This window comes from Mustela nigripes, chromosome 10, assembly GCF_022355385.1.
Source record: "Mustela nigripes isolate SB6536 chromosome 10, MUSNIG.SB6536, whole genome shotgun sequence".
Classification (NCBI taxonomy): domain Eukaryota; kingdom Metazoa; phylum Chordata; class Mammalia; order Carnivora; family Mustelidae; genus Mustela; species Mustela nigripes.
This window is the reverse complement of record NC_081566.1, coordinates 55,079,838-55,151,926: the sequence shown is the minus strand read 5'-3', so window position 1 is coordinate 55,151,926 and position 72,089 is coordinate 55,079,838. Positions and strand designations below refer to the sequence as shown.

At 38.0% G+C, this 72,089-nt stretch overlaps 1 long non-coding RNA gene across 1 annotated transcript; it reads right to left on the bottom strand.

Annotated features, from left to right (window-relative positions):
• Positions 1-39,429: 39,429 nt before the first annotated feature.
• LOC132026197 (uncharacterized) lies at positions 39,430-58,436 on the bottom strand. Its single transcript, XR_009406822.1, has 4 exons — positions 58,312-58,436; positions 46,803-46,907; positions 41,410-41,514; positions 39,430-39,651 (listed from the first exon to the last, which is right to left on the bottom strand). It is a non-coding gene; the product is annotated as an uncharacterized LOC132026197 (long non-coding RNA).
• Positions 58,437-72,089: the final 13,653 nt, after the last annotated feature.

The window sequence follows — 72,089 nt, the reverse complement described above, 5'->3', positions numbered from 1 at the left end:
TTTACTGTGTGCATCTTTTGCTAATTCAGTAAAATATCGGTTAAACCAGTGCTTTTGCTATTATAAAAAAAATTCTATTTACTGACATTTTTGGCTTCATCTTGTATGTCAGGCACCATCTAGATCAATCTGATGTTGAGACACCAATTTTTGGAGCAAGAGGCAGATTCTAGACTCCCTCTTCCCTTAATTCTACCACACTATAATATAAAACATGCCATGTAACACCAGGAGATGGCTTCATGGTTTTCCAAATGCTTTTAAATTTTAGCTTCTGCCTTTATTAAATGCAGGAAACAGGAGTGGGGAGGGGGGGAATGAATGATGGAGAGGACCCTGAGTCTCTACCTTCGGTTCTTTTTATTTGGGTAGATGTGGAATTGTTAAGGTGAGGCGAGCTTCCTGTGGAAGGAAACAACAGCGATTTTGCTCCCGGAGCTGACCCAGTTCGCCAAGCATCTTGAAACATTCTACCAGAGAGTTCTGCATTTGTCTTAGGGAAGAAGGAGAAACCACAGTAACACTCATCCCTCCCAGAGAGAAAGGAGTTGAGGATTCAGGGTCCTTATCCCACCAGTAACAGAACGAAGATTAAGTAGAAACGGGCGTCCCTCCCCTTACAGGATAATTATTTCCTAGTACTAACCATATGGCCACATTGTGTTCTCTTGCTGGGTAAGGCATGAACGTGTATTCCCAGAGAAGCACGCATTTAGAGACGGGGTAAAGTGATCACAGTCTTGCCAGCCAGTTACCGTGTTCTTGGGAGTTCTGCTGATTTGTCAAAACATGACTGATGTTCAGAAAGCTGAGGAGGCTTAAGCTGCAGTCTTTGAAAAATGATTGTGTGAATGTGTGTGGATGTATGTCTGTGTGTGAACATGCGTGTGTATATTTCCTCCCCAAAGCTGAACCATATTTCCATAAATACTGTTATATGGGAGAGGCAAAAGCCACTGCAGGAGCCTACTGGGCTTTTCTCTTCAGTTCTCATTATTGTTTGTGCTTTTTGCTCTGGTCTTTTCTAAAATGCCTTGTTTTATTGTTTTTTAAGATTTTTATTTATTTAATTTTTTAATATTTTTATTTATTTGACGGAGAGAGAGATCACAAGTAGGCAGAGAGGCAGGCAGAGAGAGAGAGGAGGAAGCAGGTTTTCCATTGAGCAGAGAGCATGACACAGGCCTCTATCCCAGGACTCTGGGATCATGACCTGAGCTGAAGGCAGAGGATTTAACCCACTGAACCACCCAGGCGCCCCCCAAATGCCTTGGTTTTTGTTGAGGTTTATGTTCTACATTGTGGAATGAATGCCAGCCCTATGGCAACCACAGTTCTCCCTGTCCACAGGTCCCTTTGGTCTCTGTTTTGTCTGGAGCAGTAGTGACAGTGTCCAGAGTCAAGGTAGTGTATGCATCCACGAGTAAGGTAGCAAGGATTTATGATGCCACTTGTCACAGGTGGGGCTCTGCCCATTTCCACTGTCACTGGCCTCAGAGGGCACAGACACATGGCAAGGGGACACTTCACTACTATTTGACTCAGTCCCTTTGTCTCCCACTTCTCCCAAGCCACCTACTTCGCAGAGGTGAGTAGGGCTTCTCCAGGGTGAGACTAATATCAGGCAATCAGTACAAGGGCCTGGATTTCATTCCTCCTCTCCTATTTTTTTCTGCCAACAACGTCTTCTAAATTTTTCTTTCAGCGCCCCTCCAATTCCACGATTGACCCAGCCTTAATCCCTGTGTTTTCACCCATAACCTTTGAAAGTACACTGTGTGACTTTCCTCCTGAATTTGCTGCATTTCAGGAGAAGACAATCAGGCTTCTGTTTATACATTAAAAGGTCAAGCTAGGTCTCGGATTGTTTAGCTAAAGAGTAGGTGTGCTTATAGGTATTAACGAATAAAATGAGGTCTGGATTTCACAAGTATCTTTGAGCTTGAAGTCTCACAATTCACACCAGGAAGGCAATTTCATGTAGAACTTTCCTGTTTTAACACCTAGGATCAAAAGAAAAAGCAATACTTAAGACAAACTAGCATTTGGAATGTAGCCTTAAATCTAAAATTGAGGCTAACTTCAGATTGTCTATTAATCCCTTACTGTAGTATTTACACATTTGATTTTTTTTTTAAATTTGAACACATATCCATGCTCATAAAAAGTTCAGAAGCAACAGAGTTCTGAAAAATTGGGTTAGAAAATAGGCTAAGTGAGAAAGAGAAAAATAACAAAGAAGAGCCTTAAGTCACCTGATTTGTTTTTTCTCAGATACCATGATATTGAAGCCTGGAGAAGACCTCTGAAAATTATCACCTTCTTTACTTCTTGGAAATTTCAAGTGAACAGTTTGCCTGTTTCACTTGACATTTGAAAGGATGCTTGAAAGTATGAAAGAGAAAAAATAAGTCCCAAGAAGAAAAAAATACATTCCATTATTTACATCCTACTGTTACCTGTTTTAAAATCACTGCCTGAGGTTTTTTACACCTTACCAAGACTCACCGCATTGTCTTCTCATTGGCTTTTTTCTACTAATAAACACCTGTTTACCTAACCAGCCAGTATGTTCATCCCCCTTATGCTTTTTAAATCAACCTGGACAAATTTATCAGCTGAGCTAATGAGGACACGAAGAGATTGGGTTTCAGAAAAGGTATGTTTTAATGATGAATATCTTGGGACTATAAGATCTAATTATCCAAGGTCTTGGGACTCTAGTTGTCAAGAAGTGGTGCTCCCAGCTTCCAAGATTTCAAATATTTCCAGAACCATTACTTTGATCTGGGGTATGTGAACCAACACCAGTGATGCCAGTCTATCATTCGCACATGACATCACGGTTTTCTCTTCTATTCTTCCTCATCTCTTTAAACGGAGCCTAACTTTTATCCCTGGTAAACTACCACTCCAAGGAGTAACCCAATTACCAATGTCCAAAACATCCTGAATGACTCTGTTTTTTGCTCTCACTACCCCAACATTTTAGAAGTACCACTGGCCATTTGGGGGTCCTTGTGGCAGAAAAGGTGCTTGCCATTCGCGTGGGTGAATTATCCCAATGATCCAGAGGGAACTGGACTGCTGCTGTACAGTGAGGACAGGAAGGATTCTGTCTAGGTTTTCTCTGGGTATCTTCTCATGCCTTCATAACCAATAACAAAAGTTCATGAAAATGGAAGCACCCAAAAGGAGGTAGAACCCATGAGGATTAAAGGTTTGTATCACTAGAGCAGGTAAAGAACCAAATTAGCTGAGGAGCTAAGGGAAGAGAAAACACAGGATGGGGTTCTGGAGGGACAGGATTACAAATGTCTTATAGCTTTGTGACACTTGCAGAAACACAGAGTAGTGGCCATGCTGATTTTCTTCCTTGCTTTCTGTGTCGTGTGGCATATGTGCTAATTATTTTTCTTTGTTTTCCTGTTATTTTATGTCAGAACTGTTGTATTTTGGGGACACTTTCAAGTTTAGTGTTCACGTTGCAAAATATTCTGGTGGAACTGTGATTGAATTATAACATAAGCTAACACGGCTCAGAGATGGATACATGCCCCTTGCCCAGGTATGGAAAACTTGACTGTTGAGACTTCATGTCTCTTCTTCCTGGGGACACAGCAACAGTTTTTGTTTGTATGACAGATGGTTGAGTCTTATTAGAAAAAGTTATAAAGGAGTTCTTCCTTTCTGAAAGTTCAGCTCCATGTAGAAGAGCATGTGTCAGGGCGAGCAAACAAGGTTGGGAATATGGCCTCTCCCTCCCTCTAGCCCACCTTTCTGCGCTCTGCTCTGTGATGCTGGGGCTGGGACTCTGCAAAACACTTTTCTCCTTTGTCACCTGGCTTATGTCAGCACAAGATGCCAGAGGGAGCCTAGAAGACGGGACCAGGGAGGAGACATGTGCCCCTTCCTCTGCCTGCTGCAATTCTCAGAATTGGTCTTTTGTCCCAGGAGGACTCCCAGAGCTGGTCGAACACCTCCCACACACAGGTCTGAGTTCTGGTTCCACGGGCATCCTCCCCCAGGGCCGGAGGTCTGGCCCTCCCGCTTCAGGTCTACATCTCAGCTTCAAGAAGTCTTTCTTTTATGTTCCTGAACAGTCTGCACAATCCCACAATCCCAGAGGGACCACCTCTCTGCTTTTAGAGGTTAGCTACTAACCTTGTTCTTTGTTTTCCCAGGCCCGACTTCCCTATCATTGTCTCTGTGTTACTCCAGTGTCCCCTTTTATCCCCAACATCTGTTTAACCAGTCCCCTGTACTGTATTCTCTCTGCTGCTCTGTTTTCTGCTTGGAAATGCCTGAAAAAGAAAAATCTGTTATGAAGCCTTCCATTTGAAAAGGAACAACGTGGGGGGCAACCTCAAGGGGCCACTGGTCCAAAGCACATGCCATTTCCTCCGTAGGAAAACAGGGCTTCCTGCACTGGCAGTGGAGCGAGTTCCTTGGCCAATCCACCTGTCAGCCTTCAAGTCAGCCCTCTGCGACTCTTTCCCTGTCCAGTGTCCCAGGGATGCTTTGGGAGTTCTCCACTTCCTCTTGGTGAGTGTTTGAGGACACGATGATTTCATTAAGGAATGAACAATCCCAGGACTTTCTTCATGAGCTTTGTGTTTCTCTAAGCACACAATTCCCTGATGACCTTGGTCCAATTTCTATCTATTTTATTCATTCAATCCAAGGGCTAGTAAACAAAACCAGAGCTCTTGTTGGTCATAGTTTTTGAGGCTGTTATTTGGCATGGACGTTTCTCTTTCCTAACCAAGGACTTGGTTCTCTTATTGTTAGTTAGTACATGCTGGTAGTGAAAACGGGTCAGTAATAACATGCAGTCCTTGCTTTCGACAGTCTCACAGAGTGGAGAGACATAGGTTGGAAGAACAACGAGCAAATCGGACATTTTCACTCAGGGACTCTTGGTTGCAATGTGAAGAGAAAAGCACAGTTTAGTGAGAGGAGAGGTCACATGAATGTCTGCATGGGGGCTAAGGGGACACTTCAGGCTCAGTGAGGACGGGAGCACTTCTGAGTGAAGTGGTACTAAAGATGACAGCAAGACAAGGGGGATGAGGAACCCTCCAGATGATGGGAAGTCAGAGGATGACAGGTAGTAATTGTTCCATGGAATTGGGCAAAGGCAGGGGGGATTTACTTCTTTTATACACTCAAAAGAGAACTTGCTGAGTCCATTCACATTAGATTAGTCAAACATTCGGCTCTCCACCTCTCAGTTCCTCAATTTTTCTGATTTTGCTAAAACTCCAAAGATTTATACAGCCTAAGAGGAGGTCATCACTCTGCTTTTAACACTCAACCATCTAGAGCCTGGGATTTGGTCGGTTCATTGTTGCTTGTGCCTCTTGCTGCCACTTGGTGACACTGTTGACAATTGGACCTACACAGTCCACAAAAGATCATGAGGGACCAGAGGATGACAGATCTGCTCTTATGAATCCCAGAGGCTGAAAGATGAACCTTCAGAACTATCCTCAGTGCAATGTGAGTCCCCAAGCCCCAAGCTCTTAATCCTTGGGTCTCTGGGTCCCATACAGAGCCATTTTCTGAGATGACAGACAGTTACTGCAGGAACATGATGTCAGGATTGGACTAAGCATTTATCCCCTACAGACTTAGAGTTTCTGATGTCTTTTCCTTCCCAAGGACTCCTACCACCAGGGGTCAGGCAGCTTTTCTATTTCAGTCCTGGAAACAGATTCTTTTTACCCTCCTTTTCCTGAACGGTCAGGACAACTGCATACTTGCTCACGGCCACTTTGTCTTCCACGTAGTGTGTGTATATGCGTGTGTGTGTGTGTCCTCTTTGGATTGGGAGCCCTGCACTCCGTGCCTCAAGATCCTTTACTCTCCCAAAGGTGATAAAAGTGACATAATAGTACCTCCTTCAGCAAGGAAAAAGGAAAAAACAAAAAACCTCAAGTTACATCATCAACAGGATGTCCCACCAACATGGTAGGGGCTGTAAATAGTTCATATAATTAGAATATAGAGTTATCTAGGGGGCAAGAGTAAAACATAAGCCAGTGAAAAATGAGCCATAATCAGTACCCAGGAAGGTTCTTGGTGCCAAGTTTGGACATACTTCTGAAGACAGTGGAGAACCCATAAAGGGTGTAAAAAAGTGACTTGAAGTCTTTGAACTTCAGAAAGTTTGCCCTGCCACTAATGAGAAGGACTTATTGTGGAGGGCAAGCTTATACAAATTTAAGAATAAATTGAATCATGACCTTAATTTTGATAGCATAAGACTTCTTCAACTGAGCTAACTGGTTCTGATCAAAACTGGTAGGAGCATTGGCCCTTATAGAACCTCACTGGCTCTTTGAGATGGTCTTGTCTTTGTGGATACTTTTGATGTAGCCTTTCACCAAATTTGCCTTCTGCAATGGAACGTTTTTTTCTTTTTGATAATTTTATTATCAGAAGTGTTCTTAAAATATTTATCCACCCATATTTGTCATTAAATTATTTCTTCTGAAATGTAAGAAAAAATTTAAATTATTTAATCAGCTATCTGGAATCAGGATTGCCTCCCCATGAGCTTTTGGAGACAGAATCCCTAAGTTTGAATTTGTTTGTTTCTAAATTTTTGCTCTTTCTTCATTTCTCTCTGACTTTTTGCCAATATTTTCTAATACTTTTTATAATATTTGTAATTACCAGAACTCCCAATAGTTCATATCTTGGAACTAGGGATGGGTGAAACCAGCTGTATTGGGGGTTTGGTGAACATCTTGAACTATTTTTCAAATTGTGTTTGGGGTTCAAGGAAAACCAAAACATATTTTCATATTTTACCAAGAGCTTTTTTTTCCTCCTCAATTTTAAAATGATGTCTATTTTAAGGGAAATTTAATCCATATGTTACTAAACTCCTTACACTTACCTCATCAAAATTTGGTTCTGTAAGAGCTATTTGATGTGCAAAAAGCCTAGGGAGTTATTTTTTTATTTTTTTCAAAAGACAAATTTTTTTCTTAGAAACAGGAAGTCAAATTTGCCAGGTGAAGATTGACTCAAGTACACCTTTTGCCAACTGTGAATTGCCTAATCAGCTAAAAGATCTGAATTTTATATAAAATTTTGACTTGTCAAAAGTTATAGGAATCCTGGTGATGTTACCATTAATATTTTTCTGCTTGTTTTTGTACATCATCCTAACTACTTGCAAGGTAATAATTTCTATAATAATATCACTACACTTTTTAAACAGAAAAAAATCATTCTCCATTTTAATTTAAATTTGAGATTCCCAATAATATTCAAAATTTCTATATTTCTCATTATGCTAACAGTTTCTTATGTTGCCACCAATATAGCTCAAAGGATCCATCCTCCTCCTCAAAACAACAACAACAAAAAACAAGTTATCAAAAATGTAGAAACTATTCTTTCTTATATTCAGATTCGTCTTATATTCAGATTCTTAACTATTCTTTCTTTATATTCAGAAAACTATAGATAGTTTTCAGTGAGTTACCTGAAGAGTCGAAAACTTCTTTCCAGGGCCACTGAGTCCAGATCTCTGCCTTCATGGATCAATAAAGAAATACTAGGCCAAGGTTGAGAATACATCATCTGAAAACCATAAGATGCTATAAAAATTCATCCTGTTAACTAACATTTATTGAGTATCTACTGTATACAGGTATCTCCCACTCTTCACAAGTTGACATTACACCACTTTGCTATTACAGAAGACCTACATGAGTACCTGTTTTTGCTAACCACAAGATATCTGAGGAGGATATTCACTTCTTTAAAAAAAAAAAAAAAGGCAAGAGGTGAGAAAATAGCCTTCAGCATTGGTTTTTCAGTGAGCTGCAGAGGAACATGCTCTGAGCAGTGAGAGTTGTGCTACCTAGCTCCTTCCCTGGATCCCCACACAGCATCTTAGCATCAAGCTTCCACCCAAGTCTGTGAACATCTGTGTTTCATCTGTATTTATTTTGCACATCTGTTAGCAAGATGTGTCCTAAGGTATCAAGATAGCCTAAGAGAGCTTATGTTGTAGTCTTGGGTACATTCACAAAAATTTCTATATAAATGGTAATTGCTTTTTAGCTTTATGTCATTTGGGGAGTGTTTCACAGGAATGTGCTCCTTTGGATATTAGGAAAACCTGAATAAGGAAGTGAAGAAAACACAGGTTGCTGAATGCTTGCTATAAGCCAGGCATTACACAAATGCATTATCTCATTTAAATTTCCAAATCGTTATAACTTTTTTTTTTAATTTTACAAATGTGTGGCATGTGTAAAGTGTGGCAATGGGAATGAGTGGTCCCTTTGGTATCCATTCTCTTCTTAATGAACAAAGTATGGGTTTTCTCTGCTCTGGTAATGTCCCCCCTCTTATAGCTATCTTTCCCAGCATTTCTCATTGGTCAGCATGGCCCTCTGTTACATACCTCTAGCCAATCTGATGGTGGCTTTAAGGAGAACTTGGATGGGACTTCTAGGAAAGTTGACTAAGAAAAGTCATTTCTTTTTAGTCCTAGTATTTCTTACTTAGCCCTCCCGCTTCTTGATTGAATTTGGAAGTAGAGCCACCATCTTGGGATTTCACACCAACCAACAAGAAGATGGAAAGCATACTTTTATTTATTTATTTACTTACTTATAGATTTTATTTATTTATTTGAGAGAGAGAGAAAATGAGAGAGAGTGTGTGAGAGGGGAGGGTCAGAGGGAGAAGCAGACTTCTTGCTGAGCAGGGAGTCTGATGTGGGACTTGATCTCAGGACTTCAGGATCATGACCTGAGCTGAAGGCAGTTGCTTAACAAACTGAGCCACCCAGGCACCCCTGAAAAGCATATTTTAAGAAAGACTTCTGTCAGGTAAGAAGAATAAACCCCTCTTATTAATTTAAAATGAACTCTAACAAAATCCTAACCAACACACTCACCTTAGTAGTTTTTCCTTGGAGATTCACAACTTAGTTGTGGAGGTAGAAAGAGAATGCCTTTCTATGCATTCAAAGCCCAGGCTCTTTCACTTGAGATTTTTTTTTTTTTTTTTAATGTACCATCATTTTCCAAGGATCAAAGTGGAAGGCCTTGTGCTAGATGGTATGAAGGATGGTAAACAGGAATCATACAGGACAGTAAGCCAGTGAACTCTCCCTTCCACAAATTCACAGGCAGGCAGGCAAGATGAGGCATGACCCCACTCACCTGCTGTACTGAGTAGATGAGATTCTGAAAGAAAAGAACAGATCAGTCAAGTGGAACTGTGTTATTATTGTCCTTAATAATCAATTTAAGGATACGATCAGTGATAAGATTTTGGGTTACTACACTGTTACCTAATGGTTTCCTTCCTAGAGTTCTGGAGGGTGCACAGGAAGCCATGAGAAGACCTGCTCTCTTGCTCAACCACGCCTATTCAGTACAGGTATAAATTCAACCTTATTCCACCTGAAATCATGTACTTTGTCTGCTGTCATATATGGGACTGAAATCCCAAAGAGTGCTGAAAAGATGGAGAAGGATATTGGGAAAATAAATAAATAAATAAATAAATAAATAAATAAAACTTTAGAAGAAAGATGGTGGAGAGCCCCCTGTTGCTTCTCCTTCATGACAGTTCTCTCAAAGATGAGCCTGGGAGGTATGCCTCAGAACGTGTTTCTGATGGACACACATGGCCTGAGGCCTTTGTGTGGCCTGCCCAGTGAATGCAGTTGTACTTGCTTACTAGAGATAGCCTCACTAAGACCTCACTGCTTTATTGACTCCAAAATATGATGTAATAACTGTTTTGTTTTTGTTATTCTTTTGAGGCAGTAAGAAGTCGGGAGAAGCATGAACAGTCTGGGGGGAAAGATACGAAAGAAGCAGGGAAAGGAACACCTTGATACCCAGGCAAAATTTCGAAGTGAAGTTTATCCATATGGCCCTTTCACTCATTCTCTTGCACCCCTGCTCTTTTTCTCAGCAGTCCTTGCCTGCCACTACCATCTTTGGGAGCCCCGTGTCCTCCTCTGCCTGGGACCCCTGAAATGTGTCTTTCTCTTCATCTCCCCAAGTCACCAAACATGGGCAGATGTGGTCCCAAACTTTTCAAAGCATCAGCATAAATTCTTCCCCTCTCTTTTCTCATCACAACCCTCCACTTTTACAGTAGCTTAACAGATGTTCAGAAAGCAAGATGATGAGACTAATTTGTGCTAAAGTAAGAACTGATGAGTCCGTGATAAACTTCCAAGTTCTCCTGGTTCACAAAATATATATTTTTACTTTACACTGCTCAAAATATCATTGGAGAATGTTTTGTGTGCATTTTTTTATGTGGCAAAATTGCCCGTTATTAAATATATATTTAACCAATTCTATTTTTAGTTGAAGTTTGGATGAACTATGACAAAGGAAAAAGGTACAATACCAGGCACAAAATAGCCATTCAAGAAATGTTTCCTGGATCCTGTGTTTATTCAAACTCTCACTTCTGGTGGTGTAATAGTGATGCATCTCCTTAACTAGGAGTCAGATCAAATTTATTTAAGCCATTTATCTTTTTTTAAGTCTGTAGGTAGTAAGTATCTACCATGGATAACTTCTGAGTGAAGGAGGCCAATGGGAAAATTAAAACAGGGTTGATGCCCAGAGTCAAAGGACCTTTTTATATAGCACGAAAGTCAAATGTGTCAACACTAACAGAGATTGGGACTAATATGGTGGGAACAGCAGAAATGGTGACATTGTGCTGAATTTGGGATGTACCAGACTCCCGTTTTCCAGCCAGAATGTTGGAGCCACTGATACATGTTATTCTGGAACAGTAGATTGTTGGCCCCTCATGGATCTACAGTTTCTAGTACCAAACAGTTTATGTGTGTTCACATTTGACTATTTTTTTTCAGGTGGCAATGCTACCTCTCACAATTTTTCAAATTTAGAGAAATATATTACTGTTTCCACTCCCTCTCTTCCCTTCTCTGACTGACAGAGAAAGATTATAGTTAAGCATGAAAGCCTTGATAACTACACCACGCCCAGGACTAGGGAGGAAGAAACAACTCCTAGATCAGAAAACTAAGAAGGAGCTTTCTCTGCAATAATTTGATCTGACAAATAAGACTGCATAAGACTGTATAAGCCAAAATGATATACAGGTCAAAAGGATCAGAGCTAACGTTGAATCCCTCTCATTGTGTGCCAGGGATTGTGTTAAATGCTTTATCTTCATCAATGCTTTTCTTATTTCTCAGCAATCTTTAGACATAAGAACTATTATTTTTCCTTTAATGAGGAAATGGGGGCTGCTAAGAGGTAAGTAACACAGAGAATAGGTGGCAGGACTGAGAGGTTGACTCAGCATTTTCTGACTTCAAAATCCACTCACTTTCCTATGTTGTCCTTATGTTTCCCAATGAGGGCAAGGAATGGCCACTCACGGAAATACAAAAATCATGAAGATGAGTTTTATTTTAGTCCACTTTTTTTTTCAAGATTTTGCCATCGTTTTATTTTTTTTCCTCCACTCCATAATTCATAATTTGGCCTTTGCTTTTAGTCATTTAGTGGATGTGAGTCACAAAATGTGCTTTGAAGTCCAAGCTTGGACGAAGCAAGATAAGCGCAGGCTCCATCACCCTCAAAGCATTCCTGTTGTGTTTACTTTATTCAGAGGCCTTGGTCTTTTAGTCTCTTTGTTCCTGTTTCCAGGACACATGAGTGCTTGCTTGGGACAAGTCTTCCAGCTCAAATCAGCTATCAGATTCTCAAACAGATTCACAGCCTCTTGGAAATGCTGAGACCACAGGTAGGGAGCAGGAAATGAGTGAGTGAAAACTACTGGATTTACTGTTCAGCACCCCCCAAAAGGAGTTGTATTTGTGTTACCTTGAAAACAGACAAAAATAATTACTCCCTTCCAAAGTGTAGCACTTTGATCTTCTCAACAATTCACCAAGGGGTATCACTATCCCATTTTGACTTACAGATGAGAAAATAGACTTGGAGACTTTACTCTACCAGCAAATGGTAAAGCAAGAACTCAAATTCTGCTGTTTTGACCCCAAATAGTATTTTTCCCATGGAGCACACTTTACTATTTAAAAAAATCAATTTTATTTGAATTAAACTGGCAATGTAATTAATTGGTTTAGTGTTAGCAGGGCAACTTAAGTAGACTGAATCTAAGATTAAGTTTTCATACCAAATTATTTATTACTATTACTATTACTATTACTATTATTATTATTATTTGTTGTTGTTGTTGTTGTTTGGCTTCTAATTACTTACTACATGGCACACCACAAATGGAAGTAACTAGATTCTAATAAGCTACAGTACAATTCCTATATTTTGAGAGGGATATTTTTTAAGTTTATTTATTTATTTGAGAGACAGAGAACACTTGAGAATGGGGGAAAAGACAGAGGGAGAGAATCTTCAAGCAGACTCTTTGCTGAGTGTGGAACCCCACATGGGGCTTGATCTCATGACCTTGAGATCATGATCAAAGCCATAACCGAGAATTGGATGCTCGACCAACTGAGCCAAGTGTTTATCTTAGTGTCTCAAGATGTATATCTTAAACACATACACCAGAAGTTGTAAGTTCACAGACTCTTGTCCTTCAGCATTATCATCTCCACCTTATTCCCCAGTGGTGCTGTGTATTATTTACATTATACCAGACACTAGCCAACATTAAAGAACAGCCGTAGTCCTCATAGTCCTGTTGGATCATTATATGGTACACCTGAAACTAATATAATGCTATATATTAACTGTACTGGAATTAATTAAAAAAAAAAAAACCCAAACCCTAAGCAAACAAACAAAAACCAGCCACATAAACAAAATAGAAGTTTATTTTTCATTTGTGTAAAATCAAAACCAGATATTCTTGATCAAGTAGGATCCTCTAGTTGGAAGGAGGGACTCAGGTTCCTTCCGCCTCATATTCCACCTTCTTCAATCCATGACCAAAGTCATCACTGAATGGAAAAGAGCATGAGAAATTTAGGAGGGGGCTCTTTATGGGCCATACTAGAAGTAGTATCCATTGGAACTCAGTCACAAAGAATAAGTAGTCACATTGTATGGATTTGGTGGTCGGGTAGTGGTCTCTGCTGCATACTTCCAGTGTTCAAGACCTACTTAGAACTCCTACTTTAAAATTACTTTCAAAGTCACTTTTTGAGCCTATAAGAAAAATAAAAGACCTTGTTATACATATATACACATATATATGTATATATATATTTTTGTTTATATATATAACAAAGGCCTTTGTTTCATATATATAAATACATGTATATACATATGTATATACATATATTACATATGTGTCACATATCATATATATCACATACATATCACACATATAAAACATATATATATGTATGACTAAAATTTCATTCCTAACATATCAACTAGCATATTCCTCCAGCTTGGCTCTATATTAATAGGGGTTCTCTGGAGAAACAGAACCAATAAGACCTATCTATCTCTCTCCTCTATTCCACACATATGAAGAGAAATTATTACATATCTATATCTATAGAAAGACAGAGAGGAAGATTTATTACAAAGAATTGTCTCATACAATTAAGGAGGCTGATAGTTCTTAAGATCTGCATTTGGCAGCTGGAGACCCAGCAGAGTTGATGGTGTAGCTTCAGTCCCAGTCCCAGCCCAGAGGTCAAAGAACTAGAAGAGCCAATAAGCCAATGTTGTAGTTCCAATCCAAGTGCAACAGAGTCAAGATCCAGGAAGAGCTGATGTTTCTATTCAAGTGCAAAGAAATAAAAAAAAAAAACAAATAAACAAACAAAAACAAAAACAAAAAGAAGCCTTAGCTTGAAGGCAGCCAGGCAAAAGGAATTCTCTTTTGCCCAGATTCCTCGTTCTATTCAGGCCTTCCACTGATTGGATGAAGCCCACCCACATTAGGGAAGGTCATGAAAGAGGTAAAGAAGATGGTCATCTTCTTTACTCAGTCAAATGACTCAAATGTTAATCTCATCCAGAAACACCCTCACTAGCATACACAGAATAATATTTGACCAATAGGTACCTTGTGGCCTAGTCAGGTGGACACATAGAATTATCAATTGCACTCCCTCAAAATTTTATAAGGTTAATTTTTTTTTGGTAAGATAACTATTTTCCAGAGCTAAAGAACCCACAGAATGCAATGCATTTGCTGAAATCAACTTCTAAAGAGATTTTCCAAGAAGTTTTTGGATTTTGAACTCTCAAGATCTACACTGAAGATGGTAACATCATGTGTACGCATCTATGTGTGGGTACGACTGCTATGAATTCAGGTCTGTGTGTAAAGCTCACTGTTTTCTAGAAAGTACCAGTAATAGCTGGGACTGTCCAAAGATTAAGGTATGCTTCCTGTATGAAGACAACCTGACCCAACACAGCATCTCTAATCTGGAAATGGGAGGAAGATACCATCAATAACCTTGGTTTAAGTCAGAAAATTGTATGTAAACAAAGTGGAATTATGATAGTGCAGTAATGGTAGTGGTAGTGGAGTTGAAAGTAAGAGCTTATTACTATGAAGAACATAGAGCAGTTCTCATTTCCACCCCCAATACAGGTTATTCTCAGCTGAGGAACCAGACTATGTTTCTTCTATATTCTGACAGCATCTGTTGCAAAGCCCCACGTAGTGTAAGTGGTCAATGAACTCCTATGTGTAAACTTCAGGTTTTTCAACAACTGTCTAATGAACTGAACACCACATTCTGCATTGTGTCACCGAGCTGTGTGTATCAGTTGAGACAGGCACAGTTATTTTACTGTTTCACAGCAGCAATTATGACCTGCACAATAATTTTGGGAAGTCTCTGCAGGTGCCACCCAATTTCATAGCCAAACATCTTTTCAAGATGAATGGAAGGCGTGGGGGAAGTGTTGTCTTTAACTGTCCTGTTTCATCCATGTGTCTCTTTTCTAACCTCCACATAACTCCCTGCCTCAGGCTAAAGGTTCATGAGAACAGCACTTTATATGGTTTTTTTTTTTATCCCAGTTAGAAATCACCACCCACCTCAAGAGAGAGGGACCATATTTGTGTCTAGAGCTCCTGACTGCTTGTTTCATTACCTGTGACACATGTCAAGTGCTATCACTCAGCATTCCTGGTCCTCAAACATTTTTTCTTTTATAATCTCTCCTTACAAGGCATGAGTCTCGCATCTCTACATCAGAAATCCTGCTCCTTCCCCATTCCAAATTTCCTGAGCCAGAGACCGTGTAAGAACAAACTGCGGTCCCCTCGGTGACATGGCACAAGTCAGCCTTGTAGGTTGTGGGATATGCCGAACCAGTGAGTAATGTCTGGGAACTCTTTGGCTGACTTCCTCCTGTTCAAGGACAATTTTGCATTCTTACAAGTGCTCAGAATGTTTCTCCTTTAGGAACAACATCTGACGCTGGAATTTCTGAAATCTGAGGTACTGTGTCAAGCCAAGGCTCTTCCCAATAGGAAAAATGAAAGTCAGTTTTGCTCTTCATTCTTCTGACTGGTTCACTGTGCTGTGAGCTTGTGTGGACTAGCCTTTACTTCCCCCTAGAGGTCTGTGCAGGTGATTTGGCACCTCAGTGCCATGCCTGGTGCATTCATGGCAATCCAGGCGCTGGTCTCTTCCCTATACTCCACAGTCACTGCTGAGTGATGGCGGCTTTGATTCCTGCCTCACTTACTTTCACTACACAATTTGGAATTTAATTATATATGACTTTACATTTTTGGACTCTTGCTTCCCAATCTAAACTGCTAATTTGCTAAAGATATGGGCTGTGTTTTGTGCTTCTTCTGAATTCCATTCAAAGCACCTACTATCCTGTTTGAATAACTTCACAGTCACTCACGAAATTGGTGCCATGATGATGAAGTCACACTAATTGCCTTTGATGATGTACCAGATCTTACACATTCAAATGAATGCTTTCCTTGGCAAGTCTGTCACCTGGGAAGGCTACCCACACATGTCCACGATGTGATCAATTCTCAAAATAATATTTCAATACCTCCCTCTACTTGACTGTGTGTCAGAGTCTGACAATTAGTGTTTGATATTTAGCACCTACTCTAATGCAAGACACAGTTTTCAGTGGGTACCGCAAAGATTAAAACACAATTTCTGCTCACAGAGAGTGTACAGACTTATGTAGAAGAGAAAGCTATAAACACTGGTGATACAAGGCAAAATGGGCCAAGGACTATAAGAGAAGGTACAAAGTATTCCTGAGGATCAGAAAAGCAGAGGAGGTAATTTAGAGCTGAGACTATAGGGTCTTGTACAATCCCAATGGCTATGTATCTTTCATCTATTATTGGTTCACTCTTTGAAAAAACTACTTGGAATTAAGTGTGGAGAATAAACTGAGTGAATACACTGGACAATACCATTTTCAAAAACTGAAGCAGGGCAATAAATCCTGTGCATGAGAAATGGTGATAAAGACCACTTTCTTGAGAAGAAAATGATGGCCACATGAGCCAAACAGGTATCAAAAGATGTACACCTTCCTGTTACCTCACTCTTGACCATTTGTCTTTATGCCTCATTGGTACTTCTATTGCCTCATTTGTAAAAGTATATAGCATAGACCAGATCCAAGGTTTCTAATGAATCTATGAAAATATCTTAAGGTTATGGACCTTCCTGTGAGATTTCACTTGAATGAATGCATGACAATTAAATGATATTTGAAGGATGCCTGGGTGGCTCAGTTGCTTAAGCCTGCTTTCAGCTCAGGTCATGATTCTTGCATCCTGAGGTCGGTCCCATATTGGGCTCCTTGCTTAGTGGGGACCCTGCTTTTTCCACTGCTTGCCACTCCGCCTGCTTGTGCTCTCTCTCTGACAAATAAATAAATAGAATCTTTAAAAATTTTTTAAAAATAAGTAAAATGATATTAAAGAATTCCTAGACTTTACAACTGCTGAGTCCCCTTTCGAGCGCATGCATTCTATATTCTGCACATGGATGAGGAGAAGCCACCAATGCCACTGGGTGACAGAAGACAACCAGTTGTCAGGTGTGGATCATCTGCCCCCTGACCAAAAAGTCCTGGGGTTTCCAAGAGCCCAGGCAGAGCCCTGTTTCTCTGTCACAGTCTCTCCTGTCACCTTATTTTATTTCCTTCAGAGTATTCGTGACTCTTAAATTATTTATTTGCTTACTTTTGAATTATGTGTTTTTCCCACTAGAATAGAAAAGGTCCATGTAAACAAAGAATTTGTCTTTCTCGTTTATTGCTCTATCTGGGGTAGTAACTAAATCAGTGTCAGGTATGTAGTAAACGTTTAGTATGTATTTGTGGAAAAAAAGGAGTGAGAGAATGAATCAATTGATTAATTAATTCTTTTTATGGATAGGATTTAGGGGACAGGCTTAGGGAAGATGATATAATATAAATTCAGTAAAGATATTGCTGAGTACCTTTGAAGCTTTGGCATTGTGTGAAACAGTGAGACTAGAGAGCAAAAAGACCTATCTTGGGTGAACTTATAGTCTGTTTAGGGACACAAAGCAGGAATGCATGGACACTATGTACAGAAGAAAGAGAATAAAACAGGACAGCATGCCAAAGAAGATCTCAGAGATCTCAACAACAGATGGCGAGTTGTTAAGCAGGAAACCACAAAATGCGCTAGACTGTCAGAGGAAGGGGAGAAATTCTTCTGAGCTAAAGTGACCTAGGAGATCTTCAGAGGAGAAAAACAACAGGTGAGAATACAAGGATGTGAATCAAGGGGAATCCCAGGCCAAGGTTCCTGGTGGGAAAAAGCGAGGGGCAATCTCACTGGAGAGCAGGGGAAACTAACACTTTTTCAAAGATCTTACTCATTTATCTGCCGGCACATGGCTGGAGGAATACTATGTCTATTCTATGGATATAGCAACTTGTCCAGATTCCCAGATGTTCATGATGGAGCCGGGATTTGTACCCAGATCAGTCTTGTTCCTAGGACCATGTTCCTCCTGCCCCTCACCACGGACCGGGAGAAGCCTCTGATCTGGGGAAAGTAGAGCTGTATATAGGGGAACAATAAAAAGTAAAGATGAAGTTAATTTGTTGTTAGAATATACTGAGGATTTCAGATAGTATTCTGTATTATACTATAAGACAAGTGAAGATACTAAAAATTCTTACCCAGGGCAGTCACTCTTTGAAAGTATTTGTTAGAAAAGCTAATCTGAATGGATTGAAAAGAGAGTTAGAAACAAGGAGATTGTGTAACAATTATTGTAATATCTCTGAGCTGAGGTAAATGAAAATGAAGTAAGTAGGAGCAGAAATAGTGGTAACTTTGAGTTTAAAAATGGGAGAATTACTGCATTGTCACAGGGAGGAGTCAGGAGGAAGGCACAGCCCTAATACTGCTAGCCATTGTCCTCTGGTGTGCCCAGGTCCTTTTGTCATGAACAAAAAAATGAAAGAGTTAAACTGCGTACCTAAGAGAGAGATTCTATCAGATAAAAAGGAAAGGGTACAAGAAAACTTTTTGAAGAGTTCTAAAACTTTGAGGAATTCTACTAAACAGGGTTCTGTTCTCTCGCCTGGGAAGTAACTGAAGTTATGATAGACATTCATGTAGGAATTAGAAAGAATATAAGTACCTGCCTTTTTCCACATCCTTGAAATACTCCAAGGTTAAGAGACATAATGCATATAAAACTGTTTGAGATTTTTTTTAAAAGAAATATTTATTGAAGCACCTTTTAAAGGAAAGGAGCTTGGTCCAAATGGAACAAAACCAAACTTGTATTTTTTTCTCACACTCTGTCTTCACAACTTTCCTGCGTATTGTGACATAATCTTCACTCCATATATTTCTCATTTCTGGATAACTGGGGATTTAGAAAGGTCAGCTGTCCTCACTCATGTGTTTATCTACCAGATATAACCCTCACCATTCTGGACCATAATTATGTGTTTTTATACCTGTTTCACAAAGTACTGTGAGTATTGGAGAAAAGGATGTCTTTGTGTCCCAGATGACTTGCATAAATAAGAGGTTCAATCAATGAGGTTAATGAATGGGTTTATGTAATGTAAATTGTGCTGTGAGATTTCATTGTTTAAGAATTAGTAACATTTAATTACTCTTGCAAAGACAATTCATTTTGACTTCTTGTATAACAACTGGTGAAATGTGAATGTTCTTGACAGAAAGAATAAAACATTTACATATCTAAAAGATAATTTCCACCACCAGCTTATTCTCAGGGAAATTAGAACATTTTAGGATAAAGAATCTCATAGGTTCACAAAATTCCTTATTTTCTTTCTTATTTTATAAATCCCTTTCTATCTATTCATGGGCAACAAGTTACCACTTTGTTCTAAAAATGTTAAAACAGGAAAGGGGAATTTTATATTAATAATAACCATTATATTTGTAGGATAATCATACTCCTTCATGTTAAGTGCCCAGAAGGATAAAAGATAATTCTCATTTCCCCTAGGATTATATTCATATATCTACTAAAGGATAAAGGTATATATGTATATAAAATTTTATCTATGTGTTCAGTATTGCATATCTATTTATAGTTTCATATGTATATATTTTTTACTAGATGCTGATTTATCTTGACTCTATATAACAACATTATATGCTATAATAATGATACTTTAAATTGAAGTAAATGAACAATTTCCAGGGAAATTGTGGGTAGGGACATCTTTTTCCCTTTGGCCACTTTGGATCTTTGATAGATTTTGTACATGTGGCTCTGGTCTTCATGTTTTCCCATCCACATTTAGTCCAGCTCAAGAAAGAGCAACACCCTGCTGTGGTAAGGGAGCCAACCTTGCAGTCAGATGTTCCTGGGCTTGGGTAACTCCTGCTCCACTGTTTAGAGGTCATGAGTCCTTGGACAAATCACTTCACCGTTCTGATTCACAGTCTCGCCATAGGTCCAACGTGGATGATACCCTGCCCATACCTTCACCCAATCTCTTGTTAGGACAGTAGTAAATACCAGTGTGCATACTCTTAGTTCTTCACACCTAAACCTCTTTCAACAATATACAGAAGTCTCTTTGAATGCATTACTTCATATTATGCTTTAAAAACAAAAAAATAAACAAACAAACAAACAAAAAATGACCAACCAACCGAACAAAAAAATTCTTCCCTTATAAGTTTCCAAAACTGTAGGTATGCGATAAGGCATAATGCATATTACTGATATGTAATGACCGATCACAGTGTTTGCTCATTCTGGTAGGTTGAATCTCAAGTTGGCTGCCTCCAACTGGCTATCTGTTGAAACACTTTATGCTTTTTATAAGGGTGAATCCAGAGTGCACTGAGTAATGCATAATAAAATTAGTTTTGGGAGAAAGGAACCAAGTTTAAAAGAAAAAAAAAAAAAAAAGAGGGGACAGATAAGCACAGTAAAATAATCTCCAATGACTTCATTGTGAAGTAATGACTTTTACCAAATAACTGCATTGTAGTTTTATCTTTCCAACCAAGATTGTGTTAATGCTCTAAAATTAAATCTCTTGTGAAAGTTATCTGGAATTTCTCAACAAGTTTTTAAAGGGGTTTTATTTTTTCATTGGAGGTCATGCCTCAAGAATTTGTAGGAATTCCGCCTGGAAAGTAATAATCAGTGGAAACTGGCAGTCAAAGCTAATTTATATTACTCTTCCAGATAAAAATTCCTTCCGTCTTAGACCTGCATTTCAAAAAAGATTATTATCACTCTGGAGAGAATACATCAGTGTAGAAAAAAGAAAGAATGACCTCAAAGATGTCTTTGCTGCCTCTGTGCAACTCCAGGTCTGCTTCTTTTTAAAACTCCCTTTTTAATCCTCTCTTTTGAAATGTTTTGAGTCTATTCAACGCAAGAGTATGTCAGAGGCATGCCTGAGGAGAGCTCTAGAAATGATGTTCCCTAATTTGCCTGCCGTGGGAGTTCATGACACATCTTCGGTGGTGGGAAAAGGAGGACAGAAGCAGGAAATGAGGGGCAGAGAGCCCTTCAGCAACGGGACCAAGAGGAGGAAAGTGCTTTTTATATGGCAGTATATTCTCCTTCCCTTAGTAGCTAAAGGGATTGGTTTTTCCCAAATCAGACTCTTTGCCCTTCCTGTAGTTGTGTTTGTGTATTCATATACATGACACATTCACGAGGGAGCAGCTTAATGGAAAAGCCTTGGCTATTTGTAATGACAGACTTAAATTTAAACCTCGGGCCCTTCCCTTACTACCTTCCCCATGTACAAGTTACTTAAACTCTCTGAGCTTCAGTCTCCATACCTATAAAACTCATAGAATATTTAGGGGTCAACTAGATGTCATATGTAAATCATTCAGCTTGGCATTTGGTCAGTACCAAATAAAAATTTGTTGGAAAAACAATGAGTTAATGTTAGTTCCTTTACTCGTTCTACCTCATCCAAAGAATTTAGGATATTAATCCAATGTGGATAACCTGGAGTCTAGTCAAAGATCTGATCAATGAAGTACAAAAACACTACCACTCTCTTTGGTGATTCTGAAAATTGAAGCCACCAGATATTTTTGAATCAATGCCAACTAAAATCCACAAAAGAGATATGCCAAATCATGATTTATATGGCCAGAGTAAGTATTCAGAAGCCCTAACCATTTCCCAAGATGAGGAGCCTATACCTAGGAGGCTAAAAATAACTTAAAGGCCATTTTTTTTTTTAATTCATAGGATTTCAATTTGAGATACTGCCAAAAACATAACGTGGTATCAAAACCAAAAGGCCTGCCTTTGCTATCACCCCAGATATGCGTAATGCATGGGTCAGACCCACCAACCTTCCAGCATTCAACAGACCAAAACTGAACAGAGGAAGCATTCCATTTACTAAGAATTCAATCACTCTTATTGAAATATTTCAGCAGTGGAACTGAAATCTGCTAGCATCATAAATACAATTTGTACAATTCCAAAAAGCATATATTTGGGACAAGGCCATTGTTAATCCTATGTGGTTTTTCAGTGGGTAGGTAATTCTTTAACAGTAGAAACAGAAGACAGATTTGCTTCCAATTGTGAGCTCATTCCTAAGGTCACAACTGAAAGCTGAAAGAGAAACGGAGTCCAAAATAAACATCAGTTTGGACTATAAAGCATTTCTCTCTGAGGGTGCCCAGGTTTATATGAAGGAATTCCACCTCAAACAAGGAGAAATTTAACTCATTTTTCCCAGTTATTAGTGGGCACGTCTAGTGTCTGCCTGTTCACCCTGATCCACTCCCCAACCTCAAATCCATTTTCCTAAGATCCTGGCTTAAGAACCACATGAACCCAGAGTTCTTCTAACTCCTTACACTTTAGTTGCTCTAGAGTGGTAAAAAAATAGAGTTATAAACTATCTGTAGGAGCAGTCACTAACATGGCTGGCCAGAAAATCTCAGTAAGAGGCCAAAAAGTTTAATTTGTTGTAACCTATGATTTCTTAGTAAATATTAACTAATGTTAGAAGTATGCATGGATTTACTTCCCTAGGCTGTTTAAACCTTTTAAATCATTATTTTTAAAACAAAAAAATTAAGTAAGACCTTCAAAAGTGACTCATAAAGGAAGGGTGTTTGGTTTGCTTCCCTCACCTCCTCCAAGCTACCCGTCTTCAAAATGATGTTTTTCTTTCATGAGGTTGTCCCCTTCACTTATGTGCCTGGTTGATGGTTAGTTCCCTCTGCAGGTGTCTCTAAGATCCTGGGGACTTAACTCTTTGGTTAAGTAACCAACTACTGTGCACAAAGGCACTTACCTTGCCTACTCTTTACCTAAGTCTTGACTGCCAACTGGGTGCCCAGTCATGGCAAGACTGAAGACTTAACCCACGTGCAGACTCCCAAAGGTTCTTCACAGAATCATGACTGGGACATGAGCCAGAAACCTACATGTCCCCTCCCCACAAAAGGCATCTTCTTGGCCCACGTTACAGAAGAAGCTCAGCTGATCTAGAAACAGCTCCTTGTGTGGACTGCATTCTTAGAAGTTATTATTTCTTACTAATTGACTTATTTACTTATTCCTATATTTTCAGAATGCCAGATGCCACTTTCCTTACATCTCAAGCACACAGAACTACTTTAGAATTTAGGAAATGTTCACCATGTATGCATTAATAGGTATTATTTATCAAATATTGACTTCACCAACTCTACACCAATTGGAGAAATGAGGGAAAGGGCACCCTAAAAAAGAGGTGAAAGCAATTTCAAAGGCGAGAAAGGCTACCTGATAGAGTGCAGAAAATGAATAGATCAGTGTGGCTGGGAGTCAGCATCCATTCACTGGGGACTGGAAAACCGGGAAATTGTGGGCGCAGTCCTGAGAAGACCCATTACAAAGATCTTCCAAATGCCACGGGTTTTGGGTTTGATTCTGTAAACTAAAAGAGACCTAAAAGAAGTGCAGGATGAGATTTGTGATGTGAAATGATAGTGTTAGGTGCAATCTTGAGAATAACTAGAGATGAGGGGTAGACTAAGGGCAATGAAGCTAGTAGAATGGCTCTGGCTATGGGGAGGTCCTCAATTCAGGCAGCGAAGATAAGGTGAAGAGAATGGAACTTACAGGAGATAAAATCAACATGACCACATGAGATATCTCTTTGAGGACAGCCATATTTTCTGATAATGAATGTTAATTAAAACAGAAGTTCTCAGAGCTGGGAGCTTGTGAATCTCTTTTAAATCCCAAATTTAGAACTATGGTAGGGGATTTGTATTGTATCTCTCCTTACTAACGCATGACTTCAAAGTTGAATTCAAATGACATCAAATCAAACAAATCAAATCAAACAAAGAACAATGATGTTTTTCTGTGAGAGACGGTGGGTGGTGTAAAGATGAATAGTTACAATCTCTGTTCTTAGAGATTTCAAAAACTAGTTGAATGATTCTCAGTGCTGCGAACAACTGTGAAGTGAGCCATAATTAAAAATTTTTAAAGGACGATGTGAGGCAGTGTATGTAAGTTTTTAGTAGTAGTGATGATAAAGGTTATGATGATAGTTAACATTTTTTGAACTTTCTTTAAGAAAACTTACTATTTTCTTCACTCTTCTGAAATAAGCTATGGGGGGCATGAGTAAGTTAAGAAATTTACCTGTAGTCACACAGCTGTAAGTGTAAGGATGGCTGTGAACTCATAGGTCTGTGGTGGACACTATGGTGTGCTGCCCAGATCTTCTTTTCAGGATCAAGGAAAGCACCCATTCCTCGCCCGCTCCCCCCCCCCCCCCCCGCCAAAAAAAAAGCAGGGAAGAAATGTCAACTGCTTGTGATTGCTTGTCTCTCCAGCTGAAAAATCTGCCTCATCTAAGATGTAGCCTGGTTGGGAGGGGGTAGTTCACAATTGCCTCAATTGGAAAACTCTGAAAATATCATCCCAGCTTCAGAGCTTCCAAAAAGATTGACTGAAGCCTCAGTAACAATTCAACATCTCCCTTGTACAGTATCATTTTCTCCCTCCTTTAAAGATCTTGATCTGATGAGCAGTCTTCAATAAACCTTTTTGTGCCCTGAGAACCTGAACCATGATAATGTGTCATTGACTCCGATGCCTGTGTGCTTAAGTACCAAGCTATATAGTAGAAGAGACATAACAAAAAATTTCTACCAGATGTGAAGGAAGGGTAGATTTTGAAAGACAAGGATTAGGTGCTTTAGGCCCAAGGAATAATGGGGAAAAAACTATACTTGAGGAACAATGACTAGATGAGTCTGACAAGAGTAGGGGCTTCGTGTAGTTATTAGAAGTAAGTAATGGAGGGTTATGCTCAGGCTGCTTCTCAGATCCCATAGTTGGGAACTCCTGTCTTGTTCTCCTGTTGATGAAGAGCAGGAGACTGATATGATGTAAACACTCTTTTAAGGAAATAAGTCAACGATCTGTGGCCAGATGGAATAGAATGGTAGAACCAGATACAAATGACATTTTATGTTAAAAATCCATAAGAGTTCTTGGTTAACTGATATGTGAAGTCAGGGAAAAGTCATGAAGACTTGGAAGATTCAACTCTGGGTGAAAGGGACAAAGGCCAGGTGTCCTTCTAGAGAAATTTTACATGTTTGCCCTCTCTGGGACATCTTCATGGTAGAGGTAATATGGAACTAAGTGGCTGAGTTTGAGAACATCTTCCTCCTATCAAATGGTTCATCAAAATTATTCTCTTTCATGAAATGTTACTTCATTAAACTTCTCCAGTAAATTCTCCATTTAGTGGTGGCCAAGAAAAGAAGACATTGTGAAAATAGCTGAGCTGCTTAGGGGATAATCGACAGTCTGGATACTTTCCCAAGAATCAGTGCCACAGTGCACACTGCTCCATGTCAGGCATGGGATAGATGAAGACTGAATAAGCTCGGAAGACAAGGTAGAAAAGTCATGACTTCTGGAATTGCAAAGCAAGTTTTTATCCTTTTGTTCAAGGGCATCTTTTCTCTGCTTTAAACCTTAGGTTATTATTAACCAGAGATGCCAATTAGGACATGAATGTTCTTCAATAGGTACTAATTTTATTCTGATACGTGGTATATTAAGACACCCAAGCTCCTAGTTTCTATATATGCACACGTCTTATGGCTCAGTCATGAGCAGTTACTAATCACTTGGTGAAATCAAGTAGGACAGATATTATACAAAAACACTGTTTTGTGTTTTGTAATCAGGCTTCCAAAGACAAGTTCTTTCTGGCTGCCAGCCATAGGACACAAGATGTTTTATTTCAATGTGAATTCCTGATTCCATATTTAAATAAAATAACTAAACATGTGACAGATGAGGAAAACAATGACTCCAATGCTGTGATCACAGTAAATTGCAGAATTGGGGGAAGGGAGAGAGATGGGGAGAAAGAGACTCTATTTTCAACTGTGAGCCAGGGTGTAATAATTAAAATTGTTAAGCTTGGATAACAGGATTGTTTTATTACCACCTCTTGTATGTAATATCATAATCAAGCTATTGTTTGATGAATCCTATACTTCCTGTTTTTGCTCTCTTCTACCTCCTCTGTATTTTTCTTTTCAACTTTCGTGTGGTTTTCTGAGACCAGAAATGTCAAAACTCTTTGGAGAACAGCTGTTCTCATTTCTGGCTTCTCTACTGAGTAAATGCAAGCTTCTAAAAGCACTGTCTCCTATGAGCTGTTCCACCCCAGATGTAAACTGGGAGACTAATTTTTTTTTTTTAATAGTCTGAGTAAGAAAAGGTCAGAGGCGATAGGCCTAAATACCCCCATCACTGAATTTATGATATAGAATTTGTTTGGATCGAGATCTCCAAAGTGGCAGAGCTCTCAGGACGTCCCTGTGCACTGAGCTCCTGGGATATTAACAAGATATTGACAGCTCAGGCCTTTTGGGTAGAGTCAGAGAAAACTGAGTGACTCTTACTTACCCCAGGGAGCCCCTCTGAAACCCCATTTGCTGCTCTCGATGAAAGGGTGGGTGCCCAGGAAACCTCTCTTCTTTCTCTCAGCATGCAACTGAAAAATACATATTTTTATAATAACTTCCTTATGGAATCTCAACCCCCAAGTAGATGAAGAGAGAGGATGTACCTTATTCAGCATTGTAGGCCCTGTGTATAGCACACTTAAAGTGCTCAGTGGGTATCCTGAATGCAGCTTTTAAAGCAAAGCTGGATGCAGCAAGAAGAGAGTTTGATGGCATGAAAGACAAGCTATGCTGGGGACATGAAGAGGGCAGAGGGGCCTAATCTGAATTTCAGGTTTGGGGATATGAGAGAAGAGCACCCTACAGGCTCCCGGGGCACCAGCGGAGGAAGATAGTGTCCAAAGTGGCTGTTTCTCAGACAGGCAGAGAGACTGCTCCAGTTTGGCTCTTCTTAAACTTTACTTTAGTAAAGTTTAAAAGTAAACTTTAAAACTTAACTTTTACTTAAAGCCACTTTACCGGCTTTCTAGCAGTGTGGTGGGACTCAGCGATTCCTACTTGCTCCCAATGGGACACGCGCCATTGTTGAGAGCCGGGGACCGCCAGAAGGGAATACCATGGTTAGTGGAAAAGTATTCAATGGTGGAAGACTTTAAGGCAGACTAGCTGGACTGGGGACCAAAATGAAGACACTCCAAGACCTCAGGGGGTCAGCAAAGAGGACACTGGACCCTAATTAGCTCAGATTTGGGGATCAAAGAGCTGCAGCTTAAGGTGGTGTCAGGAGAGTCAAGGGCATGGTTATAGTACCAAAGGAGGAGGAGGCCAGCTGGTTCCTGAGTCCATGCAGGCTTTCAGCATACACCCACACACCTGATGTAGAACAAGGAGAATGGAAAGAAATGTGTTCATAAGAATCTGGGATATATAAACTATTTCAGTCATTGTATTAAACTATAACCAGTCCTGGAAAACAAAACAAAACAAAACAAAACAAAACAAAAAACCAAATTTGTTTTGAGGGAAGACTTTATTCTCCAACACTGCTACCAGCTGATGGAGACTTTTGATGACAATTAGAGCATTTTGCAAGTAAAGAAAGAAGCTGTATTTTCCCTACACATATAGAAGGAATGTGAGGAAATTTCTAATTGTGCAACAGGTGTGTTTAACTTATAGTTACATAAAAGAAAAAGACTTGGCTTAAGTTGGAACCTAAATAGAGAGCTAAGGGGCTAGGGGAGAGTTCTTATCTTTGAGTGGAGGTCCAGTGATAACTTAATATCATCACCTTCAGTCCACCAAGGGTCAGGAGACCTGGGGAAGCCTGAATATTAGGGAATAAGTGGGTTAATGCTTAACCTATGAAACATAATAAGCATTATTATTATTCTCAGAGAAGAATCATTAGGAAGGTCAAATGATAAATGTTCCTGACAGTATGATGTACAGAAGATGGAGAGCTGGTACTCATTTTCACATATTTGTATGCTGTTTGCTTCTTGCACCTCCAAATAATCCAAACAAATAAACAAAAATAAGCATTTTCCTCCACATTTAATAGAACCCAGGAGACTGAAAGACAAAATGGCAATATCTGGATTGAGATCATTTTGTCTTGTATTATATAAGATACTGAGAATTTATTAAATATGTAAAGATTATTTGAGTATTTTCCTTTTTCTTATGTTTTTTCTGACAGCATACATCATTATATTAAATAACATATTAAGTACAATTATATAGAACTTATTATATGCCAGGACCATTTTGAGCATTTTATACAAGTTTACTTAGTTGGCCTATAACTCTATCAAGTAGGTGCTATTAATTCCCCCAGATAAGGTAACAAAGAAAAAGATATTAAGCAGCTTAATTCTATAGCCAGTAAGTATTGTATGTGGAATTTGATGTCATGTTTTCTACCATAGACTATAGGCTTAACTCTTATGCCACACTGCCCCGTGAACAGAGAAAATGCAACAAAACTTTGTTGGTATCTACTATGTGCAAGATGCTTTGGAGAATACAAAAATAACTCGCACAGTTATGGTCACAGGTAAGATGCAAGCTCTAGAAGCAAAGAGTCTAGAAAGAAAAGTACAATACTATGTACAAGTGACATGGTACTACAGAGCCACAGACCTGCTCAATTTCTCTTCTTTTCCTCCTCTCCTTCTCCTCCTTCTTCTCATTCTTTTTCTCTCTCTTCTCTTCCCCCCCCTCCTGCTTTTCCTCTTCTTCCTTCTTCTTTATTTTTCATTCCATTAAAGAAGAGTTGATGAGTAGACGTATTCCTCTAAAGTAAAGTGGGATGGCCGAGTCACTTTAGTATCAGAGAAACTTGGTTGGCTTTGAACCCAAGTTTGGTCACTTAATTGTGTCATCTTGGGAATGTTTATTTTCTGAACCACAGTGTTTCATTCGGGAAGTGAATATGACACGAGTTAATGTGGGAAGTAAGGAAAACAATGCACTTGAAAGCTTTTGACAACAACTAAGAACTTGAGAGAAAGAGAAACAGTGAAGACAGAATGTGAATGAGACTGAGAGTGCTTCTTCAGTTGAACTGAAGACTCTCCACTCAACACAATACTTCTTGCCAATTATTCCTACATTCTACAGCCTATTGGCTTATAGTTGTTTTTTGTTTGTTTTTTGGATTTTTTTTTTTTGCATGTGATACATTATTTTTTGGAACTAGCCTCTTTGCCATATTTTCTCTGCTATTAATATCCAACGTTCTTAAGCAGGACTGTACACTCAATTTCTTACATTTTCTCTCACCATCATACCTCATAAAATTGCTCCCCAGAGAGCCTGCATTCTGCGATAAGAATGCAAATACATGGCACCGGTCAATTCACAGCACTAAACTCTGAGATTTACAATTTACAGAATAATTTCACGTGCATCACCATATTTGATCTCACCACATCTCTTGTGGGCTTTCTTGCTTCTCGGATCATTGTGACTGGGCAGGCGGTAGACAGACTAAGTTGGGATCAGGTTTCAGCATTAAGCATGGACTCTGATACTTTCTGATTTTTCTTTGCCACCTCCTTCTTGTCTCTAACCTTGTGCCCTCAGAAATGGATCTCAATTTCACACCCTTGGGTCCTGCACCTCCAAAAGAGGATTCATAAAGCCAAAGAAAATGAAGGGATAGCACATTCCAGCAGTTCTGCTCTCCTTTCCTGGAAGGAAAGCAGCCTAAGTTTATCACCCAGAGCCTTTAAGGCATTAACATTTTCTAACCAACGGAAGCAAAATGATATAAATGAGGCTGTGCTTGATGACATTTTAGGATGAGTGCAATATTTTAAAAGCATACATTGATTTTAAAGCTTAATTCTACTAAAGTTTTCACAAATTAAAGTTATCTGATTTTAAAAATCTTATCTGGGAACCAATTGCACTGGCATCTGCTTACCATGGGGTAGAAATGGAAATAATTCTGAAAAACTATTCTGTACACTGGTTAGCTCAGTTCAAACAGTTAAGTTATTTACATATAGGGGAGACTGGAAGGTCTGGGAAGCAGATGCTTATTATTCTTCCTCATCAAGAGAGGATTACTAGTGTTCTCAGGTACAATAGCCCGTCTATAGAAGTTCCGAAGTCAGGCATCCTCGCCTCACGCATCAGAGAGCAAAATGATGAGGGAGCCTCGTCGAGCAAACTCGTGGTATGGGTTTTGCTGTTGCATCCAGCCATTCAACTACAAAGATGAGAAGGTGTGTTTCTGTCCTGTTTTGTGTTCTCCTCCCTTACCTTCTCCTAACATCAATTCTTTTGCTAATTTATTCAGTGAAGCATGTTTTCAAAGCAGGTGAATGGGGACAAGATGGAAGGAAACCCCTACAGAGAAGTGTCCAAGAGCAAAGAGGGGTGTGGGTCATGAAGATCTAGATGAAGAGCCAGAGCTGCTGTCACACAGACGACAGGCAAAGCTTTACGGAGTGAAAGATAATTAGCTGTTTCCTGGAGCTGAATGTTGCCAGGGCAAAGAAGCAACATTAAGCTTTTCTGAAGTCCTGATGGAGTTCTAACTTCCAGAGCGGACGGATGTCACATGGCTTGTTCTGACCATAGCATGCACCAGAGGTGACTGTCCCAGTCTGTGGTATGAAGGACTCACATCTTTGTTTTCACTCCGGGCAGAGAAGAAACTCTTCAGTTAGGTTCAGTACATCTTGCAACAGGAAGCTACAAAGTTCAGAGAGAAGCCATTTGAAGCAAAAACACTTTGGATTTTTTTTTTTTTCTAGCCACGTTGAGGGACCCTAGCAAGCCAGGGCGATGAAATGGATTGTTTACACATCATTTGAACAAAAAGAGTATGTCCTTGGTTTAAAAGTTTACACTGAGAGATTGGTTGTAATCAGAGCTGAAATTCAGCTGGTGTTAGCTTGTTAAGATATTAAAATATATCCTTGCTAATTGGTATATAGATCCCATCCCTAGCTCCTCCAATGACTTCCAGGCCTGGGATCCCCAGATTGTCACTTCAAGTGAGGCCATTAGCTACAGCTCTCATACACCAGCAGCTCTCCTTCCCTGCTCCCTAGTGCAGGAGACAGCCCCTCTGGCAGCAGTATGGAGACAGCCCCTCTGGCAGCAGTATAGACACCCTAGTGGGCAAATCCCCAGCGGACATCTGGCTCCTTCAGCTTCTGCTACCTGCCTATTTCTGAGAACTTTTGACTTCCACATGCATGCTGGTGGTTGGTTTGTATATGTGTGTATCTATCTTTATCTGTTACCGACTTGTCTATCTTATCCATCTATAACCTACTTATCTACTGCTTATCAAGAGAACGAGATGAAATTCACTCACCATAAAACTGGCCATTTTATTTTTATTTATCTTTTTAAGAGAAGGAGAGAGAGAGAATCTTTAACAGGCTCCACGCCCAGCATAGAGCTTGACACGGGTCTGGATCATAAGACCCTGAGATCATAACGGGAGCCAAAATCTAGAGTTGGATGCCTAATCAACAGAGAAAATGGCCCCCCAAAATGGCCATTTTCATGTGTATAATTCAGTGATACTTAGTATATTCACTCAATGTTATGCAACCAGCACATCTAACTGCGAAGTATTTCACCCAAGAAAACCTGTATCCAGTAAGTAGACTCTGCCCATTTCACTATCTCACCATTACCACCAATCCATTTTCTGTCCATGTGGACTTGCCTGTTCTAGGTATTTCATATAAATGGAATTATACAATCTGTAGGCTTTTTTATCTGACTCCTTTCACTTAGCATGTTTTCAAGGCTCATCCATGTTGTAGGGTATTAATGGGTATTGTAATGGGTATGAATACTTCATCCGTTTCTGTTGCTGAACAAACCAGCAACCAAGCTATCTGGTTTCCAGTCCAGACCAAAGTGTCTGGATTCTAACATCCAGTCCCTTATGTACTAAGTCTGTGCCAAGGTAAGGTCTTTGTTATTTCTTTGATTATCATTTCTCATCTGTAAAATGGAGACAGGAGCAATCCCTACCTTATGGGAATGTTGTGAAACTAAATCAGTTAAAATACAAAAAGCATTAAGAACAGTGCTGAACCGGTATTTAGTACATGCATCATTATTTGTTCTTGTTATTCATTCTTGGGAATAAGATGAAAGAGGCAGCATGGTCCTTTGGCATTGTCTACTTGCCAGTGGCTCTGATAACAAGGCCTCCTGCTCATTAAGCCACAAGAACAACTTTATTCTATGTCTCCATTACCTGACTAGCGCCCAGGCACAGAGCATGTATGTTACCCACTGTATTGTCATTCTTCTGATATTGAGTGAGATACTACATTCTGATAAGATATCTTCTCATATTATGAATGAGATAAAATTGATCTTGATCTTGACTCCTGGTACTCACTGAGTAAGTCACTACCCCCAATTCACAAATGCAGCAATATAAACTTTTAATTGAAAATATACAGGGATGTATGTACAAGGTAATTTGACAGTTGAACTACCCCAACATTCCCAATAAACATTTTTGCCTTTCTTCTTCCCAGAGGCAATAAAAGCAGTTGTCAATCACTACAAAAACTCTTCTTAAAATGTTGTGTTTTGATTTTGAACTAACATATCATTAATTTTATTTATTTTTATTTTTTTTGATGATTTTTTAATTGTTTTTTCCTTTTTTTAATTAAATTCATTTATTTTCAGCATAACCGTATTCATTATTTTTTCACCACACCCAGTGCTCCATGCAATCCATGCCCTCTATAATACCCACCACCTGGTACTCCAACCTCCCACCCCCCACCACTTCAAACCCGTCAGATTGTTTTGACCAGAGTAATCAGTATAGAATTTAAAATTTAAATAGCACCAGACAGCTAATAATGAAAAATGGATGTTTCCATTATCTCATCCTTTTCTATACCCGAGTTCTGCTCCTAGAGGCAAATACCCTCAACTGCTATGTTTCTTCTTTGCCTTTAACTCCATGTTTTAAAATCCTGTGCACGCTTTGCTGTTTTTCCATTGATAATTTTAGGTATGGATCATGAGGGTTTAGATCTCACTTTTAGCTTTCCTCAACACTGTGTGTGTGTGTGCATGTTTACATTTCCTGCAAGATAAAATTATTTTCAATAGCAAATATTTTATCCTTATGATAGATAGGTCGTTTAGAAGGAAATAAAATTCCAAGTTGAAAAACATTGTCACTCCGAACTTTGCAGGCTTTGTTCCAGTGTCTTCTAAGATTCAGTTGCTGTTACAAGACTAAGATCATTCTTGTGTATTTGACTGTTTTCCTCCTCTCTTGTGGAAGCTTCTAGAATCTCTTCTGGATTTCAGATATCGTCAGTTTCACAATGACCTTCCTGAGGTTTTGTCTTTTATCACTCATTGCACTAGCTACTTTCTTTTTTTTTTTTAATTTTTTATTTTTTATAAACATTTATTTTTATCCCCAGGTCTGTGAATCACCAGGTTTACTAGCTACTTTCATGTACATTTCCAATAGGGAGACACATAAGTTTCAGTTCTGGAAATTTAAAAAGAATTGCTTCTTTGATAATAGCTTCCTTTGATTTTCTCTTTTCTCTTTATGTAACTCTTAACTATTAGCTGGTAAACTCTAACTCTAGTCTTTATTTTTTCCTATCTTTTCTCTCCACCTTTCCTTTTTTTTTTTTTTTTTTAATATTTTTGCTCTACTTGGAGACTTTCTTAACCCTTACAACCTTCTATTTAATTTTTTAATTACAGTTTTTTTTATGTAATAGATAAGAATTCTTTCTTGTTCTTTAATCCTTTTTCATAGTGACTTGTATCTACATTATAGACTGAATTTTTTTGTATTTTTCCAAGGATATATTACACATTCCTTAAAGTTTACTTTGACTTTCTGCATTGACTCTGATCCATCTAGGTCCTCTTTTTCTATTTGAGTTTTATTTGTTTATTTTGTTGGATTTGGTCTCTACGTCTATGGTGCATGTTTTCCCCAAATGTCTCTGATTCTTGCCTGTTCATTTGTACCTAAGAGTGAACTACTCAAACAATGCCGGTACTGAATGCATGAGCAGAGGTGGTGACTGACAGGGACCACAGTAGGTCCTTGGTGGGCGGTTGACCTACCCTTTCCATTGAGGAAACTAGAATGTTTATATAGAGACTTTTTTCCTGTGGCCATCCAGAAAAATACCAACTTCTGCCAGAAATGAAGTGACAGGGTAAGTGTAGAGGGAATAACATGAGTTTGACAACTGAGAAACCCATAAACCCTAGAACTGGGTGGGGAAAGGTGGGGGGGAGGGGCCATTCTCAGGCCTCTGTTTTTCTTTGTGTCCTCCTTCTCCTCCATTCAAAGCCTCTCATGTTTGGTTTCTCCAAAGTAAAATTCTCTGGTCCCATTCATCCATCCATCCATCTCTGTGTGTGTATGTGCATGCACGTTGTAGGGAGGGCAGTTTAATAGTAGCTGCATACTTGTATGGGGTATGGGCAGAAACTGGGATCCAAACCTTCCCCTGAACTCCATCCGTTGCCAAAAGTAGATCCTTTAAGTTCCTGCGCCTTTCTGGGGTTTTGCAGGGTGAATTGGCTCACTTCTTGTCATTTCCCTGGGCAAACCGTGCTCAGATTTTTCCGTTATCCTACACTGTTTTCAACTCTCATTTTCCAATTTTTAAAAATGCACCAAAAATTTTAATCTACTGCTGTCTTCTCCCCTCATTCTCTTTATCTTTATAAGCTAATAATTTCTTCTTCTTCTTCCTCCTTCCCTTCTTCTCCTCCTCTTCCTCCTCCTCCTGACACTGGGGACCCATATGGGGAGGAAGGATGGTGTTAAGTGCATGTGTCTATATGCTAGTTATCTAGCTACATGACAAATAGAAAAGATGCTGGATGTGATTTTCATCCTAAGGAGTCAAACTGCCAGGCCCAACCTGATGAGGGGATCCAGTGGATTATCACCTCAACCACTCTGGGTAGTTCTTGCAAAATTGTGTAATAAACTTCCATTTACTTTGTAACAATTGGACTTTTTTAAACATTGGAATCGCTCTGCAGAGGGTCTTCAAAATGTGAACTGAGATTTTTGTCAAGTTGGCAAGAAATTGATGGATATGAGAGTAGATTCTGTTCAGCCATTATTTGTGGTTTGATGCTATGGAAACTAACCTATGTGCTGAGATTAAACATATCCACCGTTCAGTATGTGTAATGTAGTAATCAACAATCTCTTAACATGATTCCAATAACTATAAAAAACTAGCCCTTTTCCTTTCACTTCCTTCTGTATACATCTCAGGAAAATTATAGTTTCATAGGAAGAATAAAAAGCAGCTTCAAACCTTGGGAAAAAAGATGTCCACTTGTCTAAACAAGCTGTCATAAAGATATTTAGGTATAGTAATATTATGAGAATAGCTTCTGTTTAGAATGACCGGTTCAAGTATTTTGCTGTTTCAAAAATATCTAGTTTAGGCATCGAAAAGCCTTATGTAATAGATATTATCTACATGTTTACATGTGGAAATGAGGCTCACAAAAATTATGAGGCTCGGTGAAGATCCAAAAGGGATTTGGAAGACAGTCGGAACTTCCTGAAATCCTATGTACTCCATATTGCAGTAGGAAGTGATGAAAGGGACATTCATTCATCAACTTTTAAAAAAATTGTTGGTGACTTCGCTTCAGAATCCTCTGTCTCCATAGTATTCATGCTATTCTGCCACCTCACCTCAGGGAGCAAAGGTAAGATATTTGGTGTATTTGTAATTAGATTTTCAAATAGCTTGAGCTCTCTTTAAGGTGCAAATTTATCTGCAATTTCTTCTTTTACATTTTTTTTTCTGGTACGATTTTTAGAAATGTCTAGCGAGATTTTGAGTCCTTTCCTACATCTCTGATGAAATTCTGATTTAGAAAGTCTCCATTTGAAGGAGGTATAAATCTCACTGTGAAAAATCCTCTCGACTTCGGTTTTCTCCACAAAGTTGAAAATACTGCTCATGACAGGATGACTATGTTACAAGTCAACCAACATCCTATAAAGAAATTCAACTTGTCAAAACTGGCCTGTTAAATAAGCTTGGAACCGCTATCTGAATAACAAACTAGATCCGAACTTGGATAGCAAACTTCAGTTTTATGGGTCTTTCAATGACCTCATTGTTATAACAAATGAGTACATCAGGTTTCCTTATCCATCAGGAAAGTCCTCCACTCTGTGTGTCAGATGACTCAGAAAACACACAAATGTCTCCCATGCTGAAAGATAAGCAGGTTCTGGATTTTCTCCATCAAGCGTCCCTTACAGCTCTATGTCAAAGTAATATCATCTCCAAATGAGGTCCTGATGCCCCAGCGTATATCTCTCAGTTCATCTGGGCATCAGACCCCTTACTTCCCAGTGAGCCTCATTCCTTTCTTTTCTTTTCAGAAATAGGCTGCATGTGCCAGCGCGTACTCATATAGGAGCATCAATAACACTATGCAATCCTGTCCCATCAGGGATCCCCGTCTCCCATCACTATCCTCTCCTGACAACATTTGGAATATTGCCCAGGTTCAAGGATGTTATCTCAATGAGCAGTATCTCCCAGCTGCCATGAGGGGAGGCAGAGGCACATAAGGCCTTCATTCCCTTCCCAAGACTGTATGGGGGGTGGGGCAGGGAAAGCAGTCAAGTGAGAACCCTCTTGACATGGGATTTCTGGAAAAGCCCTACCAGCCATACCCCTTTTCAAGACTATATCTCCTTCTCATGCTCCTTCTTTTGGTTCAAACTGACGACTTCCAGTCCCCACAACTTCTTCAGACATTTGGCAATATCTGGAGACACATTCAATAATCATAACTCGGGCAGTGGTGGGGGGAGATACTCCTGGTATTTAGTGGGTAGAGGCTAGGGAGTTTGCTCAACGTCCTATGAACAGTTTCCGCCACAACGAATTATTTGGCCCCAAGCATCAGTAGTTCAGTGGTTGAAAAACCGTGCTGAAGGTCCAGAGGCAAGAAGACAAAATGTCAATCCACAAATCAATTATTAAGTGCTTTTTATGTGGTAAAGATTGTACTCCAGATCAAAGGAGATAAAAAGGAACTTCACAAGTTAGAGAGGGAATAAAGACTGTGAGGCAAGAGCCCTGACTCAGGTACCAGTCTCTCTGAGTTCAAACCCCAGCTCTGTCACTTAGGAGCTGTGTGGAATTTGGTGAATTCCTCTTCGAGCATCATTTTCTTATCTGTATAATGCCCCAAATAATAGTGCATACATTGTCATCTTGCAGGGATTAAATGAATTATATATAGAAGTACTTTGAATAGGCCTGCCACATAGTAAACTTTCTCTCCTCCTCCACACCTCAACCCTCTTCCTATCACTTAAGCTGTCTGGGACATAGGATGAGTCTCTCGAAGCAAGAGACCTGGTTTCCCTGGTTTCAGCAGCTATGGGGTTAATGGAGAAGACCCTAGGATACTAGGGTTATGTTATGTTCCAGTTCTGACCTTGTCAGGAGCCTTGGAAAAATGACATATACAGTCCTGGTCTCTATTTCCTTATATGCAGAATGGGGATACTGGCACCTGCAAAACCACAAAATTGCCAGAAGGATAAAGTGATATTATAAATGTGAAAACTATTCAAAGATTTATTATCACAGATTTGAACTTTGAGGATAATATTTATTGTTACATATTTTACATCTTCCTGCATTCCCACATCCTTTCCAAAACTTAAAAAAAATTTTTCCATCTCCCTGAAAACAGTAGACCTGGAGAAGTCTAGCTTATTTGAAGTCCTCAAATTTATTTCTGGACAGAAGCCAATGAACTGAATTAATTTTCAAAGCTTTGCTAGGCTATTTTGAAAAATCACGATGATCATTCTCTGGTTTTAAGAGATGGGGTTAGATATACTGTATCAATTATTTAAGCCAATTAGTTAAATGCCTTCAGGTGAGCAGTCATCTGAACATGAGTCATGGCGTGAGGGACAGTCAAACCAAGTAAAGGATTGCATCAGGCACAGCAGGTGTTTGAAGCCTTAGGCGGGCTCTGTTTTGTTTTCCAGTTTTTGAGCCTATAAAATGGTACTTCCCTAAGTTGCTTAGTTCTAAATGCCACTGGCTGATCTTCATGTGACATCCTGACTTGAACCTGCTCTGCTTCTCATCTCACTTCCTGTTTGTGTCATCTGTATGGAACAAAGCCCAGGTTTAGACAAGCAAAATGATTTCTAAATCTGCAGCCTCGTTCTCCCTTTCTCTCTCCCTCTCCAAGCACATGCTGTTTTCTGTGATCTGTGATCAAGGGAACATTTCAGCCAGACTCCATTTACAGCACAAAAATGCACCGACCACAATCAAGGAATATTCTCAACTCCACGTAAAAGGAGCCATCAAAATGCATCGTAATGGACACATGTCCACCTTGTAAAGTTCCCAATAGAAATACCAAAGGAAGAGAGCATGACCCCTTGTGAAATTAGGTGTTCCGACTGGGGATTACAGAGGATTAGGTGGGAGTAAGCTATACTCTGCTGTGCTGTCACTGCTCTGTCAGGACAGAAAGAGCCCCGTTTTCAAGCACCAGTGCCCTTCCCACATGTTAGATTTATTTTCACCAACTGCTTATATCTACTGTTGAAGTCCTCCAGTTTGCTTCTTTGGTCATGAAAGTTCATTTTCCCTTGGATCTGGACAGATACAATTATGGTAGTCATTGGGGTGATTACGCAAATTCTTGGTGCAACTTGGTATTGCCGTGATAAGGGCCATTTGCCCCCAACCACACTGTCCCCATTGGCACAGTACCTGGGGTAAGACCCTTCTATTCCTATCCCTGAACTCCTGCAATTCATAGTGAAGACTGCTGCATCCTGTATGTGTCCTTGGGAGATTTCCTCCTATCTCCCCCTCTTAACTTCTTTTGCAAATTGATGTCCAGGTGTTATGTAGAAGTGAGACTGATTTTTCCCATCCAATATGCAACATGATCTCCCACTCAAAGCAAAATCAATCTTTACTTGTCATTTTCCCCAGAGGCCTTTAAGACCATATTATTACATGTGTGCAAATACGGAAATTTACACATAGTCCCATCCCCAGAGGCAAGATAGGGCTCCATCCCACGGGCAAGAAGCTATGCCACGTGATCTAAGTCCACAGACCACTCAGAGTTTCCATTAGGATATCAGAAGGACTTTGGCTCAATGTACCCTATGGCTGACTCAGGTCTATGTTTTAGACAATGGATGCTTTTTTAAAGAATATGTTATTGCTTTTTTTTTTTTCTTTTTAGTCCACGGCAAATGTAAAAATTGATTTCCTTCACTGCTTTTTCTTAATTCCAAATAATGTTGTGTGTACTGTTGCTGCCTCAAGAAGCAGGAAGACCATAATTTACCAGATGTGAGGCTATTAGGCCTTCATTTCCTGAAGCAATGAATTAGCAACTCTTTTTCCCTGTCACAGAAAATTGTCACCAAAAATAGTCCAAGACACAATGGCAAGTCCAATTTATGTTTTGTTTCTTCAAGAGGACCCAGCTGAAAAATGAATTGACCAAGTGAGAGGAAAATTGGATAGGAAATCACTCAGGTCCAAAGGGAGGGGGGCTGCAGTAGACATTATTTAATTTTATGTATTCTATATCATAAATGTTCCAAACAATTACATAAGGATTATCCTTTTCTACTAGTCAAGATGAAAAATCACAGATGATATCTCCCATATTGCTTGCTCCAATTCTCTGGAAAACAAAACAAAACAACACTTAAATTTCTCTTTTGAGAAAGCAGCAGCAGAAAGATAAAGTTCAAGTGTTCAAATGTCTTTTTTTGTTGGAGTTGTGTTTTGGGAACAAAGAGTAAACCTAGAGTCTGGAAACTTGAGCTTTAAGATGAGTTTAATACTTTTAATTTATATTTCATTTTCTAATGCATTTCATATTATATTTAATTTTCTATGAATAACTTAGTGTTTATGATGGTTAATAACTGGAGAAAAACACACATTTTGTTCATCGAGAGCTCCCTTAATAGGTAGTATTTTCTTGACTTACTCTATGGAAATATCCTTAAGATTTATGTAGGTTTATAATTTGCTTTTAGAAGATAGTGTTCTTTGAAATAGACACTGATATTTTCATTTAATGAAATAATGGAGAATGGACAATGGAAAAATCTACTCAAAATTTAATGACAATAATATGGATTAGAATTAGTGACATGTGATCCATATTTCCAAATACATAGAGTTATGGATTTATATCCCTTGTTTGTGCACTTAGCTGATAATCATTTCTAAATTATCCAAGATCACATTAGAGATGCTTAGGAAGTGAAGTCACCACCTTTGCCCTTGAGAAACTTGGGACACCAGTGGGGAAACTGGATGGGTATTCCCGAAGCTTGTGGAAAAGAATTACCAGGCAGCACACAGGAGAGCAGGGTCAGTACGGTCGAGTTACAGACATTGAAATCAAAGACATCTGAAATGAGAAATTTGCTGTGGGCTAAGAAAAGTTAGGAAAGACTTGAATTTCTTTCCTTAAGGAATTTCCCAAAGTAAGCAAGAGAAGAGTGGGTGGAGGCAGGAAGGGAGAGGAAAATTGAGAATATATGCTGACCGCCATCTTTGAAAATCTCAGTATCTTCTTTTCAGTATATGTAACGGTTTTCATGAGATTAAAGGGGTCATGAAAATACTTAGAAGAAATAATTCTTATTGATGAAACAATACAGAAGAAAAAAAGAGTTACCCTTTGAAGAGTAGTATATACAACTCATAGTAATAAAACCATTTCTCAAGCCTGATATAAGAGGAAGGCATGTGAACGTTTTGAGAGTCTTTATGGATCATCTTACATGGTAATGTCAGGAAAACACATCCTTTTGCTGCCTCTTGAAGACTAGGAACCCTTGAAATGAAATATAGGTGATAGAACCCACTTCCTGAAACATGGGGATAAATTCTACTTAGATCCTAAAAGATACAAAACTAAGTCTTCAGTCTTCTATGCTTCCAGTTTCTTCAGGTGAATGGCCAGGGCCATATTTTCTATTTTATAATTTCTGAGTCTCCTCCTGTGTCCCAATCTCACCCCTGGATGAATTAGTCAGGCCGTTGCTCCTCTTTGTAGGCAGTGAGCTTTTTTTTTATGTATTCAGGCATGCTGTGTTCAGTACATGAGGTAATGGACTCTACCACCCAGTTCATTGTATTTTTGTTCAAAGTCCTTCCATTTTCAGGATCTGGCTCAAATTCTATATCCAAGTTCTTCTGGATCACTTTTCAGCCAGTTAGTCAGCAATACTTATAAAACACGTTCAAAAAGCCCCATAAGAGGTAAAGAAGGGGGGGAGGGGAAAGTAAAGCTCTTGCTTACAAAGAAACCATTCTGTTTGAAATGAAAAAACTCACAAAGGGAAGAATACTTAGGAACATATGTTCAGTGGTACATCATGAGCCCAGAGGAAAAGCGTAAATACTGAAGGAATTAGCTTACTCGTTTGGAATTGGAAATGTCCCACCTCCTCAGTCATTAGCCACTTAATTCTATCAATCACACCAGCCAATTGAATCTTCTTAAGCTGTTGTCGTCATCAGGTACCTAAGGAAAACACAAATAAATCAAAGTCAACACACTTTTATTTATTTATTCAGAGTTTAGGGAAAAAATGATATCACAATGTAGGTTCTGATTATGAATGAAGTATATTGAAATCAGGTCTTACATCAAAAACTGTGTGTTGGCAGTTTCACATGACATCATATGATAGATAAAAGGATTTTATGTTGACACAAACTACTATTTTATTGCAGTCGTATCAAATAAGTTAAGGCTCCTCTTAAGGACTTTAACAGATGTTTACCTTTTCTCGGCAATTACTTAACTTTCCAATTATCCAGAAAATGAGCTCATAGGGACGCCAAAACACACTAAATGATCTGAACACATGGTATTAAGAATCAGAGAACTTTTTTTTTGTTTATTTGTTTGCTTGTTAATATTGAATAAGAAGGTATAGAACTGACCTTGAGCATTTTGTTAATTACAAAGCTTCTTCTTTTATTTGAAGCTGTACACCTTGCTCTCAAACTCCAACTATCCATTTAAATGAAGGTTTTCAAATGCCATGGCAATTCAACTCCAGTAACCTGGGAAAAAGCATGGCTAACCTGTTTTCACATATTTAGATTATCCAGAATCGATTTTGTCTGTCTGTTTTCATTCCTGGGAGAATGGGCTCCCTGGGGTCACTGAGGCATTATCCCTAGGATTCTATCATTGCTTTTGGTAGAGTTTCCATTCCTTAGAACATTACTAAAATAATCAGTACTACTGTTAATGGTCAGATTATTTGATCAAGTTCAAGTTGTATAGACTCATTTATGGATCTTCTTTATTAATCTCTTTTCCAAAAATAATAGAAACTCCTATTCAAAGATATGTGTTGGAGTATCATGCAGGATGAAAAAGGGCTCCAGGTCTTCTTTTGTATTTACCCGAAGATCTAGGAATCTGGGTTCATGGAGTGAGATCCATTTCAACCTCCTTGTTCATTACTGCATCTGCTAGGCTCTAAGTTCCTGTTACTAGAGTTTTCTCTTGAATCTTTCAACATATTCTCTTTTCCTTTGGATTTCAATAGTTCAGCTATAGGGCGGGTGGGGGGAATGCCTGGGTGGCTCAGTTTGTTAAGCATCTGACTCTTGGTTTCTGCTCAGATCATGATCTCAGGATCATGAAGTCAAAACCCGTGTGGGCTCTGAGCTCAGCAGGGAATCAACTTGAGATTCTCTCCTTCTCCCTCTGACACACCCCATCTCTCTCTCTCTCTCTCTCAAAAAATAAAGAAATAAAATGTTTTAAAAAAATAATTGAACTATGGTGTGTCTGAATGAGAATCTCTTAGGGATTCATTTAGCTTTTCCATTCCACTGATAAATGCTTTTCATAAACTTTGGGTTATTTTCAGCCAATTGTTTCTTCAGATATTTGTTCAGTCCCTTTCTTTCTCTCCTCTCCCACTGGGATTCCCCATTACACACAGGACTGATATGATTGGTGGTGACACACAGGTCTCCGAGGATTTGTTTAATGTGTCTGCAATTGTTTTTCTGTTTTTCAGATTGGATAAATTCTATTGATCCATTTTCTAGTTCACTAACTCTTTCTTCATTCATGTTGAATCTGATGTGGAGCACATCTCATGAATAATTCATTTTGGTGGTTATATTTATCAACTCTAGAGTTTTCATTTGGTATTTTTTTTAATCAAATAGATTTGATTTCCTTATCAGTATTCCCTCTGTGCTGGATCATTGTTAGCATATTCTCTAGTGCTAGTTTAAAATGTGCCTTGAGCATTAACCGATAGATGCTTTGAAGTCTTCACTTGCTAAATCCAACTTACAGGACCTCCCAGAGGGTATTTTCATTGATGGCTTCTTTTTCTCCCTGAGTATGGGTCATATTTTTCTGTTTTTTGGTTTCGTTATTTTTTCTTGAGAATTGGACATTTTAGATAATATAGCAACTCTTGCTTTCATTTTATTTTTATCCTGAGAGTTTTTTATGCTGCTAGGGTATTTTTTTTTTTTTTTTTTTTTGGTTGTTGTTTACTTTCTCTCTCACTTTATTTTTAAAAATTAACTAGCTTAGGCTTAATCTGCGGGAAATAAATCACCCCTGTAGTGTATGGCTACTGATGTCTCTGCTCAGAGTTTGAAAAAAAAATCTTATTTTCCTTTTTCAGCTTGCCTTCCCAGAGGTAACCCCCGTGTCTGCACAGTTTAGTGATCTATCGATGATCGGCACACAGTATACTCAAACACCTCATGTCTATCAGCTCCCACTCTCTACTAGTGGATCTGTGTTTGGTTTGGGGAGTACATTCCAGGTCTGGGCACTTTTCAAGTCTGTTTTCATTCTTATTTTTTGCTGGGCCCTCTGAGGTCTCCGCCTCATGAGTACAGGCTTCCAGACAGTCAAGGATGCATGGAATGCTTATCAAGGCCCTCAATGCCTATCTCATTTCCAGAATCTCCCTGTCTAGCCCTCTGGTATTCCACTACATCCCACCAGAAGCTGCAGCCTCAAGCTAGGAGGGCTGAGGCTTTTCTCCCTTGCTTCTGGGTGTGGTTCTCCTGCTTTTCAGTCCAGATAAAGCTGGTCCCCTTCAACAGCAAAGCTGCTGTTTTCAGAAACTGCTTTGGTATCTCTCCAGTTCCCTAGGATGACCATTTTTGTTAGATTTGTCTAGCTTTAAAGTTGTTTTAACAAGACAGAATTTGCTGATCTCCTCATTCCCCTATCTGTGAAGTGCTACATCATTCTTATCCTAGAATCATGTTCTTTTCAAGGGATTTTAAAGGTTTACCTATGGCACTGGGCAGGTGGTCACCTGTACTGCACTGGGAGAAAGAGTCAGCTATCCAGACAGTATGATCTTAATAAGAGTCTAGCAAGGAAATAGATTAGCATTACAGTTTTACAAAATATTAAACACAAACATTAGCTCACCAATTTCATATTCCTAAATTACCTTTATGGTCTTTTAACTGATAATATTTTTCAAATTCTTCTCAGTGCACCACCAGAAAGTCCAAAAGAAAAAGATACAAGTTTTCGCTCTAATGAAGTGAAATTCCACTCCATATATTTCTATATTCCTAGTCAGGAATATAGAAAATGCCTAAAGAAAAATGTCTTTAGAAGAGAAACACTTTAACAAACATGAACTAGTGAATATACATTTAATTCCATTCATGTTGTGAGGATTAGGACAGGTTAGCCTGTACGACAAAACTCCCCTAGTCCCACCATTTTTTGAAAAGGCAACAGAATCTTTATAAAATGTTTAAAAGATTTAAGTGAATAAGTGAATAAGTGAAACAGACTGCTTCAGGTATATGCAAGACAGGGTAAGCTTTTCTTTTCTTTTTTGTTTTCCTTGATCACAGTATCACTCAGCTTCTCCAGCAGAGTGAAGCATAAGCTTTCATTTTGCACTTCTCCCCTTCCACCTGGACTCCTCTAGTCACTTGGGAGAGGTCTGAATTTAGCCTTATGTCCCATTTTCCATCAGTAATATCTAAGCTTGAGATTTATGCTCTATCAGACTTGAACTATCAACCTAGCATTATATCTCATGCAAGTAATTTAAAACATTGTGTATACTTTTGCCACTTCGGGGAGATAATAGGTGCCTTTATGATTTCTACTTGCATCTGTATTTTTCTTTACTCTTGAAATTAAAATGGTGAAAACAGATTTAGAAAATGATGTCTTCTGTATCAGAGAGATTTTCTGTTTCTTCATAGCATGATGTGTTTACAATCATGATTTATTATATATTTATAATCAAGATGCCCTGCCAGAAAGTAAAAATTCAGATTATCAGTTTAAATCTTTAGGAATAAAAAATTGGATGGAGAAGGTTGGATGTGGTCTAATCATTTCTTAACCTGATATATTTATGAAACAAAATCATTATGCCATAAAGTTAGCATAGATTTATTGTCCTCAAGGTAAAGCACAAAGAAAAATCCTTTAAATGTGGCCACTAAAATGTCCTTGTATTAAAGCATAATCAAGATATTAATCACGGTTTAGGTCCTTGACTATTTATCCTTGGAGTAAGAAAACTGAGGTGACTGTTATTCTGTTATGTTGTGCATTACTACACTATTTCCACTACCTGTAAAGTCTGCAAATTGAATCATCTTAAAAGAATTAGTCACTGTGTTAAGTTTTTTTTTTTCTTGGCCCAGCTCCATTCCATGTTTTGCTATTGCTCTGAAGCATTTCCCTATTCAATGGCAATAAAATAAGCTCAAAATATATAAGTAAAAGCAACTAGTTTGACTCATACTTCTCTCTTATTCCCCAAAAAGCAGTAAGCAGCACCTTTTCCCTTTTCTCTGCCCTCAACCCCAGGACACAAGAGAACTTTCCCACTTTCTAGTACCCGCCATTCTGGCACTCCTTCTTCTCTGCCAATAATTTCCAATATTCCTGTTCAGATTAACCTATGCATCCAACACCTTTCCCCCCCCAATAAACCTTGAGAAGAGACTGCCAGCCATAGCTTGTCACAGACATAAACCTGGTGACCACATGGATGGACTACATCACCTATTGACAATCAGCCAAAGGAAAGGGGCTTAATTACAATGGAAGTAATTAGATTGGGGATAAACAATTACTTCACAGGGAACCTGGACCATATATACTGCTGCTGAACACTTTAGGGGCTAAGTCATAAATCTTATAAAACCCTCTGCACTTAGCATTGCATGTAACAGAGAGTAGGTTATGGATTTAATAAATATTTGGTTAATGAATAGTTGAATGAAGTAAATGGGTGACTAAAGGATAATTAAGCCCCCTCTCATGTGAGATACCATTTCCCTGGAATAATCTAGAAAAACACCTGCCTTTTTGTAGAAGTCTGGATTAGAACTCTTTCAAAATCATCTGGCCTTCTTTGTATTTCATATATCAGCTCATCATAACTTTTCAAACCAAAGCCTAACGATAGTTTCTCATTTCATTTGGAGCAAAAGTAAGAGTACTTGCAATAGGCCATAAGACCCCAAATGGGCTCACCTTGTTCTTCTTTCCTTACCTTTCCTATCAACATTGTCTGTTCTCTTCCTCCACCCACATTGGCCCTTTGATATTTCTTGGGTTCATGAAGCACATGCTTGCTTTAGGGCCTCTGTGCTAGCTGTTCCATCTGCCTGGTTACTCTTCCCAGAGATGCACATTCCCCACTCCCTTCACATGTTGCTTTTGCAGGGAAGGCAACAGTGACCACCTGTTTAATATCTACCCTCATGGATCCCCTTACACATCTCTATTTTTTTTCTTAACCCTTAACCCTTTCCTACCGTAACGGATAACTTGCTTGTCTTTCATGTTTTTTTCTGTCTCTTCTGTCCCACCTTCTGTCCCGAAGCTCGAAAGAGGGCAGGAATTTTTGCTCACCGCTGTGCCTATAACAATGACAGGGACATTGTGAGGGCTTAATAAATATTTTTCAAATAAATTATTAGGGTTTTTTTTTTTAAGATTTTATTTATTCATTGGAGACAGAAAGTGCATAAGCAGGGGGAGGAACAGAGGGAGGGCTGCAGCAGACTCCAGGCTGAACGGGGAGCGGAACGTGGGGCTTGATCCCCAGGACCCTGAGATCATGATCTGGGCCAAATACAAATGTTTAACTGACTGAGCCACCCAGGAGCCCCAAATTATTAGTTACTGAGTAAGTGTTTTGGATCAGGAACTGGCTTAAGAGTTAGAAAACTAGTACTTTGTGTTTTAGTTGTTCCTAAACCTGGCTACATATCAAAATCACAAGAAACTCTTGTTAAAATAGATTTCTGGGCCCCACCACAGAAAACTTTGTTCCGATAAACCAGAATCAGGTTCAGAAATACATGTGAGAGCCCGAGATGATTAGGATGGAGCCCCTGTCGCAGGGCTCCCGAATGGAGGAAAGAACATGACTTTGGAGTCCTAGCCATCTCGCCTCAATCTCTTCTCTGCAGTTTACTAGCTGACTGGGTGACCTTGAGTAAATTACTTGTTGACATTTATTCCTGAAGAGACTTTCCTCATCTGTGAAATAGGAACAAATATTTAGTGAATCAATGATTGAATGACTGAATAAATCTGAGGTCCTCAAAGGGATAGTCTCTAAATGACAGCCCATAAGTAAAGGAGGTAGCACAAGACTAAGGCAGAGGAGGCATTTATTTAAGGGATAGTCAGTTCCCCAGGCATGCCTACATCTCGCAGATAAACAGAGGCATATCCTGTCCACATTTCAGTTTTCTTGGTTTGGCAGAGGCTGCACTTACTGGGGCTCCATCCAGACTTGAGCTATTTAATCTCTGTACTTGAAGTAGATAAGGGTTGGCAAAGGCTGGCAGGTTATTTTGTTGTTGTTATTGACTTTGGCCAGAACTTCCATGTCATTAGCTCTTTGGAAATGTCCCAAGTTAATGTGATGGGTACATTTCGATATAAATACGTAAGTGGTATGTTGCCAGGGGTATTAATGAGTGGTTGTCTTTGAAATGGTCCTATGTTCTCTGGACTCTGATTGTGTCCTTCCAGAAGATTCCTCTTAGGGTCTGGGAAACACGAAAAGAGAATTCATGTACTGTTGAAGAAAGAAATGCCAGGGTTTATGAATGCTCATCCAAAAAGTAGTTTTCCTGCAACTTTGAAGTTTATTTTCAAAGAATAATTGGAGTGGTCTTTTCCAGTATTAACTAATTCATCCATAAGTTTACTTTGATCCTTCTCTGACATAGCTGATCACTGGGACATTTTCACAGAATTATTTATCTTTCACATCCTTTCAGTTTTATTCTGATACTGGCACATGCCATATGTTTAACAATGAGGCAGATCTTTGCAAATTTTTTGTCTTTATATAGTTGACTATTAAGTATCTATTGTATCATGACTTATAGTTCATTTCCTTATGATTCATCTCTGTGGAAACCCTTTCATATAGGAACAGGTATCATATCCTTTATTTTAGGACTTTCATAAGACCTGGATCCCTGACTTCAACAAAAGGAGAATGTAATAAGCTTTATTTTATTGTTTCAGTGATTGGCTTGCAGCTTTTAATACATGTAATCAAGGCAAGGAACATTATTTAGAAAATTATAAGAAAAGGTATATGTGCCCCAGGTCCACATGCATGCTGAGTCAGCCCTCTGGGTACCCTCTTTTTTGGCCAACTTATTGTCATTGATGTTCTTCATTCAAGAACAACAACAAAAGAAGAACTAAACAGAAGTAACATTAACAAAAGTGAATTGAAATCTTCAATATTAACTTTTAATGCAAAGACAATTGGTTGCTTGAGAACAAATATTAACATGCCCGCCCAAACCAACAATAAATTATATATTTCTTAAAAGACTGTTGGCAATGTAATGTGTGTAAGGCACTGAAATCATAATTGGCACTACCGTTTTGGCCCTGTGACCAGTTTTACATCAGGGACTTATTTTCCAGTTTTTTCCTCCGAGTTGTTACAATTATTTGCTCTAGTAGAATCTAAATTGAGTGGCATGCACAATAAACGTGCTCCCTGCTGGAGCTCACACAGGCATTGTAAAATGCAAAGGAAAACAGTGGGGGACATTGAAGTGGTTCACACACTGACCTTTTAAAAACCAAAAAGGAGAGAAGAACATCTAAAAGGCCAGCTTAGTCCAGAATCCCACCCACACTACTCGACTGCCCACCATCCAGCCCAATCACATGTTCATATCCACCTGTCAAACAGAGACAGACTCCAAGATAATGGGACCAGCCAGGAACCAAAGCTGTAAAGTCATCAGGTGAGGGTAATTTCGACTTTGGGGGGTCCATGACGTTATTTTCCTCAAGTTGATACTTAATGTTTCTCTCTGCATTCTAAGTCTATGTTAAATAAAAAAGGCCTAACTAACATAAAGCTTTTTCTGTCTTTTTACAGAAACTTTATAGGAAAGAAATGTATTTTCAATTAATTGGAAATTCTGACAGATGTGCCCAAGGCGTTAAAAAAAAAAAAAAAAAATGTTGTATCTAAATCTCTATCCTCCCAACTTGTGAGGTGAACACCAATTTATCTTTCTTTCTCTGACACCATCACCAATCATTAATATTCAGCTGTTAGAACAGAGCAGACCCTTTTGTCAATAATGTGTGACACAGCCTGGATATAGATTGCCTCCTGAAAGATTCTGATTCTGAGGACATGGATAGCAGTGTTTAAAAGAAAAGAAAAATGCGGGAGACAAGTCAATGAAACAAAGTAGCTATGGGGTGCCTGGGTGGCTCTTTTGCTTAAACATCTGACTCCTGGTTTCAGCTCGGTTTGTGATCTCAGGGTTGTAAGACTGAGCCCCATGTTGGGCTGCACACTGAGTAGGGAGTCTTTCTAGAGTTTCTAGAGTTTCTCCCTCACTCCCTCTCTGCCCCTCCCCACCACAGTCAGTTTCTCTCTCTTTCTCTCTCCCAAATAAATAAATAAACACATTTTTTTTAAAGGAGACAAAGTAGCTGATATGCAAAAATGTTTCCACTTAAACATTGAAATATGTAAACATTCACATATGAGTTGTTACATGGACAAGAGTTTTCATTTTTCTTTAGTATACACCTAGGAGCAGAATTGCTGGGCTAGTAATTAACTCTGTTTAATATTTGAGGAACTGCGAAACTATTTTTCAAAGCAGCTGCATGCACTATTTTACATTCCCACCAACAGTATATGAAGGTTCTAATTTTTCTACATCTCCTCCAACACTTGCTATTATCTGTGTTTTTGTTATAAACATCCTCATGAGTGTGAAGTGACATCTATTTGTGGTTTTAATTTGCATTCCCTGATGGCTGGTAAGTTCTTTTTGCTTGGAAGATTTTTTCTTTATTAGCCTATGAGTTCAGAAAGTTTGTTCAGGTTATGACAAGATGTGCCTTGTGTCCTATCATCCTGGAACCTGGAGCCTGTTTGAGCTTTAGAGTCAACTCTTTAATAGAGGAAAAAAAATCATTTTATGCTTCATAAATTTGTCATGGCAAATTATTTTCCCTCTTTCATGGGTTTTATTTCTTACTCTGGAATGTATTCTCATGTTAGCTTCCTTGGTCTATTCTTCAGATCCTGCCTATTTTACCTCATGATATTATTCTTTTTATATTTTTGCTATTTACTTGGAAGCATCTCACTAATTCCCTCAAATTTAAAAATTCAGCAATAGCTTCAGATTAGTTTATGGCAACACAACCAACCGAGAAGAGCTAAAAAACACTGGACAAATTTAAACACCGGTTCTAAAATACTAGAGAACTAGCAAGGCAGCATGAACTTGAGGGAACAAAAGATGACATAGAGGGCAAAAACAAGACAGGAGGCAAGAAGAGGGTGCGAGTGCAACATTCATCTCCACTTTTTTCCTCAAGAAGTTTGCTAATTTGCAAGCCATAAGTGGAGAAGCCACTAAGGGTAACAAATCTTTCAGTCTTTCTGGGTTAGGAAATAAAAATTTTAGTTGGAAAACCAAGAGGGCAGGCTCGGTTAAATATATAAATTTTCACTTAGATCCTTGAATGGATTCACTCTTGTATTAGCAATCAACTATAAATAGACAAAATCTCACAAAGGCTGAAAACTAATTAAATCTACTTAATGTCTGATTGGATTATGATAATCTTTCCTAGGCTCACTGCCTAATAAAATAGAGTTAACCCTCTGGAGGAAGATAACATCATCCAAAGCATCAAATTATTTTTCATGTTTTCATATGAAATATCAGGCATTCCAAGGGACAAGACCAAACAAAAATCAAGAGAAAAGGGGCATCTGGGTAGTTCAGTCATTTAAGCATCTGCCTTCAGCTCAGGCCATGATCTCAGGGTCCTGGGATTGAGTCCTACACTGGGCTCCCTGCTGAGAAGAAAGCCTACTTCTCCATCTCCCTCTGCCTTTCACCCCTGCTTGTGCTCACTCTCTCTCATACTCCCTGTTTCTCTCTCTCTCTAAACTAACTAACTAACTAACTAAATAAATAAATAAATCTTTTTTAAGAAAATGAAAAGAAAAAATAGACAATTTAATAAAATGCTGGGGCATCTGGCTGGCTCGGCTGGTAGAGTGTGCAATATTGGGGCATGAGTTGGAGCCTCCTATTGAGTGTAAACACAATTAAAAAATTTTTTAAATCTTAAAAATAAAGAAATAGGTGCAACTCAGGGAGATTGAAAAATTGGTTTTCAAATGTGGATATCGAAATAGTTATAATTACAAGGTCAAGTATACTAGGAGAAAATTGAAATCTATAGGGGCATCTGGGTGGCTCGGTCAGTTAAGAGGTTAGCTCTTGATTTCAGCTCAGGTCATGATCTCAGGGTCATCAGATGGAACCTGGAACTAGGAGTAGGGCTCGGTACTCTGTAGGGAGTTGGCCTGAGGCTCACACAGGTACTGTCTCAAAAATAAATTTAAAAACCTTTAAAAAAGGAAAACTGGATTGCATGGAGCATTGGGTGTGGTGCAAAAACAATGAATTCTGTTATGCTGAAAAGAAAAAAAAAAAAGAACATTGGAATCTATCTATCTATCAAGCAAATTTAAACTCCAAAAGTAAAAGCTCTAGAACCCAAATGAAGAACTTAATAAATGGGTTTAATATCAGACAGCATGAAGCTGAAGAAGGCTTGCAAACTGGAAGATAGTTGAAAATATCCACAGTGAAGCAGAGATGGAAAAATAAAAAAATAACAAGCACAGAAAAAAGGGTGGGAAAAATATATATATATATATATTCATATTCACAGTGAAAAGGATTAATCTGTGTAGAACTTCAGTTCCAGAAGAAAAAATAAGAAAATGGTACAGAAATAATACTAAAATAGGTAAGAGTTAAGAAGAACATCAATCAAACTTCAAGAATTACTGTGAAAACCAAGTAAAATAAGAGAAATTCATAACCAGGCACATCATATTTAAAACTAATAAGAATCAGATACAAAGAGAAAAATCTTAGAGGTAAATGGAGAAAGTACATGTCATTTGTAAAGAAGCAAAGGTAAGAATGAAGACTGAATTCTCATCAGAAATAACTGACAGTGGAATGACATCTTCAAAGTGCTGACATACATGCCAATGTAGAATTCATTATGCAGATATAGAGTCTTCTATTCAATTTAAATTCGAGGTATTTAACATATAGTGTAGTATTGGTTTCTAGTGCAGAATTCAGTGTTTCATCACATCCACACCCAGTGCTCATCACAAGTGCCCTCCTTAATCCCCATCAACCATTTAGCCCATCCCCCCTACCCTACCCACCTCCCCTCCAACGACCCTCAGTTTGTTCTCTATAGTTAAGAGTTGTTTATGGTTTGTCTTCCAGTTTTTATCTCATTTTAGTTTTCCTACCCTTCCCCTATGCAAATATATATGGTCTTAAAGATAAAGGCAAAATAAGGACATTTTCAGACTATCCACTACACTCCCCTCCCCAAAAAGAAACTGTTACCCATTGACTAACTTGAACTCTTCCTAACTCATTTTATGATGCAATTAAACTTTGATAGAAAAACCTGATAAGAACATTACAAAAAGGAAAATGACAGGCAAATTTATCTTATGAAATAGATGAAAAAAATTCTACATAAAATAGCAGTGAACCAAATATAGTAATACATTAAAGGAATAAAAATACATCATGACCAAATGGGGTTTAAAAAGAATAACCGTGATGGAAGTTGAAAAACCATTTAAATTAAATGGTAATTAAAACATGACAACTTATAGAATCTAACTAAAACCATAGGTAGAGAGAAGCATATAGTCTTAAATACATATATTGGAAAGAAAGCTGAAAGGAACAATCAAAAAATTACAGAAAATTAAATTAAAAAAGCAGGGGCTGAAAAATAATAAAGGTTAGGCAACAATTAGTAAACTAGGAAAACAAACATGTCAGAAGGATCAACAAAGTCAAACCAATATAGTTTTTTTTAAAGGGAAATTAGCAAGACTAATAAGACCGATTACTGAAGTGGGGTAATTCAAATTAGCTGTCTGATAAGTGGCCATTACCACATTTTGTATAGATATTAAAAATATCATAAGAGAAAATTATAAATAATTATAATACCAATAAATCTGAAATTTTAGATAAAAGTACACAGATAGAAAAACCTGTATTTCTTGCTAAATACACCTATCAACACAAACATTGTAAATAATTATATTTATTTGTATATATATAATTGTAAATAATTATATTATATTATATTATACAAAATTATACAAATATAATACAAATATTATACAAAAATTATAAATAATTATAATACCAATAAATCTGAAATTTTAGATAAAAGTACACAGATAGAGAAACCTGTATTTCTTGATAAATACACCTATCAACACAAACACAAGAATAAATAGGAAATCAAAATTGTTCTTTACCTATTAGCGATTTGGATCAGTTATTAAATAACCTCTCCACAAAGAAAACTCTAAGCCCACATGGTTTCACTTGTGAATTCTCTCAAACATTTAAGGAAGTAATAAAGCCAATATTATAAAAACTTTTCTAGAGAATAGAAAAAAGGGAACATTTCCTAACTCATTTTATGATGCAATTAAACTTTGATAGAAAAACCTGATAACAGCATCACAAAAAATAAAATTACAGGCACATTTATCATATGAAAATGGGTGAAAATATATGAAATAAAATATTAGCAAACCAAATCTAGCAATACATAAAGAGAATAGCACATCATGACCAAATGGGTTTCAGTTTAAAACTCAATGTTATTTGTCACATTAAGAGAAGAGGGAAGGCATGAAAAAAAAATAAAGAAAGAAAAGGGAAGGGAAATCATGTGGATTTTCTTTCATTTTTATCACCTTTATAGATAGAAAAATAATATTTAACATCCATTAATGATAAGCACTCTTAGAATCTAGGAATAAATTCTAAGGATCTTTAATTTGATGAAGGGTATCTATAAAATATCTATATCATATTTACTTGTTATTTATTGAAAAACTTCCCCCTTGATATTGGGAATAGAGACAAGTTATCTACTCTTGTCAATTCTACTTGACATTGAACTAGCATTCTTCCTTGGGGCAATAGGCAAGAAAAGAAATGAAAGGCATAAGAATTAAAGAAGAAGGAATAAAATTGCAATTTTTGGAGACAAAATTATTTTAAACAAGAGAATTCAAATGATGTACCACCAAATTATTAGAATTAATGAGTGAGATTTGCAAGTTTGCTTTATAACAGATCAATAAAAAATTATATTTCTATAATACTATATATATTTCTATAATACTATAATATTCTATAATACTATATAAAATGCTATATATATATATATATATATATATAGCAACAAATACAAAATTAAACTTAAAAACTATGTTTACATAAAGAACCAGCATACATCTTTTTTATTTTATTTTATTTTATTTTATTTTATTTATTTGACACAGAGGTCACAAGTAGGCAGAGAGGCAGGCAGAGAGAAAGAGAGGAAATAGGCTCCCCGCTGAGCAGAGAGGCAGATGTGGGGCTCGATCCCAGGACCCTGGGATCATGACCTAAGCTGAAGGCAGAGGCTTAACCCACTGAGCCACCCACGTGCCCCCCAGCATACATCTCTTAATAAATATAACAAAAATATACATGACCTCTACATTAAAAATAAAAAATTAAACAAATCCAAAGCATTATCAAGATAAACTAACCTTAAATAATTGGAAGAACATATACAGTGTTCATTGAAACCAAAAGTCATTGTAATGATATCTATTCTCCCCAAACTGAACTATAACTTCAAATACAATTCCAGTCAGAATGTCAGCTTCTTTTGTGGATACTGACATGGTGATTCTAAAACTTATAAGGAAATTCAAAGGGCCTGCAATAGTCAAGTCTCATGATAAGAATAAATACAAAGTTGAAAGACAACTACTACCACCAGACCTCAAGCTCTATTATAAAATAACATTAGTATTTTGAGTCACTGATGTGAGAATAGACCAATAGAAGAGAAGGAAACAGACTCACATACATATGGTCACCAGATTATGACAAGGGTAGTAGGGGATTGCTACGAAAGCCTAGTTATTTCACTCATTGATGCTATGTAAATCAAATATTTATACAGAAAAAATGTGAATCTTGAATCCTGCACCATACACAAAAATCAGTTTTAGATAAAATGTAGATCTAACTATAAAGGGTGATACAGGTAAACTTTCAGAAGTGAACATAGGAAGATATCTTTGTGAGCAGGGAAATCTATTTCTTAAGCACAATTGGTGCTACACAAAACATGCTATCCAGAACAGGAACATGTAACAGATTGGACTAAATTTAAATTAAGAGCTTTTGTTCATCAAAAGATATCATAAAATGAATGGGATGGTAAATCAGAGGATGAGAGAAAAATACTGGCTACCAATTCATTCAACAGCAAACCCAGAATGTGTAATTACATTCCTATAGTTAAAGAAACAGAGTATGAAGCCAGTAGAAAATGGGTAAAAGATATGAGCAGACGTTTTACAAAAGGAAATATCCAAATGTCTAATAAGCATATGAATAGGGGCTCAGCTTCACTGGTCATGAGAGAAATACTAGTTAAAGCTGGACATCCTACCACTAGACCCCCATAAGAATAGCTAAAATGAAAAAAAGCCAAAAAACAAAAAACAAAAAATCCAGTGTGGGTAAGAATATGCAGCAACCAAACCATGGAAAGAACCTGCATGCCCATCAACAGATGAATGGATAAAGAAGATGTGGTATATATACACAATGGAATACTATGCAGCCATCAAAAGAAACGAAATCTTGCCATTTGTGCAATGTGGATGGAACTAGAGGGTATCATGCTTAGTGAAATAAGTCAGTCGGAGAAAGACAACTATCATATGATCTCCCTGATATGAGGAAGTGGAGAGGCAACATGGGGAGTTTGGGGAGTAGGAAAAGAATAAATGAAACAAGATGGGATCAGGAGGGAGACAAACCGTAAGTGACTCTTAATCTCACAAAACAAACTGGGGGTTGCTGGGGGGAGGAGGGAGGAAGAGGGAGATGAGGTTATGGACATTGGGGAGGGTATGTGCTATGCTGAGTGCTGTGAAGTGTGTAAACCTGGCGATTCACAAACCTGTACCCCTGGGGATAAAAATATATTATATGTTTATAAAAAAATAAAATAAAATAAAAGAGCAAGGGTTTACATAGTATTGGTACACTTTCTCAATAATGGATAGAAATTTGTTTTAGGGACAGTATGTGGGGAATTTTTTGTGGGCAACTTTTGAAACTTATTCCTATGGGAAGAAATAAGTGGAATAAAGTTACCTTCTAATAATAATTTAAAAAAAAGAATATGCAGCAACCACACCTTTCATGCACTTGTTTGTACTTTGGATGGGAATAGAAATGGGTACAAATCACTTCAGGAAAAAAATTGACATTTTATTGGATAGCCAAATGTTAGCATAATTTATGATCTGGTAGTTTTTGGATCATGATAGAAATTTTTGAGTATGTATCAGGAGACATGCACAAGAGTATTCATGTCGCTAGTGTTCATAAGAGCAACACACACACACACACACACACAAATCCCTTAACTCAAATGTCTATCAACAGCAGAATGCATATAAATAGTGGTATTTTTAACACATGGAATATATTACATAGGAATGAATTTCGCTCAATAATATGGACGAATCTTAAAAACATTCGTAATGTTAGGTGTTACAAGAAAGACCACAAGTAAGATGATCCCATTTTTATAAAGGCCAGATACCAGAAGAAATAAGCCACATGTTGAACCTACTCACAGTGTGTGTGTGTGTGTGTGTGTGTGTGTGTGTGTGAGTGTGTGTAGTTTTGTTTTTTTTTTAACACAAGAAAATGAGATAGATATAAACTCAGAAACCTCATGCTAGTGGTTTATTTTGGTGGAAGAGAAAGGGAATAAAATTGTAAGAAAACTGATGGTATACATAAGTTATTGGTGATCATCTACTTATTTTGCCTGAGTGATGGTTTCATTGTGACTATCCATATAATGGAATATTATTCAACCATTAAAATCAACATCTGTGTGTAAATACACACATACCACCCACTGGGAAACTGAAAGATGTTCCTGACAATATCTGACAAAACTACTACCTTGAACCATATGTGAAGGAGTCTATGTTATTGTTTTTAAAGTCACCCATATAAATGTGTGTGTGTGTGTGTGTGTAAGAGAAATCAATATATGCCAACGTGGTTATTTCTAGTGAGGGATTCACTTCCTTTGTGCTTCTCTGTGTTATCTAAAGGTTCTAGAACGATCACGTAGTAGTTTTCCTAAAGAAGTGTGTTCCTTTTGGCACACCTGGGTGGCTCAGTTGGTTACTCAGTCCAAGTCTTGACTTCTGGTCAGGTCATGATCTCAGTGTTTGTGGGATCAAGCCTTGCATCAGGCTCACACTGAGTGGGAAATCTGCTTGGGATTCTTTCTCTCCTCCTGCTTCTCCTCCCATTCATGTGCATGCATTTCCTCTCTCTCTCTCTCTCAAATAGGTAAATAAAACATTAAAAAAAAAAAGAAGTATGTTACTTTAATTTATTTAATTCACAATCACAATACTCTTCAATGTTGAGTAAAATACCCATTTTTACTGTGGCCTTCATGCCCCGAAGCAACCACAAAATTGATTATTTCACATTGAATTCCTTCTCCGTGCAAAATCAACCAGCCCCCACACTGGCTGAAATAATCCCGGGAATAATGTCCAAATCCACGTGCCATAATGACGTGGCCTCGTTAACTTACCTTGTTAACATTTCAGCCGTTTGAATTCCTTGCATCTTTTAAAATTTGGTGTCTTTTTTTTTTTCTAGAAATGGAGAAGAAACATGAAACTGGAAAGGCCAGGGTCTTTCACTCTTGTGAAAATGTGTGCTCTGAAGGTAAAGACAATAGATACCTAGGTCAGCACCTAAACGTGAAGCCGTCTGTTCATTTAGATTTCAAATCTGCCACTCTCATCTCATGGAGAGCCAGGGGCAGCGAACAGATCCTCTTGCATGAGTCTATAAAACAAACCTCATCACTGAGTGTGTCAGAGCCCAGAGATTTATTATAAAGTGATATATTTTCAAAGAACAGCACAAAGAGTCTTTTAACACTGAATTTGTCGGAGACCTTGCCGACATCAAACAGATGCTTTTCACTTGGAGCATTTGACTCTTAAACTTCAATGTTTCATATGGTAAGTGATTGGAAACTTGGGAACCATGAAGTAATACTTTTCTCTGATTTGGAAAATTTGACTCTTTAACAATGAAACTTTAGATGCATATTAAGAATTACTCTGAGAAGTGGTATAGTGTTTTCTTTAGGGAGAGACTATCAGTCAGGCCCGTAATATCACTCTTACAAAGATTGAAAAAAATCTCTACAATTGATTTCATGTTAACAAGAGGTTTTTTCTTTTTTTTTTTTTTAACCCTCTCTACCCTTTCTCCCCTTTCCTCACCTACATGTCTCCTTGATTTCTTCTAAAAATCAAATAAGAACTACATGCCTGAGGCTTCAATAAAAGACTTCTAACGTGGGTCATTTGATTTTTGGCCTTAAAAAATAAATTATATGCCAGAAGTTGGATTACTATCGTGCCATGTTCTTGAATAAACATGGTGCCTCTCCTGAGCTGAGGCTATTGCCAGTGTTTATAATTTTGCATACATCTTAACCCAGATGCAATGAGCTAGTTATATGGAGCTTTCCTCGTTACCAATCACACTATAAACCACAGAAAACATGCAAACTAGAAGAAGCAAAACCCGGCTTTGGTTTATGGTCCTCCTCAACTTTTTGTCCAACCAACTGTAACTCCATCTTGAGCTGGCTCATAAGGGAAGGAGCTATTGCTTTTGGATTTAAGAGTATGCAGTGCCCAACATTCCTAATGCACAGGAAGAACTGCTGGGCCACCCAACATGACCTTAAACCTGTACCATAAATAATGCAGCACAAACTAGAACTTTCCCTAGTAAAGACCATATGACTTTCACTTGACAGATGTTCCTTTATGAGATTTTTATACTGTACTTTTTTATTTAACAAATAAAGAAGAGCCTCTTTAGTTTGGATTCTATTACTCAGTCTTCAGGGGCAAAGACTGACCTGAAAGAAATTAATATTTACCAAGTATGATGTCCTAGAAACTGTGACACATTATCTCAAAAATTTGCTTTGCTTAAGAAGTTATCATAAATACTAAAAAGAATAATCTATTGTTGAACATCTAGTGTACTGGGCCTGCTACTAGCTGCTTTTTAAAATAGGTCTCATTTAAGAATCCATATAGTCCTGTTAGAGAGACAACAAGTTCAGGGAAGATGGTTTCCTATGCCCATGATCCATTGTGAAGGACCTAAAGTTCTGACCTGGGTGTGCCTCACTTTATGGAAAATGTAACTTAGGGTTAAGCTAAAGTTGTAAGTTAGGCATTTGCTTGCATAAAGGAAGGCAGTTTGGGTGTCAGTCATCCCAAGTTAAGGCAGTAACACAGGGTTCACAGGAAGGAAGGCTGATGTTCAGAGAAGCAGTAAATAATATCCTTTTCTTCCCCTCTCACATTCAGAGACATTTAAGAAATCAGACCCAGATGGAGATGAAAATATCAGCTTTATTCCAGATAGGGCCAATTGGATAACATGACTCTAGATTGCTTGATGAAAGGGACTTGCTCCTCCATTTCAGCTCAAGACCTTGGGCAGGACTGCCTACGGAAACATCAAAATCTAAAGTAGAATTCCTGCCTCAAATTGATTTGGGGCCCACTGCTGTTAGTGGATCGGTTCCATTCAGTTGACAAATACTGACCATGGATGTCATCCACCAATCAGATCACTCAAGCTCCTTCAGGAGCAAATAAGAGATAGGCAAGCTGCCCAAAGTGCTACGCTAAGAGAAGTGTTTTATGGATGCAGAGAAAAAGGTGGTTCCTTCTTAACAGTCTCCAGCACCTTCCTTTCTTAACCATTAAATCTAAAATAAACAAGAGGTATGACTAGCCATCACTCCACCACACACACATACACACACAACACACACACACATGCATGGACCCATGCACACACACACACACTCACACACTTTGTAGTGATAGTCCCCCTTCCTGTCCTCATGAAGCCCTAACCTCTTTTGTTTATGGACCTCATTTTACAGTGTGCAGTTAGGATTTTGTTACCAGAGAGAGCTAACATGGGTCAAAATTTGTGCTAATCAAACTAACTCCAAACCTGGTTCTATCCTGGGGAGCACACTCTACCTTTATTCCCTATTTCAAACTATGTTGAGATATGTAGTTCCATATAGCTCACCATAGTCAATGCATAAAACAAGAATGGATTCTGTGGTTTTACATAGTCAATCAATGTGGAGATGCCTCCAATTTGAGTATAAAGCTTATTTTGTTATCACATCTTCAGGGAATAATTAAAGTAAAAAATGTCCTTGCTTTAAGCTAAAATGCAGTGAAATGTAAGCTCATAATCACTAAATCTGAAAACCAATGAGCCCCCTCTCCCATTGATCACTGCCATTCCAATGCCTGGGTAGAACTGGGCTTCCCTCAACAACTAGAGCTGAGCAGGGATGAAGTTCCTTTAGGACTCCAGAAGTTGCTCAACCTGAAACATCCTGAGATGTTAATCCTCTCTACCCAGTGAACTCAAATGCTTCCAAGTTGTAACTGGATTCCCCCTTTTCACCCTATAATTCTGAAACTGTAATGTGATACTGAAGAGCTTTCTCAAGATCTAAGCCTAAATGAAGGAATGAATGATATATTTATGGCAAATAAACCTTTTAAGACCTGGATCATGGTTGTTTTACTGACCTCTGTATCGAATTGTAGGAACAGTAAAATAAGACTCTCGGGGACATTTTTTCCACAAAAAATATATCAGCTAGAGAATTCCCTTCCCCACATTCCTCAGTGGAAGAACTTTTGATGCTTTTGAGGTCTCACCTATCAGGACCTAACCCTCCACCACGTGCTCCACAGGTAGAATTCCTTCTCCAATTTGTAATTTTCCAGGGCTTAAATAATGAAAGCTACATTAATGGCAGAAGTTGGGTAATTCTACTCAGGAAGTATCCTCCCACTAGACCCACTTCTAACCTAGACCCACTCTGTTAATCATTGCCCTGCCTGGCCTCCCTCATGGTGTTTTATTTCCCCGTGCCTTCCTTTATGTTTCTTATTGCCCATGTTTCTTTGGAGGCATAAGCAATAATTGCTTCCCCCTTATCCTCACCATGTCACCACAAAGGTCCCTAAATAATGCTTAATCTTCATGGGCTGGTTTTCCAATTGCACTTATTGATTCTACCATTAACCTTATAGGGATCTGTATCAGTAGCTTCCTGGTTATGGTTCCTCTAGGAGAGTTCTTTTCGGTCTGGTCTCTGAGATCTTGTCAGTCTTCCTCTGGTAGAATTCTTTGAGCCTTGATTAATTCTTTTTTTTTTTTTTTAAGATTTTATTTATTTATTTGACACAGAGAGAGAGAGATCACAAATAGGCAGAGAGGCAGGCAGAGAGAGAGGGGGAAGCAGGATCCCCACTGAGCAAAGAGCTTGATGTAGGGCTTGATCCCAGGACCCTGAGATCATGACCCGAGCCAAAGGCAGAGATTTAAACCACTGAGCCACCCACGTGCCCCAATGATTCATTCTTTCTGATATATGAGTAACTAAAATCTGTCTTCTCTCTCCCCACATTATTATTTTTTTAAGTAGCTATACCTGGGAATGTTTTCCCTTTCCAGAATTCTAGCCCATACTATCAGATCTCATTTTCTTTGTCGTATCTGCTTCATTGGCCTAAAATCTCAACACTCATCCTAAGGGAATCTTCTTCTAGCTTAATAAAGCTTTTCTTCCTTTATTGTGCTTTCATTCTACTGCTCCTTTGCAACTTTCTGATAGTAAGATGGAAGTGTAAGTCTTTTTAAAAATCATTTATTTATTTATTTATTTATTTATCTGGAGTTGGGCATTGGGGGGGGGGGGCAGAAGAGGGAGAGAAAGAAACTCAAGCAGACTCCATGCTGAGCCCAGACCAGGTCCTGGGGCTCCATCTTACAACCCTGAGCTCATAACCTGAGCTGAAGCCAAGAATCAGGTGCACCACCAGGCACCATGGAAGTAAAAAAGTCTTGACACTCTGTGCCTCATTCATTTTATGATCAAAATTGATTCCTAGAGAAAAGTGTTCCAGACATCAGGCTTTTCAATCTTCTTTGCTTCTGGGTTTGCAAAAATTTTATTGTTGTTTCTTTGCTCCAATCCATAAAAAAAAAACATTTCCATTCATTTTAATTTGTTTGTAAATAAAATTCACCAGCCTTCTGTGGGTGTTTGGTTACCTTGGGCTGTCGAAACAAATTCTATAGTTTAAGTCATGGATGGCTTAAATAACAAAAATTTATTCCTTACAGTACCAGGGGTTAGAAGTCCAAGGTCAGGATGCCAGCATGTGCAGATTCTGTTGAAAACCCTCTTCCTGGTTTACGGCTGACTGGCTGCTTTCTTGGTTCACACTCACATAGGAAAGACAGAGAAACAGACAGAGATGGACAGAGGTACAGAGAAACAGAGAGGCAGACACAGAGAGAGGTCTGATCTTTTTCTTTTCTTATGAGGACACTAATGCCATTGTGGGACTCCACCTTCATAACCACATCAAAACATAATTAGCCCCACTCCCCACCCCCGCCATAGGCCTCACTTCCAAATCCCATCACATGTTGGATTAGTACTCCACCATATGAACTAGGGGGGGTGGATTATAAACATTTGGTTCACAGCAGTGGATGAAACCAATCTTTACCTGTCTAAAATCTAAAGCTGTGATCAGAACACATGGAATTAATAAATATAGATCTGTTTTGGGACCACGTGTTTAAGAAGCACAAAGCCTGTAGTCAAAGGATGTGAATCCAAGAGGCCAGCACTCCATCCCATCAATGTTCTTCTCTGTCCCTGATTGCTTTTGTAAAGAGGACTGAAATGTGGCACAGCTAGTCTAGCACCTGCAAATGTCTGGTCTGAAACACACTAGTGTTCTTTGGTCCACGTGGGACTAGATGCTTGCACAGTATAAAGTCCCAAATTGCAGCCTTGTTGGAGAAAAACTGTAAATGCAACAAAAAACTATTCTGTCAAATTTCCTTTTAATTTCCACTGCCACTTGTCCATACCTAAATAATGTGAAAATCACAAGATTTTAGTTTGAGAACTATATTAATTAGTTTTTACATCAATATTTAGTTTTAACAATAAATCCTTGCTGATTTATTTCCTTAATGTATTGTTATATCCCTCTTCTTCCTTATGAATGTATTCATATTTTTTACAGTATTATTTTCCCTAATAGTTTTTAGAGATAGACTCATTTGGTATCAATTTTATGGGGACTACATGCCCTCAACCAGTATACAGTGATGGAACAGGGACTGGCAAACCATAATTAAAATCTCCCATTCAGGAAAAGAAAGAGAGGAAGGACCATGACAATTACTATTCCATAGCAGTGATGAAATCCAGCAAGGCAGGCATTGTCAAAGTTCCACTGAAAGTTCTCTGAATAGACCCTGTGTCCATTCTCTGGAAGAGGGTTCTTTGTCTCTTGCTCTCCAGTATGTTCTTCATGGTCTATTTCTTTCCCTTGGACCTCCAGTAAGTGGACATTGAGGGAGACCTAGGGTTGATGTAAGTCCATGTTCATGGTTCTGTGGTGATCTAGTTCCTTCAAAAACTTAGTAGGCTTCTCTTTGCAGAGTCAGAGCAAACACGGCTATGCAGTAATCTCCAGCCCAGAGCTGGGTGTTTTACGCAACTAATGAATTGTTGAACACTACACCAAAAACTAATGATGTATTATATGCTGGCTAATTGAACATAATAATAATAAAATTAATTTAATTTAAGTTAATTTAAAAAAAAATCTTTGTAGGCTTTTTGACCTATTTGACCTATATCCAGTTGGTCCTAGTTCAGTGGAACTTGTCAATAGCCACACTTAATATTCTTGTCCAGATAGAACCCTTAGATTGCTTTACTTCACTTCCTCTTTCTGATGCCTTTTTCTCTCAACTTACTAGTGATTATTTTAGGACTATGGAAAACCATGAGTGAGAAAAACACATTTTAAAAATTTCTTCTTATCCCCAAAATTAAAAGCTCCTAATCCCCTAAGAAAAGATGAATTGTTTTCTGGCCATAGCAAGGAGCAACAACTTGAACTGGTTTTAAATCCAAACTCCTTAATCAGTGACAACTTTGCATCTGTAATCATACTTTGAAAGCCAATCAACAGCACCCTCGCTCCAGTGCACAGCCTTCTGAAAGCCAGTCAACAACAGTCTTACTCATTTTTATTTTTTATTTATTTTTATTTTTTTTTAGTCTTACTCATTTTTTAACTGAAGATCAATCTCTACCTTCTGTTTCTGAAATCCTGCCCGTTCCTGTCTTCCCCAAATCCTGTGTGTCTGAGGGCAGTCTCTCCTCGAGGACTATATATATCTAGCTCTCCTCTTCTCAATTAGCAATAAATTCAGGGCTTTGTCCACTTATTTGTTTCAAGTAGTAAGCAATGATCTCTTCCATGGACAGTGAAATGGGAAAGTTCTACTGAACTGAAATATTCAGTGTCAGGAATTTGGCTTCTATAATTTAAAATCATAGGGAGCAAAAAGTTATTTTCACTTCACTTCCATCTTGGTATTATAGTTCTGTTTATATTTTAACAATGTTTTCAAATAACCCTTAATGAAAACAATAATTAGTCTATATGCAAATGCACTTAAGAATCTGAACATGTCCCAGCTTAAGCATCTGGGTCATAGTTGTGCCACTATACAATGACTTTTCACTCTGATACATTTCACAGAAAATCTTTTAAAATAGTATAAACCCCTAGGTCTACCATGATGTCATAAACAGTTTCATTTTAAAGTTACGCCTTGATAGTTCTAAAGGTTTTTCTATGCTTATTTAAAAACCCATAGCTTTAATAAGCACACATTTATAAAATCTATTTCCTCTAGGCTGTTTCCATGGCACCTTTCACTAATATACTAACATTGCCAAATCTTAGGTCCGGAAAGATATACAAAGAAACTAGTAATATCAGAGTTTTCCAGCAATGATTCTTTTCAACTGCATTATGAAAAACCACACAAACACACAACTAGAATGCCGTCTGCTACAGAATCCAGTTTATATTTTTCCAAACCCAGGACCTAAAGATTTCACTGTACATCAAATTGTTTTTTTCCCATTTGGAGTCATTGTTTGACAAGTGCTTAATGATAGTGGAAGATTGTGACCCTTTTCTTTGCCCCAGTTAAAATTATTTTATCTCAATGAATCTTTTGCAATCCATTCATTACTGTCTGATGAGTAAGGAAAAGCTCAATGACCATCTCAAAATAAACAACTGAACAGATTTAATTATAATTATTGATTTAAATGCCTGTGAGGAAAATGCTGTAATTTAACTTTATTCCAGGCCTAAGTATGAAGAGTTAAAATATTACAATGTATTTTAGAAGCATACTTGAAGAATTGCCAGGATTTCCATTATAATCCAGGAATTTATATTCTGTCACATTTAGTTTGGCTATAAATTGGAATATAATACATAAATCTCACTTTTAAGTTTAGGCTTTATCATTTTAAGATTATTACATATCCTAGCATAAGAAAACACACACACACACACACACACACACAGGCTCCATAGTGCAAGTCGCAAATGCACTTCTGTGACAAAATCCTTTTTGTATACTGAAAAATAGTGTTTCTCTAATTTTCTGGAGGAAGGGAAGTCTTAGCTGAAATCTGGGGGTGGAGGGGTGGATGGAGAAGACAGAGAAACCAAAGGGAAGAGAGAAGGCAGAGGAAAGAGGAGTAGAAAGTTTATGGTCAAACTGGACCCAGCAGTAAGATAACTAATTTAACTCTATATAAAAGGGAGACATCACCACTGCTCTGAGATAAAGCCATATGTTGTAATTACTAATACTGCCAATGTTGTGAAGCACAGTATCCCATTATCTAATAAAAGTTGTTGACAAAATCTTTGGTAATTGTAGTAAGATTCTCCCTACCACTTTTTTCTCCTACACGTAAGATCTGAGTCTATGTTAAGAGCTACAGCTTGGAAAAAAAAGAGAGAGAGAGAGAGAGAGAGAGAGAGAGACTGTGAGTGAGTGCTACAGTGTGGTCAATAAAATCCCCAAAATAAAATTACTTGGGGGAAAAAAAAAACTTTTCTGTTGTACTGGAAAGAAAATACAAAATAAGGAAATATGAAGCTTATAAAATATGTATTTTTATTCCACTGATAATTTATGCAGCATAATACCTCACTCAAAAAATTTTTAACTTCAATTGTAGTATAAATTTCCAATGGGTGTACATATGCATTTGTGCTGACCTGACTTTTTATGTTGCTCCTGTGACTAATTTCCTATATGTTCAAAATACTCAGTTGCCACAGCATTACTTTCCATAGAGCATTTTCTGTGAACCCATGTAGTTTTAGGTGTTAAAAGAAAGAAACTGAAAAGTGCTTTATCCTATATTCAAGTGACATTTCACTGATTTTAAAGTTCATAGAAAGTGCCAGTGGATTATTCAACTATAATTCAGTTCATTATTTTCGTACTTTATGCTATTAGAAAAGACTAGGGAAGCTTGGAGGTATATGTTACTAGCTATTATTACTAGGGTTTTATGAATGAATGGGCTATTTGGGTGGAGATACATAAAGTGATTTTTTTTTATTTATTAAGAGATTGTCTTAATGGTAGGTATTCGATAAAGGTTTTGAATGAATGAATGAGTGTCTATAAGTGAATGCATGAAATTAAGAGGAGGCCTGGTGCAGACAACTAAAACCATGCAGGTATTTGTAGGATAACCCTTCATACAAAACAGAGGCATCATTACTTGCTCTGAGGTGTCAACGAATGCTGTTTAATTGTTAATACTGCCTATTGTATCTTTGTATCCTATTATCCAATAAAATGTGTTGAGCACAACCGTGGTAACTGTTGAAAACTTTGCCTCACCCTTTTTCCTTCCCCACAGGAAACCACATCTTCTCACATCCAACACCCCTAGACCGTAAGGGCAGTCCCCTGCCTGAAAGGATTGTGTGCTCTGAAATGGATAGAATCCAGACACACGTTAGTGGATGACTTCAATCATCCCACATGGGACCCAAAGAGCGCGCATTTTCCTTTTTTTAATTTTTAATGTCCGTATGTTTGTTTGGCTGGAAGTCAAGTTTCATTATATGCCCCTATTACTCCACTGTATAACAATTTTATTTATAGGCCATTCGCATAAGAACTAATTTCTTTGATAGGAAGGTCTCTAATGCTGATTTAAGCTCACTATAATGAAAACAATATTGTTGGAAGTCCAACCAAATGCTGAACCCTAGAGCCGTGCCTGGGTCCTTTCCCTGATTATGGGACTTCCCAATGTCAACCTATTCTCTTGGCTTCCTGCATAAATGTGCAGAAGGTAGGCAGGAACTTTATTAAATGCTGGCAATTCGTATATAAAACAAGCATGGTGTACTTAATCTCCATGTTGGCTTTGAGAAGTCTTCCTGATGCCAAGACTCTACTTGAATTCAGAGGCCCCCACACATAATGAATATGTCTTAGAAAACTATGTAGGAAGTAGGTAATTTTATTTGTGAATGTGCTATGTGTACACATAGAGAGTAGTGAGGGCAAACTTGATTTCTGTACTACTCAGCAAAAATATTTTTGGTCAAGTCACACACTCCAAGGCTGAACGTAAAATAGATTGTCTGAAATATTATAAGTGTATTGATAGCAAGTGAAACCCTGGCCTGTTTTCCACCCTGACCCTCAGGTAATTAGATCACGCTCTGTAAACAAAGGCTGGGCTTAACAACTTCACTTTCTCCTTCAGTGTGGTCTGGTAGTAATCAAAGATGCCTCAGTATTAACTTTAGAAAGTGTATATTCTCAGTGAAAGAAGTTTTGTGTTTCAAGAATGTCACCTTTATGTTTTCAGATGTTTACATTTTTGCTTACAGATGTAGCCATGAGCAAATACATCCACGTGTGATTTAATGGTGTGGTTAATTTAACCTCTGCAAAGTGTCTTGTCAGCCATCTAAAGCCATATGTTTAGCAGCCGTGCCCTGATAGCATTTCAATTAAATTAATCTTTTCCTCAGGACGTCTTAGTCAAAGCGAATTATGATGTATACAAATGAGAGACCTTGTGTTACGTTATGTAAGAACTACAGAGAAAGCCAGTGTGCAAAAGTAATACTTTTAAAAAATCCTTTTGAGTGACTTTGATCTCTATCATATTCTTATTTTTATCAAGTACAAGTATAAAGAAATGAGTAATCTTAAACATGTCCAGAAAAGATGCAACTCTCTTTTCCCCTCCCAACTAGAGGCTGGATATTATAGTAACCAGTGAGATCTATCTGCAAATACACCTTGTCTTAGAGACTCCACAATATGCACTCAACCAATGTCTCTACATGATATAAATACAGGTTCAGTAATCAAATGTTATGTTTTACAAAGGAACCTAACAAAAAAAATTCAATAATTAATAAGAATTCTATAAGAGGAGGATAACGGGTGTCTCTGGCTCTTCCATGCTGTGTGCCGGAAAGAAAGACCATGGAGTTGAGTTATGAACAATTGTTCACAAAGGAGAAATCACTTTTTTCTAGTTTAATGTGCAGATTTTCATTACCATCATTTTATAACTTTCAATATTCCCTGATTTAAACTTATAACATCTCTGATTATCTTCAGTTTATCTATTGTATGTAAGTAAATGTAGGAATCTTCTGTGACTATTGTTTATTTGATTAGGGAAAGAAACTATTATTTAAGGAAGTTATCTAATAGAGATGGATTTATATATTTTTAAATGCATTGCTAATTTACTGATTCAATAACATAAGCATAAAATTCTATCTACTAAATACAAGTTCTGGTATATTATTATTTTCTTTTCCAAAGTTCAGAACAATGTTTTAAAAGATTTATGTATTTTTCTCATAGAGAGAGTGCATGCATGCCAGTGAAGTAAGGGCAGAGGGAGAGGAAGAGGGAGAGAAGCAGATTCCCCGCTGAGCAGGGACCCTGACATAGGGCTCCATCTCATGACCCTGAAATCATGACCTGAGCTGAAATCAAGAGTCGAATGCTTAACTGAGACACCCAGACACTCCAAATTTCAAAACAATTTTGATTTGAATCAAAAACATTTTGATTTGAATGAAGTAATAATTATAGTAATGGCAATGCTATATTAGTATTTTTTTGTTCTAGGCTGTGTATTGGGAACTCAGTAAACTCACACCAATTCATCTTCAAAACAATCGTAAAGGGTTTACATTTTTACATTTTTACCTCTCCTTAACATAGAGGACCAGAAACCAGAAGGTTCAGTAATCTTGGTTCAACATGGTAATGCTTAGTATGGTCAAAGCCTAGTTTTTGGCCACTGTGTTCTTTTTTGCTTTCCCTTCAAACATGTCATGTCTCTTCTTTGGAATGCTTATCACAGCCTCTGTCCCCCTATAGACAGCAGGAATTATAGGCAGAGATTATCACTCCCTTGGAAAACATTTTTTCATTGTATTTGATTGCACTTTGTTGCTGGTTTAAAAATGCAGATAATGTAACATTTACCATCTTAACCATTTTTAGGGTTTAATAGTGTTAAGTATATTCACATTGTTGTGAAACAGTCTCCAGAACTTTTTCACCTTGCAAAATTGAACCTATCCATCCATTAAACAATTCCCCATTACCCTCTCTCCCACCCTCAAAGAAAACTACCATTCTATTTTGTTTTGTGAGTGCAATTATCCCAGAAGCCTCACTGAAGAGGAGTCATACAGTACATGATATATACATATATATATATATATATATATAGTTGTTTTATGACTGACTTATTTTACTTATTTTACATCTAACTTATATGTTAGAATTTTCTTCCTTTTAATATTCCATTTCACATATACCCCACATTTTGTTTCTCTATCCATCCACCAACAGATGTTTGAGTTGCCTCATCTTTTGGCTACTGTTAACGATGTTACTATGAATGAAGGCATATAAATATCTGATACCCTGTTCTCCAGTTCTTCTGGGTGTATGTGCTCATAGGAAAACTGCTGGATCATAAAGTACTTCTATTTTTAATTTTCTGAAGAACTGTCATACTGTTTTCCACAGCAGCTGCACCATTTTACATTTACACTAGCAATGCACAAAGGGTCCAGTTTCTTCACATCCTTGACAACACTTGCTTTCCTTTTCGATAGTAGTCATCTAAATGGGTATAAGGTTATTGCTCACTTTCGATCTGCATTTCCCAAATGGCTAGTGATATTAAGTATCTTTACAGTGTTTATTGACCCTTTGTATATCTTCTCTGAGAAAAGTCTACTTTAAGTCCTTTGTCCAATTTTTATTCTTTGTTGTTGTTGAGTTGTAACTCTTTATATATTGATATTTACTGCTTCTGAGATATGTACTTTGCACATATTTTCTCCTATTCCACAGGTTGCCTTTTCACTTTGTTGATTGTGTTCTTTGATGCACAGAAGTTTTTAATTTTTATGTAGTCCTATTTATCTATATATGGATTTATTGCCTATGTTTTTCATGTTATGTGAAAGAATCCATTGTCAAATGAAATGTAATGAAATTTCCCTTACATTTTCTTCTAGGATCTTATAGTTCAGCTATTATGTTTAGGTCTTTGATCTATTTTCAGTTAATTTTGTCTATGATGTAACATAAGGCTCCAACTTCATGCTACACTATTTTTTTTTAAAAAGTGCTTAAATGAACTGTAGTGAGGCTATTTGACCCAGGGCATCACTATTGAGTTACAGAATCGCTAAGTCATCTGACATAAAGGATACCACCTCATTCCAAATCTATGTAGTAAATATCTCCCTAAAACCTCACAGACCTAAGATGATCTAGGTAATACTTGTTTAAAAGGAACAAATACATGATGCCAGCTAAGAAATTAAAATTAAAATTTTCAAGATAGAACTTATCTCTTGAAAACTTATGTCCAGTTTTATAGTAAGAAACACACATAATTTCAATGATATATATATATTTTTTCAGCTAATTTTGTCTATGATGTAACATAAGGGTCCAACTTCATGCTACACTATTTTTTTTAAGTGCTTAAATGAACTGTAGTGAGTGTACACACACAGACACACACACACACACCCCTATATGTATGTACATATAATGTGATGAAACAGCATCATGAAAATTCTGTACTATTTTCTATGTGTGTATTATGGGGAACATAAGAAAAACCTCTATTTCTGAAAGAACTTTATATTTAGGGAAAATAGGCGGCTGGTATATGCCACATAGAAAAAATTACACATACAAATTTGTAGATGTTTGACATAGCCTTTACTGTTGTGTGAACATATATGTAGTTGCCCCTAGATATTGATGCTG